Source organism: Pungitius pungitius, chromosome 15 (genome assembly GCF_949316345.1).
Source record: "Pungitius pungitius chromosome 15, fPunPun2.1, whole genome shotgun sequence".
Classification (NCBI taxonomy): Eukaryota; Metazoa; Chordata; class Actinopteri; order Perciformes; family Gasterosteidae; genus Pungitius; species Pungitius pungitius.
Window position 1 is genome coordinate 2,574,048 of NC_084914.1, and position 72,089 is coordinate 2,646,136.

The 72,089-nt window shown below is 42.1% G+C and overlaps 2 protein-coding genes and 1 long non-coding RNA gene across 6 annotated transcripts; 1 reads left to right on the forward strand and 2 right to left on the reverse strand.

The window, feature by feature from the left end:
• The first annotated feature begins 14,462 nt into the window (after positions 1-14,462).
• On the forward strand, positions 14,463-21,544 carry LOC119205176 (uncharacterized). Of its 3 annotated transcripts, none has more exons than XM_037457358.2 (7): positions 14,463-14,559; positions 15,425-15,642; positions 17,461-17,766; positions 17,846-18,133; positions 18,430-18,540; positions 19,002-19,043; positions 20,828-21,544. In XM_037457358.2, exons 2-7 carry the CDS (start codon positions 15,585-15,587, stop codon positions 20,881-20,883), a joined length of 861 nt encoding a protein of 286 aa, XP_037313255.2. In that variant the 5' UTR covers positions 14,463-14,559; positions 15,425-15,584; the 3' UTR covers positions 20,884-21,544. The 3 variants fall into 3 exon arrangements, with proteins under 3 accessions (XP_037313255.2, XP_062413762.1, XP_062413763.1); XM_062557778.1 differs by having other exon boundaries at positions 14,466-14,551; XM_062557779.1 differs by lacking the exon at positions 14,463-14,559 and adding an exon at positions 14,958-15,171.
• A 2,316-nt stretch (positions 21,545-23,860) lies between these two features.
• LOC134105227 (uncharacterized) lies at positions 23,861-47,569 on the reverse strand. Of its 2 annotated transcripts, none has more exons than XM_062557781.1 (4): positions 26,761-26,838; positions 25,147-25,452; positions 24,780-25,067; positions 23,861-24,612 (listed from the first exon to the last, which is right to left on the reverse strand). In XM_062557781.1, exons 1-4 carry the CDS (start codon positions 26,816-26,818, stop codon positions 24,437-24,439), a joined length of 828 nt encoding a protein of 275 aa, XP_062413765.1. In that variant the 5' UTR covers positions 26,819-26,838; the 3' UTR covers positions 23,861-24,436. The 2 variants fall into 2 exon arrangements, with proteins under 2 accessions (XP_062413765.1, XP_062413764.1); XM_062557780.1 differs by lacking the exon at positions 26,761-26,838 and adding an exon at positions 47,085-47,569 and having other exon boundaries at positions 23,863-24,612.
• LOC119206774 (uncharacterized) lies at positions 38,134-43,759 on the reverse strand. The gene is made up of 7 exons (XR_009942473.1): positions 43,534-43,759; positions 43,322-43,378; positions 43,130-43,237; positions 42,627-42,670; positions 40,743-40,799; positions 39,728-39,771; positions 38,134-39,006 (listed from the first exon to the last, which is right to left on the reverse strand). It is a non-coding gene; the product is annotated as an uncharacterized LOC119206774 (long non-coding RNA).
• Positions 47,570-72,089: the final 24,520 nt, after the last annotated feature.

Below are 72,089 nucleotides of genomic sequence, written 5' to 3' on the forward strand. Positions count from 1 at the left end.
GGACGAGAGCCAGAGGACACCAAGACACAAAGGACCTCACGTGCACCACCTTAAAGGCACTGTTCATGTTGATGGGAGGATGTTGTAGAGGATGCTTTTCATCTTTGGTCCCTGGAACAAAACCTTTATTTGAGAGAATAAAAAGGATCAAACATTATTGTGTCAATGATTTGTGTTCATACACTACATGAATATAAAGTGTTGTTTGTACTGTAAGTGTTAGTTGATGCTTTTCTTCAGTTTAACACCTAACACACCTTTGTAGTTCAGTGCACTCACAGAGACGCCCACTTCCTCTTTTTTTTAACGTTGCACTGAAAATAGAGAATGTGTCAAAGAAAGAGGAAGCTGCAAATCATCCTGCTTATTAAATGGTTTTGATGAGAAGTGTCTAATGGCAGAAAAATGTTTGAACAAAAATAAATGATTAATCTAAAATACAAAGATAAACACATAAATTCAATGACTGAAAGAACTGAATAACAGGGAGTAATGAGTAAATGTTTATGCACACATTAAAATAAAAATGTGTGATCCAAGTTTCCTCCTCTTTCACAATTTGAAGATGGATCACCTGATTCATGGTCTAATGATCCCTGGATGATCAGTCAATTAATAGATGCAGTAAAGCAGGGCTATTCAATTACAAATTCAGTTGGGCCAGATTTTTAAATCGAGAAAGGTTAGTTGGGCCAGTCATTTCAGCAGCGAAGCAGCTCGTAATGACAAATTTTAAAACCAACACAAACAGATTTATTGAAAAACATTTATTAATTGTTTCTCTTTTGACTTTGGTGAGTTTGCACAGCAAAAGGTGCATAAAAAACAAAAGAGCTAACTGAACAGAATCTGAGGTAGCTCCTACTTTTTCCACTTACAAAAGAAAAGAAACTGACCTAGGCACCTCTTGCCTAGGCCTACCTAGGCTACATATCTGACCTATTTGAGTGCATAAAACAAAAAAGTGCACAGTAAGCAATTCACAATAACATTAAGTTTCCTTTTGAAATAAAATAAACATCTTGGTCATATTTGACCCATGCAGGAACATCTCAAAGTGCATAAAAATAAAAAGTGCAGTTTTCACAACTTTAACTAACTACACAAGCTGCACACTGAGGGAACATATTTTACACATCCCACATTATATTGATGTAGTTAGGCTACATTTACCCTGCTGACTTAGTGGGAGAAGTGACATTTTTTGTTTTGAACGAGAGCAGTGACTTTAGGCTCGTAAGTTGTCAATGCAATCCGGAGGCATTGATGGAGAGTACGGTCAGTCAGGGAGCAACGAGAGTTGCTTTTTATCGAGTTCATGTGTGAAAAACTTGACTCACATGTGTATGTTGATCCAAACATACTGAGGATGACAATCGCTACTTTCTTTATGTTAGGAAACTGATGTACGTTGACATCTGTCCAAAACATTGCGGGCCCGTTAGTGCAAAGCTCCTGTGCCATGGTTACAGATGACTGCATGTCAACAAGTTCGAGTGTGAATTTCCCCTCGTCAATTGAAGGAACCACTTCCTTTGCCCGGGCGGATAAGTCCCCTTCTATTGCAACAGTGAACGGGTCTCTGGCAAAAACGGCCACCTCAGTGGGCAGAACAAGTCCATCCAATCGACCAGCAAAGTTCTTTTTCAGGCTCGCAATGAAATCTGTCATCACATCCGTGATTTCTGCGGGGGATGAGATGCATTTGCGGAGTGTCGGAAAATGGAGCCTTCGTCCTGTGCTCAAATCAGTTGCGAAAAGGTCCAGTTTAACTTGGAATGCGCGCATCTGTCCCACAAGGTTAATGACAGTTTTATCTCTGCCTTGTAGTCCCAAATTGAGATCATTCAGGTGTTTGAATATGTCGCTCAGAAAGCAGGCATTAGCCATGAAGTTGTCGTCCAGTATGCGACTCAAGTGCGTTTCTGCCTTTTTTTGCTTGCTGCTGCGGAGGAAAGTTATGATCTCCTCTCTGAGACCACAGAAACGCTCCAGTGCTTTGCCTTTGGACAGCCACCTCACGTCATTATACAAAAGCAGGTCTTGGTGCTCAGCAGACATTTCTGACAGCAGCATGCGGAATAAGCGGTGTTGGAGGCTTGATGTGGAGCGAATAAAATTAATTGTAGCCATCACACTGTCCATTGTCGTTTTGAGCGCCCCGCTTAGTTTTGCGCACAACACCGCCTGATGCACAATGCAGTGTAAGGACATCAGCTGAGGTGCTACAGCGGACCAACGTGCTGCCAAACCATTCACTTTCCCTGTCATGGATGGAGCCCCATCTGTCACAAGCATGCACACACGCTTCATATCCAGACCATTGTCTTTAAAAAAAAACAGAAATTTTCCCAAAGACTATATCGCCAGTTGTGTGTCCTTCTAACGGCAGTAGGGTGAGCAGCTCCTCTCGGAAGCATTTGCCGTCAAAAAAACGGACATATATGCACAACTGAGGAGTATCAGTTTTGTCTGTGGACTCATCGACTGCTATAGACATAGTGTCAGCTTTCCTCAGGTCTCCTAACATCGTTTCATACACATCTGCAGCAAGAATTTCAACTCTCCGACTGTTGGAAGTATCTGACAGGGGTATTTTTTTTATAGCAGATGCCACGCTCGTTTTCATTTTATCGTCATTTATCACCTCATCCACGATGGCCAGCATACAGTCCTTCACGGTTTCAGAGTCTGTGAATGGCCTTTTCTTTTTTGCCAATATCCAGGAAACATGAAGGGATGCTGCGGTAGCTCTCTCTTGGGCTGTAAATGACCGTACCATAGTAACACTGCTCCGGTTGTAAGATGCAATCAAACTCTGCACTTTTGCAGCCCTCTCTTGAGATCCCTCGGGAAAATTGGTGCGGAAAGTCTGGTGTTTTTCAGCGTGGTGCCGCCGCAGATTGTAATCTTTAAGTACTGCAACGCACTCATTACAAATTAAACACATCGGTTTGGCATTTGGATGTGGCGGTAAAATAAACAAGTATTTGTCAGTCCAGGCAGGGTTAAATTGACGGTTTTCATTGTCAATTTTACGTTTCAGTGTTGAGAAAGACATATTGATAGTAATGTAGGCTACTGCCGGCACAGCACGCTCTTTACATTTTGGTAGTTTTGGCGGGACGCACAATTACCAATCCCACTATGGCCACGCCAAGACCCGCCCTACGAAGTAGTCAGGGGATAGGACCTGTACACGGACACCTGGCCAATCGTAGTGTGTGAATGCTATTGAAGGGCGGGTCTTGGCGTGGCCATAGTGGGGGAAAAAATATCGCTGGCGGGACCCTATTTTCCCTTTTATACTGTCTATTGCGGAACTACGGGCTGGGCCACTCTGAGGTTGCCTTTCGGGCCGGATGTGGCCCGCGGGCCGCCAAATGAATAGCCCTGCAGTAAAGCATCTGAAGAGGCCACAAATGAACCTTCACACTGGAAACATCCGCAGAAGTTGTGGTTCACTCAACACACAACACAAGACACAACACAACACACTAACACCACGGCCTTGCCAACAACTTTTTAACAACGATAGTCAGGCATGAATTTCTTTACACAATTTGGATTCAAAATCATTTAATGCAATATTTTATGGTGGATTTATTTTCTAAATTGTGTTCGGTCCACAGACCGCTACCTCAAAATTAGTCTCATTATGTCCAATGCATTGTAGCATTTAAACAAGTTAAATAAATAATAATGTTTGCAAGGCAGAGTTGCTGCAGTCTGTTCAGAGAAGTTAAGGAGGACAAAGTGAGGAGGAAGTGACTCTGACAGAGAGACACACAACCATCACCCTCACATTCACACACACCAATTAACCCCCTGTTGCATATTTCGACATAACATGAATATTTTAAAAATTCATAGTATTATACAGTATATTCGTATAGTAAGGTGAGTATGGTATGATGATTACCATACTGCGGGCCGACAGAACTGCTCCTGCCTTTGCCTCAGCTCTGATACTTGACCTGTGACCTGACAAATAAATCTCCCAGAACGAGAGAAGTTGTTTGGCTGAATTCCTCCAGACATCCAGGCTTCACATTTTTAAACACGTTCCTTCGATTTATTAATTCGTTCGCTCCTTTTTTTTTCATTCTAAAACTATAGTAAGTCATAAAACATGTAATGTCCTTGTGAGTTGTTCTGTGGTCGGGTCGAAGGGATGAATCTTTATTTTTGCAATTAGAGGAAACCAGACAGGCGTCTGAATCCATGTAAAGTGGATTAAGGCAACTGGATGATGTGAATAATAGACTTGATAAGTTCAATTAATAGATAACAATCACAAAACATATGAAAAACATTTTATATTTCGATTGGATTACACAGTTTTGTTATTTTTTTCAGTTTCTTACATTTTCTTTTCCTTTTAATCATGATTATTTTCATAGACTTGTGTTTTTGGGAACACTGACTATTTTGAATCGTTTTACTTTTTTCATGAAACAAGTTAAAAGTTCTCCATCAGTGATCTGAAACAATCGATGACTTTCCTCCAACAATCCCGTCATCGGCAACAAGCTCCAAACATCTCGGTAGACCCCTGATTTGTAATCGTTACTCCTTTTTCCCAATTAATTGATCAATACGATCTACCACCACAAGATGGCGACATCATCAAACAGATCAAATCCGAAACCTTTTACGATTTCTCTGCCTCGAAGACGCAAAACCAGTGACATCATCTGTGGAGGGACAGAGAACAAATGTCTTGAAATGCATTACGTCATCGTCCAACAATATGATTATACATCTCAGGGCGCTCAGGTAAATGTGAACAGGTATATTGTACATCAGGGCTCAATGCAGTAGACCCTGTGACTCACGCTAAACCAATCAGAACACTGGATTTCATCTTCCCGCGTTTTGAAAGAAAATACGATACGGAAAGTGAAACAAAAACAATAGTCACTATGCACACAGCCCGTTAAATGGCGCATTTACTGTACATTCACTGACACACTCATTTACCCATTAGTCTCACCTTAGCGCACACACCCACTTCTCACATAGTCTTCCTATCCACCTGCCGCTCATTTCAATCAGTGCCCGCCCTGTTTGCTGTTACACCTGTTTCTCGTCATGCCTAATCACCCTGTCTATATCTTGCATGTGTTCCCTTTGTGTCTTGTCGGATTGTTATTGTGAGTCGAGTTCTTGCCCTGTCCAGCAGCCTCAAGACCTCTCTGTCTTTTACGCACAGCCTAGTCCTGCCCGCCCGGTCTCCAGCGTCACGCCGCGGAGGCTGCATCCCGTGGGCTCCTGTCGAGCTTCCCTCTTCAAGGAGGAGACTTCCCCGTCCGGAGGATTACTTTGTGTTTTGCCTTTTGCTTAGCTGGTCTCTTAGAGGATACATTTTCGTTCTATGTTTTGCCATCGAGCTCGGCTCGTTGTTTCAGTTGAATATTAAAACCCTCATTTCTGTGACTTCCCTCTGACTACACGAGTCATGAATTTGATGACTTGAGACTCGACTCGACAAAACGTACAAAGACTTGCAACTCGACTTGGACTTTAACATCGATGACTCGTGACTTCACTTGGACTCGAGCCTTTTGACTCGAGAAGACTTGCTACTTCCCATGAAAACTGGGGGAATACATTTTCACACCACCGCGCCGCTCTGTTTATCTGCATCTGTCAAAAAAATGTGCGCCACCTGTATGCAGAGAGCGCTGCCTGCACGACACCCAATCACTGCAGTCCATTTGACCGTAGCAACGAGACAGCTCGTTCATGGTTACAAAAATCGGGATTTTTGAACCCGGATTCAGACTCCGATGGAAGTCCTCGCCAACATTATGTCAACGTCCGTTTTAAAGTACTGTAATGAGCAGAGTTAATGTTATTAGTTAATCAGTTTTGCAGATGTTGCATGTGTTCACGTTATGCTCTGTTACCAGCTGTAGTTACGCGAGACAACCCGAGTTTTGGGGGGCCGTGTATGCGGAAGTGTTCGTTCGGCGTGGTGACGGCCAACAGTGACCGAAGTTGAGTTGTTTTATATAAATAAATGCACCGGAGTTGCAAGCCAGTGATCGCCTCCTTATTTACGCTGCAGCATTGGGGTGAGCGTTACAGTACTATAACACAGTCACAGTCGATCCATCATTACCCTTCCCTTCGTAGTCTAGGTCTGTGAGGCAGCGCACCATCACCCAGGGTTCCCCTTCCCAACTATAATAAGATGACTTGAAATGACTCGAAACTAAAATGGTAAGACTTTGGACTCGACTTGAGACTTGGTGGCTTTGACTTTTGACTCGACTTGGGACTTGCCTCATCTTTGACTTGACTCTGGACTCGAGGGCAACTACTTGAGACTTACTTGTGACTTGCATAACAATGACTTTGTCCCACCTCTGCTACATACACACGTAGGAAAAACCTCTGTTAGACGCACTAGGTTAGAAGCCAGTGGCTGTCACCCAGTGTATTGTAGCAGTTAGGTAAGTGGGGTGATAGGTTAGATTGTGGTAGGTAGGTTTAGAGGAATAGGGAAGCTCAGGGTTATGAGGGGCCGTTCAAGACATTATTCATTCTGGTACTCTCACATACATATATTCTCACTCTCACATACATATATTCTTACTCTCACATACATATATTCTCACTCTCACATACATATATTCTCACTCTTATATACATACATTCTCCTTCTACATACATATATTCTCACTCTTATTTACATACATTCTCCTTTCACATACATATATTCTCACTCTTATATACATACATTCTCACTCTTATATACATATATTCTCACTCTCACAAACAAATGTATGTATGTGTAAAGAAAATATATGTCTGTAAGAGGAGAATGTATGTGTGTATGAGGAGAATGTATGTGTGTATGAGGAGAATGTATGTGTGTAAGAGGAGAATGTATGTGTGTATGAGGAGAATGTATGTGTGTATGAGCGAAAGTATAGTGGAAACGGAAGGCGTATAGTGGAAACGGAAGGCAGAACATTTCTCGCGCTGTGATTGGCTGTCAAACCTACCCTGTGATTGGCTGAGACTCGAGGCGGGTCATGTTCAGGTCGCGTTTAGCATGGATAGAGATGAGATCGCTTTGCAGCAAGCCATTGGAGTTTTGAGAACTATTTTAACATCCTCTGACAGAATTTCTTCTATTGAGCAACAAAGGGCATGCTCATCTGCACCTAACGTTGTTCACAGCACGGCAGAAAGTGAAACGAGACAACTTTTCAGACCAGGGGGCAACTCACAAGTCAAGTACATGCAGAGCAGCTTAAGCTACGCAAGACCAAACAGGTGTTACGTGCCTACTGGTTTTTGAACCACTGGTTTGGCTACGCGTGCGTGTTTGTTTTGCTCCGACAGCGGCAGATGTTGTCTGCCTCGGTCACCTGATCCGTCACACATTCGCAAACATATTGCTAAAAATGTTCAAAATGTATCCCATATCCAATGCAGCGATTATGATTGTATAAGTGAGCACTACATCACTGCCACGTATAAAGAAATAAATAAAAGAAAATACGTTTATTAAAAGATCGCCACAACCTGGATTCGAACCCATGCAGTCGAGCTAAACAGCAAAACTTTATAAGACGGCGGCGCTACGCCGTCGGCCAACCGAGCTGTCAAGCGATGCTGCTGATTTAAATACTTGTCATAAAATTGCACATCGTTAGAGGCAAGAAAACCTTTTGGTTCACGGTGAGCCAAGACAACTGGTTTTTGGTGGCGTAGCGCGAAACACTTCATACATATTTATCGGTGCTTTTTCGCGATGCTTGTTAGTTATTTAAACATTACATCCACATGGTTAAAAAGTGCTTTACAGACGTGAAGTCCTAGAATACACCGGGGATTAAGCAATCACGTAATTAGCAACATCAGTATGAAGGGAGAATTGCATAGTTTATGCAAAGTTTTTACCTCTGCTCAGTAGAAATATATTTAATCAAGCTTTAGAAAAAAAGAGCACGGATGAACCCTCGCAAAGTGCACGAGTTTTTTTGTCGTATACATCTAGATGTTATTAAGAGAGTAATCCTACTTGGGCAATGTGCTAGAAAACCTGACAGAACTATGTATTTTGCGCTACGCCACCAAAAACCAGTTGTCTTGGCTCACCGTGAACCAAAAGATTTTCTTGCCACTGACGATGTGCAATTTTATGACAAGTATTGAAATCAGCAGCATCACTTGACAGCTCGGTTGGCCGACGGCGTAGCGCCGCCGTCTTATAAAGTTTTGCTGTTTAGCTCGACTGCATGGGTTCGAATCCAGGTTGTGGCGATCTTTTAATAAACGTATTTTCTTTTATTTATTTCTTTATACGTGGCAGTGATGTAGTGCTCACTTATACAATCATAATCGCTGCATTGGATATGGGATACATTTTGAACATTTTTAGCAATATGTTTGCGAATGTGTGACGGATCAGGTGATCGAGGCAGACAACATCTGCCGCTGTCGGAGCAAAACAAACACGCACGCGTAGCCAAACCAGTGGTTCAAAAACCAGTAGGCACGTAACACCTGTTTGGTCTTGCGTAGCTTGAGCTGCTCTGCATGTACTTGACTTGTGAGTTGCCCCCTGGTCTGAAAAGTTGTCTCGTTTCACTTTCTGCCGTGCTGTGAACAACGTTAGGTGCAGATGAGCATGCCCTTTGTTGCTCAATAGAAGAAATTCTGTCAGAGGATGTTAAAATAGTTCTCAAAACTCCAATGGCTTGCTGCAAATCGATCTCATCTCTATCCATGCTAAACGCGACCTGAACATGACCCGCCTCGAGTCTCAGCCAATCACAGGGTAGGTTTGACAGCCAATCACAGCGCGAGAAATGTTCTGCCTTCCGTTTCCACTATACGCCTTCCGTTTCCACTATACTTTCGCTCATACACACATACATTCTCCTCATACACACATACATTCTCCTCATACACACATACATTCTCCTCTTACACACATACATTCTCCTCATACACATACATTCTCCTCTTACAGACATATATTTTCTTTACACATACATACATTTGTTTGTGAGAGTGAGAATATATGTATATAAGAGTGAGAATGTATGTATATAAGAGTGAGAATATATGTATGTGAAAGGAGAATGTATGTAAATAAGAGTGAGAATATATGTATGTAGAAGGAGAATGTATGTATATAAGAGTGAGAATATATGTATGTGAGAGTGAGAATATATGTATGTGAGAGTAAGAATACATGTATGTGAGAGTAAGAATATATGTATGTGAGAGTACCAGAATGAATAATGGCCTCTCTGCAAACAGATGTGTCACCACTTACCTCAAACCAGTACGCCAGTATTGGTCAGTGCATTGCACTTTTGGCGCCGCTCAAAGAAGCAACAGTCAAGCTTTCTACAGAGAAACACGTGTCTGGTTCAAAAATAATTCCCTTGTTAAAGATGTTGCAGCAAACAATTGCAGCCAAGCAAAGGCAGCTAACGGATGAAATGGCCAGAGTTTTGGGAAAGCATTTACTAGGTGTGGACTTCAGTCATGTGACCTGGACTCGAGTCAGACTCGAGTCATGAATTTGATGACTTCAGACTCGACTCGACATAACGTACAAAGACTTGCAACTCGACTTGGACTTTAACATCGATGACTCGTGACTTCACTTAGACTTGAGCCTTTTGACTCGAGAAGACTTGCTACTTCCCATGAAAACTGGGGGAAAACATTTTCACACGGCCGCGCCGCTCTGTTTATCTGCATCTGTCAAAAAAATGTGCGCCACCTGTATGCAGAGAGCGCTGCCTGCACGACATCCAATCACTGCAGTCCGACCTGGTTCTGATTCGACAGCATCCAAACAGGCACATTGCAAGACAACCAATGAAGCGCAACAACGCGCTAGTTGGAAAAATTGTCACGGTTTGGTCCCTCTTCCTGTTTTAATTTGAAGTTTCATGTTCCTTGTGGTCCTGGGTTAACTTCACTTCCTGCCTTGTCTTGTGATTGCGTGATTGTCTCCACCTGTGTCCAATCACCTGCACCTCCCTTGCGTATTTAAGCCCTGTGTGCCTGTTGTCCTTTGTCGCAGCATTGTCTATTGTCGGTCATCGTTGGTGCACGTCTTTAGTTTTGTTTGGATTAAAGAGCACTCGGTTCAAGAAACTCTGCGTTTGAGTCCTCTCTGCAGCCTGCACCAGCAACCACCGTGACAAAAATGATACCGAAGATAGTTTCCTTTGGCTATAAAAATTACGAGGTAGTCGACAAAAAACAAGTTGCTATTTGCAAAACATGCGGGTTGAGGATTACAGACGGAACTGCCACAACGTCCAACTTTGTTCGACACCTGAAGTTGCACAAAGAAAGGTAAGTTTTGAATGAATGCTGAGCACCTTATCAAATGTACCGTAAATCACTAGCATTTTACCGTATCAACGAGACAGCTCGTTCATGCTTACAAAAATCTGGATTTTTTAACCCGGATTCAGACTCCGATGGAAATCCTCGCCAACATTATGTCAACGTTCGTTTTAAAGTACTATAACACAGTCACAGTCGATCCACCATTACCCTTCTGTGTTGGAAATTCGTGGATTGAAGCCTTGTGAGAAATCAAAAGTATCTTGAACTGGCTTTATGATTAAGTATTTATTACTAACTAGAATATAGAAAAATGATAAAGAATACAGAAACCATCAACACAAGCCGTAAGTACAGACAGAAGTCAAATGACTACAATTCAGCTGAAAAGGGACAGATTGTTCCCTCAGAGGAGCAGGAAGATCTGACAAAGAAACAGAGGAAAACAGAGAGTCTTTATACCTGAGCTGAGAAGGGACCCCTGCCAGCCCCTCCCCCCCTTAACCCTCAGGACAGATTAAGAGGAAGATTCCCAAAGGTCATAAGTCAACATTCCTGACCCCCCTTGATGGTGCCCAATCAATCACCAACCCAAAAACAGATAACACACAGGATAAGAATTAGTCAAGGCATCTGTTGGCTTCCCTGTTTAGCCCGGAGGCTATCCTAAACTCGGACAGGTCACAGGTTCCCCGAGAAGGTTCACCCCACAGTCCTGAGGGACTCACACCCATGCTGCTCATCAAATTCTTCCCCAACACCTTCCCTTCATAGTCTAGGTCTGTGAGGCAGTGCACCATCACCCAGGGTTCCCCGTCCCCACTATAATAAGAGGACTTGAAATGACTCGAAGCTAAAATGGTAAGACTATGGACTCAACTTGAGATTTGTTGGCTTTGACTTTTGACTCGACTTGGGACTTGCCTCATCTTTGACTTGACTCTGGACTCGAGGGCAACGACTTGAGACTTACTTGTGACTTGCATATCAATGACTTTGTCCCACCTCTACCTAATGCATGGACAGCATGCTCTGGGAACGCTCCTGGATCCTCGTTTCAAAATGATGGGGTTTTGCAACCCTACAAACCAGCAAAAGGCTATAAAAAACGTACTGCTGAAACAGGCACTGTGATAAGGCAACAATCACCTGATCCTGCACCCTCACATGATGAAATACCATCAACTTCAGAGGATGCTGTCACGGTTTGGTTCTGCTTCCTGTTTTATTTTGTAGTTTCATGTTCCTGGGTTAGCTTCACTTCCTGCCTTGTCCTGTGATTGCCTGATTGTTTCCACCTGTGTCCAATCACCTGCACCTCCCTGGTGTATTTAAGCCCTGTGTGCCTGTTGTCCCCTGTCGCGTCATTGTCTATGTTGAGTATACCTGTCGTTGGTGCACGTCCTAAATTTTTGGATTAAAGAGCATTTTCTTTGAAATCCTGCGTTTGAGTCCTCCCTGCAACCTGCTAGTGATGGCAAAGTGAAGCTTTCTGAACCCGTGAAGCTTTCCAGCCACTTGTATCGTAAAAAGGTTCATTCATTCAATGCATCACAAACTCTATGATGACCCCTGCTGTTGAAAACTTGTAGTGCATGTTTCAAACAGCCTACTAGTGTATTCTTATGAGGGGCCGTTTAGGACTTAACTACTGAGACACTCTCACACACACTACTGAGACACTCTCACACACACTACTGAGACACTCAACACTCGCACACACTACTGAGACACTCTCACACACACTATTGAGACACTCATGCCATCTCACTAGTGTGCGTGAGAGCATCTCACTATACAACATGAGAGCATTTCACTATACAGTGTGAGAGAATCTCAGTTACACCGGAAGGCGGAAGCAAAGAGCGCTGATTTTGAACAGCGCAATGCGCAAATCATACGCCCTTCCTTCATATGCCTTTAAGTCCGGGCTCGCCCGTCCAAGTTTATAAATACTACCATATTCAAGGGACGGAATGTCATTTTAGGACGTTTTCAGGCGAGAAATTAGGTGTTTAAGCAACATTTCTGCGGTCGGTTTGTTAACATTCAGCCATCGTAAACATTTCCATTGAGGATGTCTGAGATGTGAGGTGTAGTTAACGGGACCACCTGATGCCCCCAGCACCGGGCGGTCAGCCTCATCTCACGCCGCAGACAGCAGCCTGTTCTCGGCCAGACTTCTGTGAAATGCTCCGCTTCGATCCACTTTTCCGTAGCGGTTATATATATGATAGTATAACTAGAATGAGTGTTCATAACTTTTAATCTGAGACTGGTGTTTGTTTAGCGGCTATTTTGCGAGCCGAGTTTAAATTCATAACCTTAATTAACGATACGTAAACTATACTGTATCCATAGTGTGCGCGCTTGTTGTACTGTCTATCATTGTACAATAAAACTAACCGTGTCTTTATTAAAGGTTTGTGGGGAGACCGTCATGGAAACCAGCAGCAGGACATCAGCTTCAAAGCGACTTCAAAGGATAATAATCGATTAAATAATACATTAAAATCCAAATATTAATTAATGAATATTTCTATTGTAAGATCCACATGTGTCTCCGCTATAGAAAAGTAGATACAATGTAGGGTGACCATATCCATAACACCATAAAAAAGGACAATATTTCGTGAGGCTGTAAATCAGGGGTGTCAACGTCGTGTCAGGTTAGGGGGGGTGGCGCGGACGTTACGGCCAGAGAGGGGGTGGGGGGGGCAGTTTTCCCAGCGCAACTCCAAAAAAGGAATACAAATACGCGTCAGGGCATTGCAAATCAGGACGGTCCAACATCCCCCTAATACAAGTAGTCAATTTCACAGAAGTCTGGCCGAGAACAGGCTGCTGTCTGCGGCGTGAGATGAGGCTGACCGCCCCGTGCTGGGGGCGTCACGTGGTCACGTTAACTACGCCTCACGTCTCCGACATCCTCCATGGAATTTTTTACGATGGCTGAATGTTAACAAACCGACCGCAGAAATGTTGCTTAAACACCTATTTTCTCGCCTGAAAACGTCCTAAAATGACATTCCGTCCCTTGAATATGGTAGTATTTATAAACTTGGACGGGCGAGCCCGGACTTCAAGGCATATGAAGGAAGGGCGTATGATTGGCGAATTGCGCTGTTCAAAATCAGCGCTCTTTGCTTCCGCCTTCCGGTGTAACTGAGATTCTCTCACACTGTATACTGAGATGCTCTCACACTGTATAGTGAGATGCTCTCATGTTGTATAGTGAAATGCTCTCACGTTGTATAGTGAGATGCTCTCACGCACACTAGTGAGATGGCATGAGTGTCTCAGTAGTGTGTGTGAGAGTGTCTCAGTTGTGTGTGTGTGAGAGTGTCTCAGTAGTTAAGTTCTAAACGGCCCCTCATATATTCTGGCCCAGTCTCTGGGTTGACCATAATTATGAAAAGTTGAACCAATAAATCATCTAATAAATACATGGATTCCTATATGAATACAACTATTGTTTTTCAGGTTTGAATTGTGTCCTTGTTTGTGTTTTTCAAATCTCTGTACATTGAGAAGAAGTGGAACAAACCCTTATCTATGTGTCTTTCTGCACCTTTGTGCATGTATGTTTGTGATCATACTAGCAGAAGAATTAATTATATATAAAGCAATATAATTTAAAATAGCAGCAAGGGCTTCCTACTGCATGTGCACTTCATGGCAGTCATAGGGACTGATGTGAATTGTTTGAATCTGGAATGTGGGAAGTGATTTACAGAGCAAAGGTCAGTGGGGCAGTGATTGTACAGGTTTGTTATGACAGGATATTGAGGTGATTTCATTCAGTTATTATAAACATCCATAATTAAATAATAATTACACAATACAAATGACAGACGTGGCCTATTGCCAACCTTGTTAGAGGAAATCAAACTTAAGTGCTCCCACATCTCGGAGCGACCTCTTTGCCAAAAGGTTCAGTTGTAAATTTGCTCATTTCTATTCACATCAACACTGACTTTGACTGTATCAAACAGACAAGCCCGAACCCTGTTTCACGCCCATTTGAATCAAATCGAAGCGGTCACGTGACTGTGCGCTAGAACAAAGCTTTGGACGTCACGGATGACATCACTGTGAGCCGGACCGAAGCTTCGGACGTCAGTGATCACGTGATCAGCAGCAAACGAACCAAGCACCGATACATCTGCTTCGCCTTGCACTGGTTCATATTTCGACACAAGCTTCGAAGCAGGTTCGAAGGTTTGTTTTTTAATTTTTGTTGAATAAATTGCTCCAACGACAACTCCGCTTTTGCGCTGCCAGGGATGCGAAACCCCCCTGAACGAACAAACAATTGGTCATTGGTATAAGTACAATTTCTGCCTTTTATTGGTACAAGGAATAAAGTTTATTGGTCACCTACATAGAAATACTAACGTAAAGCAGGGAAATTTCCTTTAGTGATAAGCTTTTAATGTGCGAGTGTAAAGAAAGAAGAACAACATTTTCATAAATAGCAAGGTGTATTTCGTGATCTAAATGATTAACACAAACATAACACTATCGTATATTTGCCTCGATGTTCTTCCTGGACGCTGCTGGGTCAACAGCACTGTTTAGAATCCATTTGGCCCATTTATGAGGATTTTCGGGTGTTTTCCCCAATATCGGTGACGTTGAATCTAACCACGGGAGCCGCCATCTTGCCATTCTGTTGACACATAGCTGCTACCTCATTGGTGTAGAGCAATCACGTGTCAAACCGTGCCACCACTTACGACCAAAATCCTATTACGCTCTGAAGAAACTAGTTCTGCTTCAAACACAGACGCATCGACAATTGAGTGGAATTTCAGCGAAGAACTTTTTTTGGTAGCTTAGCACGACTCGTTCTTTTTTTATGAGCTAAATATTGTGTAGATGCCAGACTGTGGAGCGGAAATTGTTTTCTAAAAGACCTTTTGTGAATCTGTCCGCTTTTAGCAACTTCCGATTTTTTTGGCAACAGTTTTCACTTTCGATCACAGCTCGTGCCGATCGCTCCTGGAGTCTGATAAGATTTTTTTCTTCTTTATGTCTTTGTTTTAACTTTCTGCTCTTCTTCCTTCAAATAATCCTCTACCAGCTTCCGGGGTTTGGCTCCACACCGCCTTCCTCTGGCCTCAGCTTCCCATCTCATTTTGGCGCAAAGACACTCTTCGTTTCTCCCGTTTCTTTTCTCCGGAGAACAAGAAGTGAATCGTTCTTCACTTCCTGGTTTCATCGCCTCGCTTCCATTTTGCAGAATGAGGTCGTGCTTCGTGCTTCTCTTTGCTTCTCTGCTGACATCATGTGAAGCACAAGGTGAGGGCTTTATTTTATATCTATATTGGGTCAAAGCTTTCATACCGTAGCACTATTTCTCTAATAGACAGTTAGCGCACATCGTGCCACTGTAACTCTGGGAGGAACTTCCTGTTTTAGTCGAGGCAGCTGCTCCAACTTTTGGCCGTTTTTTTTCTTCATAATTTGCCAATATATAAGTGTTGATAGTTGTAATTGGTTCACTAATAATACGCCGATAGGCTACGTGATACAATAACTTACGTAATAAAGAGGAAGCATTAATGAGTCTCGTGTTATTTTGTAAATATCTGGTGATGAAAACAAATGCAAAGAGCATCAGTTTGAGTGTGAGAAACTTAAATCAACCCTTTACAATTTGGAACAAGTACTTATAATTTAATAGGTCATTTTACAACATTTCAATTGTGTGGGCTATAACACACACACATTCAAATACAATCAAACAATGACAAGTCAAACACTAATAGATTTCTAAAAAAAAAGGCGAAAAGCAATTTATTCGCTTCGCTTCTTTGCGACCAGACGCGTCTGTGCATTGACTTTAAATGGAATCTACTCAGGCAGAATAATTCACCCATTAGCCCATATTAGCTTAGCTGAACTTCAAAGGGTAGCCATTTTTATGGCTAAACTTATTACAACCAACAACACTTATAGCCCCTCTTTAAATTTTAGAATAACCAGAACACAGAACACCAGGGATAACTGTATTTGAACTCCTTCACTTGCCTCAGATTTGGAGGTGCTGATCCTCGTCCCAACCGCTTCACACTCGGCTGCGAACCGCTCCAATGAGAGTTGGAGGCCGCAGACCGAGGACGCCATCAGGACCGCATCGTCTGCAAAAAGCAGCCATGAAATCCGCAGCCCCCCGAACTGTAGACTCTCCTATTGATCGGGCGAACCCTCCTTTCCAGCCCCTTGGAGTAGACTTTACCAGGAGGCTGAGTAGTGTGAGACCCCTGTAATTTGCACACTCTCTGGTCCCCCTTTTTGAAGAGAGGTACCACCACCCCGGTCTGCCACTCTTTTGGCACTGTCCCAGATTTCCACGCCATGTTGAAGAGGCTTGTCCTTCAAAACAACCCTTCAACCCCCATTGCTCCCAGCCAGTTATTATAATTATTTAATATTTCCATATTTTGATCAGCAGACAGACCGTAAACACACATTCAGCTTCTGTGGTCGAGGGATAACGTTTCAGCTTTCATTTAAAAATGTTCCATATTTTCTCCTTTTTATTCTAATGAATATTGTAACGTTCCGTTAGAAGACGTGTGTGACACAGAGGAAACATTGAAGGTGCTTTTAGACACTTTGTAACCACTTGTTGAAACGGGCTGAACGCATCTTTCCCTCCAAGACAAATGTTGACCTTTACTCCTCTCAGAGTTGAACTCCTTCAGTGTTCAGTCTGTGGACGTCTTATTTTCTAAATGCATCCATGTTCAGTGTAGCTGATGCTGGGGGACATTAGTGTGCTGAGAGGGAGGGAAAGAGGACAAAGGGACACAAAGACCCTGTTTTTCACAATGGAAATACTTTGTCACGTCAAGAAGAAGAACTTTGGGCACCAACTTGGTCTCAGTGGGTTTAGTTTGTGCTGTTAAGCTTCTCTGTGTCCTCAGGAAGAGACGACGTGAGACATTTTAAGAGACCTCTGTCACTTCATGTTAAGCAGTGATGAGCTGAAGGTGAACCGCTGGTTCAATGTGTGAGAAATAAAGTAAAGGGATGGAGTAACATTCAGCAATGAATGATTCATCATATGTTGTGTGTGATGTTTATTGTATCATGTGTCTACTGTTTTTACAGGAACCATTGAGCCTATTGGGTTTGTGCTGAAGGGACGTGATCTGCTCCTGAAGCTTCATGCTGATCCTCCTGAGGGGGTTTTATTTGTTGACTGGAAAATCAATAAAACAGTCACTTTAGTAAGATTTGATCCTAGTGGAAAAGCAAATGTCCTTCATAGTTTCACTGGAGGGTTTGAGTTTCCTGAGAATAAATTCTCTGTGATATTGAAGAATCTCCAAGAGGTCGACAGTGGAGTTTATTCTGCTGTAGCAGTAACATCTACAGGAGACAAACTAGTAGCTGAATACAAGGTCACAGTTCAAGGTGAGTCTGTAAACATTTCACTGGTAGTTTCTGCCGCCATGTTTCATAAACTCTTCAAAGAAACCTCCCCCCCCCTCAGGACCAGTGTCTCCAGTTGAACTGACCGTGGACCGAGTGGACTCCAGGAGCTCAGAGTCATGTGACTTCCATGTGACCTGCAGGACTCACAACTCTCACATCAGCAGCACTTTCAAGTGTTTTAAAGGGGTCTGCAGTCAGGAGGGAGGAGAGCGACCAGAGCTCGCGACCTCTGAAGCTTCTCTCCAGGTCTACCTGCTGAACAGCGTGATCATCTGTGACCATAGCAACAAGGTTCACTGGACCCAGGACTTCTTTCCTGCTGAACATCTTTGTCCCTCAAAACGTGGTAAGACTGAAAGAGGAGACAACTTCCTGATAATAATGAACCCTCTGCCCCCCTCCCCCTTAAAATCACCTGATAGTGTCAACCATTAATAGCTATAAAAGTCAGTGGAACTAAATTCTGTTCTAATTGAATAAAATGATTTCTTACTATAGATCACGTTACAAAGATGTTTCCACAATCCAAACTGCAGTCCGTCAGAAGCACATCAGGCTGTGAACATGTGACACATTCTCAGCTGTGCTGCTTCATTTAAACCAGGAAGACTCTTCTGATCTGGTTCTGGTTTTGTTTTACAGATCCTTCCCTTCACCCTGGCTGGATGGCTGCTGTTTGCATTCTCACTGTCATCATTGTCGTCATGATTGTGGTTCTAATCGTCTGGCTTTATCGTCAAATGAAAATAATCAGTAAGTCCAAGTAAACATTCCAACAAATAATCCCAACATGTGTAAAATCCTCTTTGTTTCCTCTACATAGAAACTCAATGTTTCCAAGTCCTCCAGAACTATGGACCCACCTGTTTGGTTAAATAGTCCAATATCACAAGTCCCAGTTTGCCTCAGAGCGCTGTACAATCTGTACAACACAGGACCCCTTTTACTGCATCACATGAGCAAATAATATACATGTGATTTATTACCAAAAGGTGCTTTTTATCACACTGGGATTGTCATGATTTGCTGTTTTGATTCAAGCTCCAAGAGTCACAAACATCCATCACATCAACATGTGCTTCTGTTTGAGGGTGGAGTAAATTAGACACCACCCAAAAGATGGACCCACTTTATCTGCAGCTCAAGTAAAGTAAATGTACAACAGTTCAAGTCTTTAAAGGACTGTTTTTTCTTCTTCTATCACTGACCTGCAGGTTCAAAAAAGAACTTGACAGAATATATTTCCAAACTTACAGGTAAGCGCTGTTTTTTTTTTTCAACAAATTAAGAAATGTTTTTAGAATCCAAACCTTGTCCCAAGGTTGTTTCCAGGTGTCTTGGTGCTGCTACGTGCACACACCTGCTACGTGCACACACCTGCTGCTTGTGCTCAGATCCTCTGGGAGGAACCTGATGATCCATCGATCCAAACCTGGTCTCTTGTGGCCATTAGTCCTCTTCAGCTTTGTTTCTTCTGTTGTTCACGTGTTGTTTGTTTGTGTCTCAGTCCGTCATCCAGATTTTAACACTTTGCTCAACAGCAACGTGTCAAAACCTGCAACTAACAATTATTTTGATGATTGATTAACCGGTCAAATCTTTGCTCTACGATTAATCATAAAAAAACGGCATTTAAAAGATTTAAATTTTATTCTTTTATTCTAAAACAGAACTGCAAATTCACATTGCAAAAATACTTTAGAAAGAACATGTTGCTCCTTGAACATAATAATTTATTAAAAATAAATAAAAATACAAATCATCAAATTTAACAGGATATTTTTTAATGTTAGAACTTTTTCTCTACACACTCACAGACGCACAGCACACTCTTACACACAGACACACACCCCATGTTCACTTGAAGCTCATTAAATTATTACCATCCTTGTAGTGAATGTTAAATAAATGTTTTCATCACACCTAAATACAGCAAAGTGCTATGAGATGAATTTAAAATGGCATTTGTAAATAAATGCATTAGAAGCTTCTTAGTTTAATGGATCACCGTGTGTCTCTTTACAGGCAACACATCAACTACCGTAAAACCCACAGTAGATGTGCACTAGACTACCGTAAAACCCAGAGTAGATGTGCACTAGACTACCGTAAAACCCAGAGTAGATGTGCACTAGACTACCGTAAAACCCAGAGTAGATGTGCACTAGACTACCGTAAAACCCACAGTAGATGTGCACTAGACTACCGTAAAACCCAGAGTAGATGTGCACTAGACTACCGTAAAACCCACAGTAGATGTGCACTAGACTACCGTAAAACCCAGAGTAGATGTGCACTAGACTACCGTAAAACCCACAGTAGATGTGCACTAGACTACCGTGAAACCCACAGTAGATGTGCACTAGACTACCGTAAAACCACAGTAGATGTGCACTAGACTACCGTAAATGACAGCATTAAAAAGTACAACACGTAGAAATAGATTTCTTAACAATAACCGAAAAGAGACAAAGCACAAAATATGTACAAGACAACAGATTGAAAAATGAATGGTCCAAAAAAGGCGAGTAAATAAAAATCGTTTCTTTTAATGAGGTCACTACGTAGTCACATGACATCTCCTCTGTGGTCACGTGATCCTCCCTTTGCTTCCACGTGGTGGCTCACACCAGTTTGCCACTTTCCTCCTGAGCCGATGGTTTTCTACTTGTGTTAAAAACCTCCTTTTACACAGAGAACAAGTCCAGAGACACAGAACAAGTATCATTTGCAGTGTGAAAGTGGAACGTACTCTACATGATGTTAAAGTTCTAGCTGCTTTATTTATGGCTGATGCTGCAGTGTGATGTGCTTTCTACCCCGAGAGATTCCTCTGAACTCTTTGTGAAAAGAGACCAAAATGGGTTTTGTAGCAGTTTATTGTATTTTAGAGTGAGACTCATTAGTTTTAAGACAAAGAGACAGAAGTATTTAAATCAGTGACTGTTAATCATCAGGAGATGACTCCTCACGAGGAAAATACCACCTTTAAAAAGAAGTAGCAAGTAACCTTTTCTCATGTATGTGATTCATCCTGCAGGAAGAACTTTAACTCCTGAACAAGACGAGCATCTCCTCCAGCTTTGTGAAACCTGACCCTGGATCGATTCAGCCAGAAAGCGGCTTTGGGCGAGAAGATTCTCTTTAACAATCAAATCCCAGAATTCTGCTGGTAGTTTGCAGCCTTATTGAAGCTTTTTATGTTTTGGTTCATGTTACCTGCTTTAATGCTGAAAGATTCTCTTCTACACAAGTGTGATGTTGGAGTGAGATTAACAAACAAATGACTGAGTGTTAAGCTTCACACAGTTTTTTAAAAGTTTTTTTTAAGCATCACAATTGGAGATAATAATATTTTACATTTAAGGTTAATGTTTAAAAAGTAATATGTTTCAACTGTGCTGAATGTTTGAAACCGTTTGTTTTTTGTAAATATTTTTCCATGTTGTATTTAGTCATTATACATTATGTCGCTTTAACAAGTTTCCACCCAAAAAAAACCTGCTAAAAGAATGATGTACAAGTAAATACTGTACATGCAAGCAGACAAATATGCAATGTGTATTTTTTCCATTCTAAATAGGATCATATGTAGTATTATATGGTGTATTTAAGATTATTTGCTTAAATATAATCTATATTATACATGCAAGAAAACATCCACCAAAAGCATTTATATTGTCTTGTGTGATATTTTGTGTATAAATCAATGCTTTATCATCATTTGTTTTAAAGGTGAACTATGAAGGTTTTCTTGCCAAAATGCATCTTTGAGTCCACGTTCCTTCACCAGGAAATATCATGTGAATAGTAGATTACTTGACCTGATCATCAAAGTTCAACTAATAGAAATAATCATCAACGTATGAAAGAATGTATTTCCATTGCATAGAAATGTGTGGTCAGAAGAATATGGAAGATTCGGCGGCAACACCGGACCAGAGCATGGGTTGATGTGACGAAGACCTCTTGATATGAATCAAACCCAATTTATTGTCATTAAATGACTACACATGAACACCCTCCCACAATGTAACATTAAACCTGGAGGAAGGACTCCTTTTGGCTCCGGAGGTGTTAACCTTTTAGAAAAATGCTTTTGCTTTTTAACTTTTTGATCCAAGACGTCCTCTGTTTGTCCGGAGATTCTTCATTTTGAACATAACACAGCGCACTTTTCTTGCCAAATTGCATTTGAGTTGAACCCTCCCACGTGACACCACTCGACCAATCAAGTCTTTGCTTTCCCGGCAAGACGATGATATCGTCTCAATGCTGCGGACAGACGAGAAAGGTGGCAAATTACAAATAAAGAGATGGTAGGAAGAAAAAAGAAAGATGGCTCCTCCAGGTGAGGACAACAGCCTTGATGCCTTCAGGAACAGGTTTAAAGTCCCGGCAGGAAAAACTAGATTTATATTCTCCCACAAAAAAGTAGGAGCAGCACGTGAAGCTGGGGAAACACGTCTCTGCCTCTCGGTCCATCAGCACCGGTTCCCCCCAAGGCCGCGTTCTTTCCCCTTTGCTCTTCTCCCTGTACACCAACAACTGCACCTCCAGTCACCAGACCGTCAAGCTCCTGAAGTTTGCTGATGACACCACCCTCATTGGACTGATCTCTGGTCGGGACAAGTCCGCCTACAGGTGGGAGTCTGACCACCTGGTGACGTGGTGCAGCCAGAACAACCTGGAGCTTAACGCCCTGAAGACAGTGGAGATGGTCGTGGACTTCAGGAAGAACGCAGCCCCACCTTCCCCCCTCACCTTGTGTGACTCCCCCGTCACCACTGTGGACTCCTTCCGTTTCCTGGGCTCCATCATCACCCAGGACCTCAAGTGGGAGCTGAACATCAGCTCCATCACAAAAAAGGCTCAGCAGAGGATGTTCTTCCTGAGGCAGCTGAAGAAATTCAACCTGCCAAAGACGATGATGGTGCACTTCTACACCATCAGCCATCATGTAGTCCTTAATAATGCGTTTAACTGACAGCACTAGTTCTAGAATCATTTTACACTACAGCTTTTTATTCCACCTTGTTATAACATGAGTGTGCCAAATAAACACACGGTATCTTTTACTACACACGGTATTTATTTACAGTGTTTAATTTGTGATTTGAGAAAAGTGCATACTTGTTTAAGAATCTGCACACGAGATGTGCATCAACTGCACTGCAGCAGGACCTTCATGGCCCTCTGCTGCAGTGACCAGGCTGTGGATCAGCACCGTCAGGGTCCTCATCGTGTTCTGCCTGCAGGATCTGAGATGGACCAAACACATCATGTTGTAGCATATTGTGGTGGTGGGGGGGAGCGGGGGAGTGGTTCAGGGTGCCTGTAGTTAACGAGCGCAGCTGAGAGGCATCCTGACTGATTGTCTCCCCCTCAACAACAGTGAGCAGGACTTGGAGCGAGGGAGGCTGAGGAGCCGACTAGACACCACCCAAAAGATGGACTCACTTTATCTGCAGCTCAAGTAAAGTAAATGTACAACAGTTCAAGTCTTTAAAGGACTGTTTTTCTTCTTCTATCACTGACCTGCAGGTTCAAGACAGAGCGTTGATAATGTGATTTATGAAGCTGCTCAGGTAAGAATTACGTCTTTTTAACATCACCCTCCGGATTTGAAGAAACAGGCAAAATTTAGAAATGTTTTTAGAATCAAAATCTTGTGCCGTAGTTGTTTCCAGGTTTGTTCAAAGAGACAGAAGTATATAAATCAGTGTTAATTGTTGGGAGATGACTCTTCACCATTAAAAAGAAGCAAGAAACCTTTTCTTATGTGGTTTAAATCCTAATGCTGGAAGATTAAACGTGTCATTGGAGAGAGCTTAAAAAACAATGATTAAATGTTACTAAGCATCAGAAGCATCACAAATAGTGATATTAGTAATTACATCTTTTACATTTATGATCAATGTACATGTTGTTGTCCTGGCAGGATGTTTTAATAACTGACGAATGTGTAAAACAATTTTGTTTAAATTATCTTTACTATATTAGTTATCGTTCTTAACTACACCCTCGCACTGTTACATTATTGGACAATAAAGTACAGCCTCTCGTACCTTTATTGCTTTAATAAAATCACAAATTGATTCTTTGGTAATAATTCACAGCAGAGAGGGACACGTGACTTTTTAATCACTGAAACACAAGATAAGTATGAAGCTTTCACAAGTTCTAAGTTTCCACCCAAAACAAAACCTGCTGAACAGAATTAAATATCATAAATGTAAGCAGACAAATATGCATATTTATCACTGTAAATAGAATCGTATGAAGTATTATACAGTGTATTTTTTATTTGCTTACATATAGTTGGTCTTGAAAATACATTCATGATAATATCCACCAAAACATATTTGCATGGTCTTCTGTGTATGAAATATTGTGTTTAATCAATGGATATCAGCATTTGTTTTCACAAGTTTTCTTTTCAGAATTTTTTTTTCTTGCCAAAATGCATCTTTGAGTCCATGTATTAAAGTTCTTTCCTTCACCAGGAAATATCCGCAAAGCTGAATTCATGAATACTTTAAATCCTAATAGTTTGCGTCCATGTTTGCTGCTTTGCGTCGTCTTCCTCTTTTCTTCTCCTGGTGCGTTGCTGCCACCTGCTGTGAGTCAGTGGAACATCATCAAGGGTCTAAAAGGTGACCTTTAGGTGGGAGCTTTCCTCCAGGGCAGCGTGAGGGGTTTGACCTCCATTTCTTTCTTGGTGCTTCTTGAAGTCCACGAGGTGAACAGTGATGACGGCAGACGCCATGATGATCAGACCCACAGAGAACACCACCATCTTCACCAGGAACACGAAGGGAAGCTCTGCACCACAAACACAACACATCTGTATTTGTATTTAAGCCCTGCGTCCCTGAAGAGGAGCTTCAGAGATGCTCAGAACTCAGAAAACACACAATAATTTCTTTAAAACACAGAAAAAATGAAACTACAAACTGTCATCAGGAAGTCGTCTCCTCTTTCAGTCTTACCAGGTTTTAAGGAGCAAAGGTGTTCAGCAGTAATGAAGTCCTGGGTCCAGTGAACCTGGTTGCTATGGTTACAGATAATCACGTTGTTCAGCAGGTAGACCTGGAGAGAAGCCCCAGAGGTCGTGACCTCTGGTCGCTCTCCTCCCTCCTGACTGCAGACCTGGTCGACACATCTCAAAGTGCTGCTGATGTGAGAGTTGTGAGTCCTGCAGGTCACATGGAGGTCACATGACTCTGAGCTGCTGGAGTCCACTCGGTCCACGGTCAGTTCAACTGGAGACACTGGTCCTGAGGGGGGGGGAGGTTTCTGTGAAGAGTTTATGAAACATGGCGGCAGAAACTACCAGTGAAATGTTTACAGACTCACCTTGAACTGTGACCTTGTATTCAGATACTAGTTTGTCTCCTGTAGATGTTCCTGCTACAGCAGAATAAACTCCACTGTCGGCCTCTTGGAGATTCTTCAATATCACAGAGAATTTATTCTCAGGAAACTCAAACCTTCCAGTGAAACTATGAAGGACATTTGCTTTTCCACTAGGATCAAATCTCACTAAAGTGACTGTTTTATTGACTTTCCAGTCAACAAATAAAACCCCCTCAGGAGGATCAGCATGAAGCTTCAGGAGCAGATCACGTCCCTTCAGCACAAACACAGGAGTCTCAATGGTTCCTGTAAAAACAGTAGACACATGATACAATAAACATCACACACAACGTATGATGAATCATTCATTGCTGAATGTTACTCCATCCCTTTACTTTATTTCTCACACATTGAACCAGCGGTTCACCTTCAGCTCATCACTGCTTAACATGAAGTGACAGAGGTCTCTTAAAATGTCTCACGTTGTCTCTTCCTGAGGACACAGAGAAGCTTAACAGCACAAACTAAACCCACTGAGACCAAGTTAGTGCCCAAAGTTCTTCTTCTTGACGTGACAAAGTATTTCCATTGTGAAAAACAGGGTCTTTGTGTCCCTTTGTCCTCTGTCCCTCCCTCTCAGCACACTAATGTCCCCCAGCATCAGCTACACTGAACATGGATGCATTTAGAAAATAAGACGTCCACAGACTGAACACTGAAGGAGTTCAACTCTGAGAGGAGTAAAGGTCAACGTTTGTCTTGGAGGGAAAGATGCGTTCAGCCCGTTTCAACAAGTGGTTACAAAGTGTCTAAAAGCACCTTCAATGTTTCCTCTGTATCACACACGTCTTCTATTGGAACGCTTACAATATTCATTAGAATAAAATATGGATATTATAAAATAAAAGATAAAACGTTTTCCCTCTACAACGGAAGCTGAACGTCACAACCAGTGTGTGCAGGAAGAGGGAGGACTCAGACTTTCTGGCGAGAATTAGCTTTTTAAATAAAATCAAAAGTCCAAAACCAAAAGAGAAAAATCCAAAAACTATCAAGAAAAAACCCAAAGACACAACAAATCTGCCGACATGTGACATGCAAAGATGAAACAAGGGACAAGAGACTCACAGGGCTTAAAAACACAGGTGAGGTGCAGGTGATTGGACACAGGTGGAAACAATCAGACACTAGAGACAATCACAGGGAGGCCAGAAGAAGGCAGGAAGTGAAGCTAATCCCAGGAACACGAGACATGAAACTACAAAATAAAACAAGGCATGAACCCAAACCGTGACACAGAATGTGTGTTTACGGTCTGTGTGTGGATCCAGATCTTCACTTAAATATGGAGAATTAGTAAATATGTATATATATAAATATATATTAAACTCATGCCGTTTACTGAGACAACTTCCTGCCTCTGAGAACTCAACACAAGAAGGAACAACACCAATCCTGATTAACCACAATTAAACACAGATTAAATACATTTTTAACCCAAATTCATTTGGAGAAACAGTTCATCAAAATGAAATGTTCATAAAAGCTTTGACCTTGAAAATCAAATCGACAACAAAATGATATATATATATATATATAAAATAAAGTCCTCACCTTGTGTTTCACATGATGTCAGCAGAGAAACAAAGAGAAGCACGACGCACAGCCTCATTCTGCAGAATGGAAGAATGATGATGATTCGAGTGAAGAACGTTGTTACTTCCCTTTGAAGCAACAACCAATCACTTCAAAGATGTTAAAATAAAGCCATATATGTCTCTATGTGGATGACTTGTAACTACCTTCACATCATGACGTGGGCTCATATTTATTAATTAATGGTCTCTTCACTTCAGCTTCCCCTGCTCGTCTGTATGAACTCTTTATGACACCAAACAAAATACTTTATTTTATTATTTTTTTCTGATTGATTAGAGCCTAATTGGAGTTGTCGTAGCACAATTTCTTAGGTGAATTGTGGTTTTGGTTATGGGAAATGTGTGTGTGCTTCTGGGAATGATGAAAAGGTTTTTGGATGTTTGCGCTACAGGAAAACAGGTTTTGTGTTTTTATCAATCGAGAAAAACTGTAATAAAGTGACTGCTGCAAACCTCAGTGACCTCATGGGTTTTTATATCCAGGTTGCAGACGTTTGAGATGAAACTTTTTCTACTTTTGGTGCTATTATGTCGCTGAGACACAGAAACAGAAAATCCACATATATACAGGTTTGTTGGAAGGAAGCGTCTGTTCAGAAGTGTTTTCACTCATAAATTCAATGATATTTAATATAAAAAGTGTTTTAGTCACATCAAAAAGCACATCTTCCTACAACAAGGTCACAAGTTCAACAGCTGACTCTCTGAAGGTGTAAATGTTCAGGTGTTTATTTAAGATATAAAGTGATAAATGTCAATAACAGACCAAACCATCAATAGATTAGATTCAGTCGAGGCTTCAACACAATAAATTCAATCTGAAGTTTGTTGTTCTACTTTAACAGAAAGTGCTTCACTAACTTTTTACAGTGCGTTGTCATTTTGTCTTTGTGTCTTTAACTCGGGGTCTTCTGTTCTTGTACAACAGGAAATATAAAAAACACTTCATGCAGAAACATCATCACGCCTCCTTTCAGGTGTCTTATTCGCACCAATAGTTTTTCAACCATGTTCATACACATTCATGAATACTAAAGCAACATCTATTATTCTCTAATCTATTATACATTAAGACTTTATTTCCTATATCACTCCAACCTAAATGAATACATATTAACATTAGATCATCTAGACTCTACACTATGTGAAAGAACGAGGCAGTTGCTTTAATCATAATATATATGCTGTAACATGAAGGATTCCTCTGCTTCTGTACGGGACATTTACACGCATGTCCTTCAACTGGCTTCATTTTTAGGATGACATAGCAGGTGTTTATAGAACATTTATGCATTTCTACATGCTCCATGATGATCCTGAAGGTTCTAAATGAAACCTGGAGGCTCCACATGGCTCCACATGCTGCTATCGGTGCAGCGTTAAATCTACAAACTGTGGACACAGCGAGTGGACGAGAGCCAGAGGACACCAGGACACAAAGGACCTCACGTGCACCACTTTAAAGGCACTGTTCATGTTGATGGGAGGATGTTGTAGAGGATGCTTTTCATCTTTGGTCCCTGGAACAAAACCTTTATTTGAGAGAATAAAAAGGATCAAACATTATTGTGTCAATGATTTGTGTTCATACACTACATGAATATAAAGTGTTGTTTGTACTGTGAGTGTTAGTTGATGTTTAAGTTTAACACCTAACACACCTTTGTAGTTCAGTGCACTCACAGAGACGCCTACTTCCTCTTTTTTTAAATGTTGCACTGAAAATAGAGAATGTGTCAAAGAAAGAAGAAGCTGCAAATCATCCTGCTTATTAAATGGTTCTGATGAGAAGAGTCTGATGGCAGAAAAATGTTTGAACAAAAATAAATGATTAATCTATAATATAAAGATAAAAACACGTAATTGAAATGAATGAAAGAACTGAATAATGAGCAATGAGTAAATGTTTATGCACACATTTAAATAAAAATGTTTGTGTGATCCAAGTTTCATCCTCTTTCACAATTTGAAGATGGATCACCTGACTCATGGTCTAAAAATCCCTGGATGATCAGTGGAATTTTTTTCTCAGTTTAAATGCTTCTTAAAACACTTCACAATAATGAATAGATGCAGTAAAGCATCTGATGAGGCCACAAACGAACGCTTCACACTGGAAACATCAGTTGATGTGTGAAGGTGGTTCACACATATTTTAAACATAGATTACTTTTCTAAATTGTGTTTGTTCTACAAACCTCAAGGTTAGTCTTAATTATTTGCAATGCTTTGTAGTTGGAAGCAACATTTAAAAAGTTAAATGTTAAATGAATAATAATGTTGTTGCAGTCTGTTCAGAGAAGTTAACGAGGACGAAGTGAGGAGGAAGTGACTCTGACACAGAGACACACAACCATCACCCTCACATTCACACACACACCAATTAACCCCCAGAGAAGCATCACAATGTAAAGTATAGTCAATTATTATTGTTAAAACAAACAAAAAAAAACTGTATTTTTCAAAAAGACATTATAGCATTTTATGTCAGGTCTTTTATTCAAATATGCCAAAAAAGTCACAAGAAGTATTATATACATATTTATTCTATATTACATATACAGTATTCTGGCCCTTTGGTTTTCTCAGACAGGGAGAACAGACTTGATGATGTTCTTTCGAAACTAAGTGTTACGCCCCAGCCTAGGGGTGCCTAGGACCCAACATAAACAGGCCCCATCTTCCCCGTCCCCCAAGTAGCCACAAACCCAACTCTGTTGACGTGTAAGGTTATTTATTTCTAGAAACAAAAATAGATTGTGTACTCACGCCAAGGGTGTAAATAACAAATATATCAGTAATCTTACCTAGAAAAGAAAAATAGCTGACATGCCAACCAAAAAAAGGAAAAGAAAGACAGGAGAATCTTACCTCCCTAACTATCACAAAACAGGAGAAAAACAACCTCAGTGGGAACATATATGAACAATTTCGCACACAACCCCTCAGGGTGGCCAGTTGGGACACGAGGAGGACGAGAACGGCGTGCTGCTGCTGCCTTCCCCTCTCTCGCAAAGTACGCCATCTTGGCTCATTTTATCTCCCAGGAGTCCCGCTGCAGCCAACCAGGGCCCGGCGAGGATCTTCGGCCAATCAGCACATGGCGGTGGCACAGCCCGATCTACATAGGGAAAAACACAAACCAAGGAAAGAAACCCAAAAAGGAAATACACAGGGCACCCGGCCGTACACAAATGACCAGGGTCATAACACTAAGTTATCACATTGTATGTCATAGTTTCTATATTAAAGTATGCCAAAAAAGTCATCACAAGTATTATATACAGTGTAATGCATATTTTGACATACCATGAATATATAAAAAATCTATAGTATGGTATGATGTAATAAATCCTGAAATGTCATACTGTTGTCAGGTCGAAGGGATTCATCTTGATTTCTTCCACAAATATTAAACATTTAGCTTTGTGATTATATTTGCAATTTGAGGAAACTGGACAGGCGTCTGAATCCATGTAAAGTGGGATCAAAGGAACTGCATCATGTGAATAATATAATATTCATGTGAATAGTTTACTTGACGGCTCGGCCATTCTGTCAAATCAGCACTTTGTTGCTTTTGTTGATCTCGGGTGAAACACCGGGTGAATTGGAACATGCAGTTCCTACATTAGAACACAGAGTGGAACATTATCATGAAATGCATACGAGTAAGTGGCTGCTAATGAGAACACGTGTGGATGGAAGCAGACAGTTGTTGAAATGTGTCACAGCTGTTAACAACGTGGCCTCTGATGCTTTGGTGCCTGTTACCAACAAATGTAACTGTGATCTCCCAGATACCATCACTTTGGTCTGCGTACCTGAGGACCTGTCGGGGCGTTGCCAGAGAGACGAGGGGAAGGATTCTTTAGCTTTGTGTCAGTTTCCTACAGGCTGCATCCTTGTAGCCTTCAGCAGCCTTCATGGTGGACCTGTGCTGGTCCTTCAATTATTTGAATAACAGTATCAATATTAGGGAATATGTTTCTATATTGTCAACTTTTACTCATGTCTAATCAGCTAAAGCTATCTAGATATAGCTCTATTTATTTATCCAGGTGGATGAGTTACAGTTGGAAGGAGGTAAGGGAGAAGAAGGATGTCCACAGACTGACATCGTGAGACACCAAGCAGGTAATGATGAAGACATGGGAGACAGAAAAGGTTTAGGACGAGTTAGTGTAGAGACACCAGCAGTGGGACAAAGGTCTCACGAGTGTGTGTGTAGACACTAGGAGACAAAACGGGGGGGGGGGGGGGGGACATCAAGATGAGGTCAACCGACCAGAATGAGCCAGTCTGGCATCAACACACCAGATAGAGGGAGAAGAACGTGGGAGAACATCAGGACAATAAGTTACTCAGTCAGACTGAGGGAGACGAACTAGCATCAACATTCCAGATGGGGCTGTGAAGGAGGAGGAGGAGAAGAGTGGGACAACAACAACAGGAGCAGAGTTACAGGTAGGATTGAAGAGGAGGCTTCACTCAATCCAACGGACAGTGTAAGAGACATATTTGCTTTAATAAGATGTGTTTGTGTCAAAGCTCCTTTAAGCTACGTAGCTGATGACGTCATGATGTTCTCCAGTCGAGGTTTATCAATCTGAGGAGCAATACAACTTTGACCAACTAAGTTTTGTTAAGTAAATCTTTTTAAAAAGCTCACGGCCCAAACAGACTGTTACAGTAGTGGTGACAACGATCAACAAGGACGGAAAAGAATGCAGCTACAGACAGAAATGTTTAAACTAATGTTTGTAAGTGTCTTTCCAGAAAGACGGCGGTTAATTCATGTGTTGTTGCTCCAGTTGAAGAATCCAAATCTCCAGTGTGTTCTATGTGTGTGTGTTACTGATCTGTGTGGATGAGTGATGAGGACCAGTGGAGACCCACCTCACTGCTCCTCATCACCAGTCAATAGATAAAGTCAACAAGTCAAAGAATTATATGAAAATACCTACAACTGTGAATAAATGAATGTATGTACAAGTATGTGTGTGTGTGTGTCTGAACGGAAGAGATAAAGAGATCTTTGACAAAAGGCCTTCATCTCTCCCTCTCTCTCATCCTCACTCACACTTTTTCCTTTTCATCCTCCATCAGATTGTTTAAAGAAAATGAAAACGTAACTTTCTGAATCCCGGTCACATGATGTGTAAACATTACCTTAATGAAAAAGTCTCAACTCTTCATCTACTTTTCTCCTGCAGTTGAAAGAAATGGAGGTCAAACCCCTCACGCTGCCCTGGAGGAAAGCTTCCACCTAAAGGTCACCTTTTAGACCCTTGATGATGTTCCACTGACTCACAGCAGGTGGCAGCAACACACCAGGAGAAGAAAAGAGGAAGACGACGCAAAGCAGCAAACATGGACGCAAACTATTAGGATTTAAAGTATTTATCAATTCAGCTTTGCAGATATTTCCTGGTGAAGGAAAGAACTTTAATACATGGACTCAAAGATGCATTTTGGCAAGAAAAATGCTTCATGTAAACATTGTTTCTCTATAAGAAAACTTCATTATTCAACTTTAAAACAAATGCTAATAATCAATGGATTACACACAATATAGTATACACACAAGACCATGTAAATATGTTTTGGTGGATGTAAATAAATCGATACCCTTTGGTTTGCATTGAATCCTACTCGGAGGTTTACTGAAACTGGTACAATAAAAAATCCATCAGCCTCCTTCGTTTTTTATCTAATAAAACATTCCTCAATTTGTGGAAATAAAGTAGTAACATTTACCTGATCTTCATCAAATTTACTATTTACGTGCTGTGATGAAGCTATTGTTGTGGAAGAAGAAAAAACAGCCCTTTAAAGACTTGAACTGTTGTACATTTAATTTACTTGAGCTGCAGATAAAGTGAGTCCATCTTTTGGGTGGTGTCTAATTTACTCCACCCTCAAACAGAAGCACATTTCACACTGGATCCCTGCAGCCAGCTGGCTGCAGGGATCCAGTGTGAAATGTAACAAGTAACAAGTAGAAAACCATCGGCTCAGGAAGCTGTTGGGTTCTGAAGGCCCCTCGAGGGAGATCACACTACGATGAGTCAAAAGAGTCACCTGGCTAGAACTTTAAAAATCAAAAAGTATTTAATAACTAAACAAAGTGATAAGGAACACAATTTACAAAGTGAAATACAATGTGAATAGTAATATATTTCGCAAAATAGAGAAGTCCCCTGGTCCAAGTCTCATACGACCATCGATATTGGTGCACAGGAGGATTCTGCCAGAATCTTCTCCAGCTCAGCTTTTTAAATCCCCCTGAGGTGGAGGGGGGGCGTCTTTTGGATGTATTTGAATGTCATCGGCTCCTTCTTCAACGTATCTCCTCCTCTCAGCCTTTTCACGTCCAGGCGTGAACTCCTGCAGTAACCAGAAACCTCTCTGTCTTATCTCTCCCTCACATTCCAATGCATTCTATGTAGAAACATCTGGCTTCATGCCTCAATGAGTGAATATAACACAGCATACATAGTTTGTCTTCATCTTATAACTAGTACACTTCGATTACAACACAACATATAAGATCACAGTTCTTAATGGTTTAACACAGGTTATGTGGTGCAATACTTTGCATCCAGTTGCTCATCTAATACCTGACAGGAGGAAAAACTCCCAAAAAACCCTCTTTTGGGGAAAGATGTGTTGAGGATTAAATATAATCGTGCAAGCTCACGCTAGACGGCAATTACACTTGAACAATAATTTAATAATAATAATGAGTGGAGGCCGTGTATGACCCGGAGCACACCAACATGTTGATAAAAAGGCTGCACGCACTCTCAGGGTCACGTCCATACGTGGGACTGGGTGACCATGGCTCACACGCAAAACAGCCTTAAAATGGAGTGAACCTGTTGCTAAAGAACTACACGCACTCCCAGGGTCAAATGTAGATAAAACAGAATATTGAGACTAACATGTCTCACACACAAACTGTCTCAAGTATGCAGTGAACTCATGAACAACAGGAGACGTGATGATCCGAGAGCCTGAAGGGATGGACGCCCCTGTGCTCCAATGGGGCTCTCCGAAGGTCATAAACAAGGAGCCGCCTCCATCATAGTGAACCAATCAAGAATGCTTTTAAAGACTATACACTCACCGGCCACTTTATTAGGTACACCTGTCCAACTGCTCGTTAACACTTAATTTCTAAGCAGCCAATCACATGGCGGCAACTCATTGCATTTAGGCATGTAGACATTGTCAAGACAATCTCCTGCAGTTCAAACCGAGCATCAGTATGGGGAAGAAAGGTGATTTGAGTGACTTTGAACGTGGCATGATTGTTGGTGCCAGAAGGGCTGGTCTGAGTATTTCAGAAACTGCTAATCTACTGGGATTTTCACGCACAACCATCTCTAGGGTTTACAGAGAATGGTCCGAAAAAGAAAAAACATCCAGTGAGCGGCAGTTCTGTGGGCGGAAATGCCTTGTTGATGCCAGTGGTCAGAGGAGAATGGCCAGACTGGTTCGAGCTGATAGAAGGGCAACAGTGACTCAAATAACCACCCGTTACAACCAAGGTGGGCATAAGAGCATCTCTGAACGCACAGTACGTCGAACTTTGAGGCAGATGGGCTACAGCAGCAGAAGACCACACCGGGTGCCACTCCTTTCAGCTAAGAACAGGAAACTGAGGCTACAATTTGCACAAGCTCATCGAAATTGGACAATAGAAGATTGGAAAAACGTTGCCTGGTCTGATGAGTCTCGATTTCTGCTGCGACATTCGGATGGTAGGGTCAGAATTTGGCGTCTACAACATGAAAGCATGGATCCATCCTGCCTTGTATCAACGGTTCAGGCTGGTGGTGGTGGTGTCATGGTGTGGGGGATATTTTCTTGGCACTCTTTGGGCCCCTTAGTACCAATTGAGCATCGTTGCAACGCCACAGCCTACCTGAGTATTGTTGCTGACCATGTCCATCCCTTTATGACCACAATGTACCCAACTTCTGATGGCTACTTTCAGCAGGATAATGCGCCATGTCATAAAGCTGGAATCATCTCAGACAGGTTTCTTGAACATGACAATGAGTTCGCTGTACTCAAATGGCCTCCACAATCACCAGATCTCAATCCAATAGAGCATCTTTGGGATGTGGTGGAACGGGAGATTCGCATCATGGATGTGCAGCCGACAAATCTGCGGCAACTGTGTGATGCCATCATGTCAATATGGACCAAACTCCCTGAGGAATGCTTCCAGCATCTTGTTGAATCTATGCCACAAAGAATTGAGGCAGTTCTGAAGGCAAAAGGGGGTCCAACCCGTTACTAGCATGGGGTACCTAATAAAGTGGCCGGTGAGTGTATATTCCGAGCGCACTTTGTATTAAGCGCCCTTTCATTGCTGTTGCTAGACAGATTGAAACAGGTCCGTATGACTGCAGGACTGAATACTCCTGTCACAAATAAACATTGTCATAGTGCTTTGATTAAAGTCTCAAGTCTGGTCCTTGCTTTGCGTTCACGATAAGCACGAAGCACGGATTCAAGAGTTTGAATCCGGAGTAAAAAAAGAAAACAAAAGAAAAGTGTGAAAGACACTGTTGAATATTGTTTTGTCCCCGTGGATCCTGGTCAACTTGAGGACGTTTCTCTGGCGGTGGTTCACCCGGTGAGACGGCAGGTGATGGAGGTCGGGTCGCCACCCGGCCCTTAAAATACGGAATCGTCCCGTATTTGAGCCTGAAACAGCGCCTCCCGCTTTGATCCAATACCGTATTTTCCCAGTTGTCTTCAATGCAGCGTCCCTGCAAATAATCCCACCCGAATTCTGTGAAGACTCGTCCTACTCTGCCCCTGATTGGGTCATTCTCGCTGCCGTCGTTGGTTTGATTGGCCGTGGACCTGAAACAAACCAATCACAGTCGGAGGAGGGCGGGTCTCTTGGTCGGAGGCAGCTCCCTGAAGTTTTGCAAAAGTAACGACGAGTGAATCACTAGGCAGTGTTGCCAATTTAGCGACTTTGTCGCTATATTCAGCGACTTTTCAGACCCCTCCAGCGACAATTTACAGATCTACCGACTTTTCCTGACGTTATTGGCGACTTTTGGTGACGTGAAAAGAACGCATCGTTCCAACGCTTCTCCTCAACGAGCAGCAGGTAGTGTCGTGAACCTCCCCCCCGTCCCAAAGCACTGACAAGCGGCCGAGTGCTCGCGCAGCGACGCCTTCCAGCTGCAGTCCGTGCAGGAGACGTTCACCGCTCCACGTCGAGACTGCAAATGAACCGCGCATGCGCGAATGTAAACGGAATATGTTCTTATCTGACCAAATCTAATCTAACCAGTAACCAAAAAATTAAAAACGACGTTACTATACCGCCTTTACTCACCAAGCACAGCCTTTGCTAAAATTGGTGATATTAACAAGCGCATGAAAACTTTAAAACACACTCAAAAGGCAAAGCCGAACAACAGTTCCACGCAAAACACGCTGCCATTTATGGTTAAAAATGTGACTGCAAACAAGGCTGAGGCTATACTGGCGTTGGTCATCGCTGAGCACGGTTCCATGCTACCACTATTCATCTCATATACAGCGTAAAAGGGTATGCAAATTAGGCGATGGCGTCATCTGGCGACTTTTAGGACGGCCAATAGCTACTTTTCTTACTGAGGAGTTGGCAACACTGGCCCCGCAACGTCATTTGTTTTTCTGTACAACCTTAGATGGAGGTCCAGTTAAAGTGATCACGGTGCTGCTGGAATGGATCCGCTCGGATGTCACGTGTCAACACGAATAGAACTAAAGGACCGAGAGCTGGGGGGGGGGGGGGGGGACTAAAGGGTGGGGACGCTTTCCAGGGAAGTTGCTCGAGGCGGTCGATTTGTTGCTGAATGACGTTGTGACGTCGTTGCGTGATGACGTCATCAAGAAGAATACACATTACGTTACTTAACTTAATTGACTGTCCGTCTCCGTAAAGTATGATTTGACATTTGTTAGTTCAGATTTATTTGTTCATTATCACATATTTGTATTTGTAGAAGTATTACAAACAACACATTTCTTAATAAGAACAAAACATTATTCAACTGAATTATTGCACAATAATGAATATGATTGATGATTTTTTTCGTAATAATTAGTAGCCCTAAACATTCTGAACAGTTTTATGCAGCGTATTGGTGGTTAGTCTAAAGTTAGTATTCAAACCAAAGCTGCAACAAGCCATAGTTTTCTGCTGTATGTTGTTTGTAGCCACTTGTTTTTCATTTTCTCCTCCTTTTCTCTCTTCATGTCCTCCTCTCCTTTTACTCTTTTCTCATTCTGTTTCCTCTTCTCCTTACTCCTTTCACATGTTCTCTTTTCTCTACTCTCATGTTCTCTCCTTCCTGCTGCCAGTTCTTCTAAAATCACAGCGACTTTTTTCATCCTCTCCTCCTCCAGAATTCACCCTTTCACCATCTCCTCAAATGAACCCTTTCCAGACTTCTCAGACCTCCCCCCCCTCTCTGCAACCATCTTACTCATCTTTGTCTCATTTCTCCTCCTCACCACTGACCTCCTCAGTCCTTCTCTCCTCTGGATGACAGGGGGAGAAAATGAGGACAAAGTGAGAAATAACCGACATCTTGGGACAAAAAGACCAGGACAGAAGACAGTGTCTCATCTTTAGTGCGTAACAGTGATCATCATCTCCTCTTTCCTTCTGCTCTCATTGAGGAATAATGTCTGGAATAACCTTCACCCCCCCCCCCCCCCCCTCTTCATCCACCCATCACTTCCATTTGGTCCCCTTGTTTGAAGCAGTCGTCCTGTGGATTCTGGCTCCTCTCATGTTTGGCACAGAGATGTATTCTCATATTAGTGGAGGATGACGTCATGCGTCTCAAGACGTTTGTCCTTCGCTCACCCTCTGTCCCTCCACAGATGACGTCACGGGTTTTGAGTCTTCGAGGTAGAGAAGTTGTAAAGGTTTTTATTGATGATGTCGCCATCTTGTGGCTGTAGAGCGTATTGATCAATAAGAAGAGAAGGACCGGAGTAAATAGGACGGAGCGATGGTTCATAACGGGACTCCTGATGGATGTCCGTGGCTGTAGCTGTAGTCACGTGGTCTGTCGGGTCAGAGACGCAACGATGGAGCCACACAGTTCAGGTACTCGATTACAAACCAGGGGTCCACAGAGATGTTTGGAGCTCGTTGGAGACGAGTCATCGATTGCTTCAGATCAATGATGAAGAACTTTTAACTTGTGTCACAATATTTAACATTTAAAACATTCAAAAAGGTCATTGTTCCCCAAGGTCTATAAAAATAATCATGATTACAAGGAAAATAAAATGTTTGGAGAAAAAAAGTTTATTAAAAATCATATTCAATAATAAAACTGTAATGCAATGGAAATACATTCTTTAATACGTTGATGATTATTTCTATTAGTTGAACTTTGATGATCAGGTCAAGTAATCTACTATTCACATGATATTTCCTGGTGAAGGAACGTAGACTCAAAGATGCATTTTGACAAGAAAACCTTCATAGTTCACCTTTAAAACAAATGATGAAAATCCATTGATTTATAGACAAAATATCACACAAGACAATATAAATGCTTTTGGTGGATGTTTTCTTGAATGTAGAATATAGATTATATGTAAGCAAATAATATAAAATACACCATATAATACTACATATGATCCTATTTAGAATGGAAAAAATACACATTGCATATTTGTCTGCTTGCATGTACAGTATTTACTTGTACATCATTCTTTTAGCAGGTTTTGTTTTGGGTGGAAAGTTGTTAAAGCGTCATAATGTATAATACTAAATACAACATGGAAAAATATTAAAAAAAAAAAAAATCTGTTTCACACATTCAGCACAGTTGAAACATTTTAGTTTTTATACATTGACCTTAAATGTAAAATATTAATATCTCCAATTGTGATGCAAAAAAAAAAAGGTAAAAAACTGAGTGTGAAGCTTATTAACATTCAATCATTGTTTGTTAATCTCACTCCAACATCACACTTGTGTAGAAGAGAATCTTTCAGCATTAAAGCAGGTAACATGAACCAAAACATAAAAAGCTTCAATAAGGCTGCAAACTACCAGCAGACTTCTGGGATTTAATTGTTAAATTCTGACCATCTTCTCCCTCGAAGCCGCTTCCTTGTTGAGTCGATCCAGCAACTGACGTTCAAGTTCTTCCTGCAGGATGAATCACATACATGAGAAAAGGTTACTTGCTGCTTCTTTTAAAAGGTGCTATTTTCCTCGTGAGGAGTCATCTCCTGATGATTATCAGTCACTGATTTAAATACTTCTGTCTCTTTGTCTAAAACTAATGAGTCTGTTTTTCTAAAATACATTAAACTGCTACAAAACCCATGTTGGGCTCTTTTCACAAAGAGTTGAGAGGAATCTCTCGGGGTAGAAAGCACATCACACTGCAGCATGAGCCATAAATAAAGCAGCTAGAACTTTAACATCATGTAGAGTACGTTCCACTTTCACACTGCAAATGATACTTGTTCTGTGTCTCTGGACTTGTTCTCTGTGTAAAAGGAGGTTTTTAACACAAGTAACAAGTAGAAAACCATCGGCTCAGGAGGAAAGTGGCAAACTGGTGTGAGCCACCACGTAGAAGCAAACAAAACAAACAAACAACACGTGCACAACAGAAGAAACAAAGCTGAAGAGGACTAATGGCCACAAGAGACCAGGTTTGGATCGATGGATCATCAGGTTCCTCCCAGAGGATCTGAGCACAAGCAGCAGGTGTGTGCACGTAGCAGGTGTGTGCACGTAGCAGGTGTGTGCACGTAGCAGCACGAAGACACCTGGAAAACCTGGAAACAACCTTGGAACGAGGTTTGGATTCTAAAAACATTTCTTAATTTGTTGAAAAAAAAAAAAAAACAGCGCTTACCTGAGCGGCATTCTGAATACGTCCTATAAAGCTCTTTCTTGGACCTGCAGGTCAGTGATAGAAGAAGAAAAAACCTCCCTTTAAAGACTTGAACTGTTGTACATTTACTTTACTTGAGCTGCAGACAAAGTGAGTCCATCTTTTGGGTGGTGTCTAATTTACTCCACCCTCAAACAGAAGCACATTTCACACTGGATCCCTGCAGCCAGTCGGGGCAACAGGCAAATGTCACCCGGCTGGCTGCAGGGATTAAAATGAATGAGTCCTCTTTACAATAACAGATAACCTTCTAAACAGAATGATGAGTAAATACTGTACATGCAAGCAGACAATGTGTATTTTTGTAATGGGTGAAAACTTAGAACTTGTTAAATCTTCATACTTGTCTTGTGTTTTAATGATTAAAAGGTCCCTCTCTGTACTGTGACTTATTACCAAAGAATCAGTGTGTGTCGTTATTAAAGAGTTAAGATTAAGAGTAAAGACACCTGATGACCTGTTTATAAAAACTGTCAGAGTTGAAAAAGATTTGATTTCTTCCCTTTTTTTCAAGAATAAAAATATATAACAGAAGCTTCCTAAATCCTGCAGCTTAAATCTCACCAATCAGGTGAGGCCTTAAAAGTCTAAAGTGTAAATCGTTGCTCTTTAGGAAATGATCAGATGAAAGGTGACATGAAGAATCAAACCAGGTACCAAAGCTTCCTGCAGGACAACAACTTATTTATGACTTTATCAACGTTGATCTTAAATGTAAAAGATGTCATTACTAAGATCTTGAATTGTGATGCTAAGAAAAAGCTACTTTTGAATGTGTGTGATGCTCAGTAACATTTAATCATTGTTTTTAAGCTCTCTGATAACGTTTGTGTAGAAGAGAATCTTTCAGCATTAAAGCAGGTCACATAAACTAATACATAGAAAGCTTTAATAATACTGAAAACTACCAACAGAATTCTGGGATTTGGGGAAACTTTCCTCTTTAATCATTGAAGGACCTGTCAGGTTTCTTTACCTTAGGGTTGTACTCGCGGGTCCCATGTTCCACTGAGATGTTGGTGCCGATCACGTCCTGCAGGATGAATCACATACACAAGATCTCAGTTGCGTATTTAGCGACATGGACCCTCCTCTTCATCAGATTCAATGTAACATTAAGAGTATCTTCATGACGGTGGGTTTGCCGTGAATGTTTTAGTTTAACTTTATTGATAATGTGTCACAACACAGCGACCTGCACGTCTTAAATAAAGTGACGTGTGGTTTAATGTGAGGCTTTAGAAATGAACACAAAGAGATTCTGGATTTGCTCATGAAGCCTGAAACAGGTTTTAGTAACAGACTGCTGCCAGTTTAGTGTTTCCCATCATTCTAACAAGGGACCCCCCCCCCTCATGAAGTAGTAAACCTGGGGGAGACACTGCAGGGATCAATGGGAACAGCGTCCGACTCGTGTCATTGAGCCGTCACTGGTAACCGGGTTCTGGTTTTCTTTAAGTCACACAGCATGTGGGTCGATACTTGTGTCCCTCTGTTGTTTTAGCGTCTCCTCTCTGAATGACGCCATGTGTCCATCATCCCAACGGCAGGTCACATGATCTGAAGGCACCTCCCATCACATTGTAACATGTTCTGTGAGCGACACATTCAAAGTTTGTCCACATTTCTTCCCCCTTAAATTACTTCCACAGGATTGAGATGCTGCAGGAAATGGACCCCCCCCGTATTGCATTATCTATTAATTTGATTTTCTAATTAATGTTTATTAAACGTGCATATGTTCTTGTACCAAGATATATTATGTCCATGTGGAGGTAAGAGAACGAGTTCTGCTCCCAGTGGCCCTGAGGTCCAACATGAACTGGACCAAAAGTAAACGCTGCAGAGTATTTTCTGTGTGTTTGGTGTTTTTAATGCGTTTGGTTGTTGCTGTACACGTATCATATTATTGTTGTTCCCATTTCATATTGAAAATACATGTTTTTAAAGCAACGCGACCTAAACACAGATCACATGGGCTGAATTCAACAAGTTGAGGCCTGTAAACAAACATTGTACCTTTAAGTTACTGCATGCTTAAGGGTACTTTGTAAAGTATGATACTGTGTAAAGTACCTGGAAGTGTTACTCCAGAGATGGAATAAGTTTCATAGTTTATTTTCACAAAATATATTTTATTAGTGTTTAGTGTTATATTGATATTAATAAATACAAATTAAATCAAATGTGTTGTCCTTGTTAAGGGCTGTTGTCATGACAACTGACTGTGTAACTTGTACTTTTACAGCGAGCAATTTATCCGTTGAGACGTTTATGACCCGACGTTGAAAAGAGGTTGCAAAATCGTTTAATGTTTTTCAACGTCTATTCGTTGCATTATAGACGGAAAAAAAAATGTTCATGCAATGTCTTTTCAACCCAAAAATGGTCACTGGGTCACGTTACACTGGGTATCCAAGTTAGTTAATGCAACTTTTGATATAGGAACAGCAACTCCAAATATTCTACTATAATAAGCAATTATTATGGAGATATAAAGATAATCGAAGCACTTACAGCATTTTCATGAGGGATTTCACTCTTTGTGAGGCTTCGTTCAACAATAACCTTCATGTCTGCGTCATAGACCACAACAACTATCTGTGATGCTATTGGCTGCCTGATTGATGCCCAATCGGGCTAAGAAATTAATTAATTATTGTTATAAATATAAAAGATCATTTTCACAATCATTTTTAATGTTAATATTTGTCGGGGACCCCCCAAAATCTAAAAATAAATTCTTATAGTGTGCACGTAGCAGCTAGTAGCACAAAGCCACCTGGAAACAACCCCAGCACAAGGTTTGGATTCTAAAAACATTTTATTATTTTGTTAAAAAAAATGAAGTAACACTTACCAGAATAACTGAATGAACAAGATCTTCAAATCTTCTTCCTAAATCTGCAGGTCAGTGATAGAAGAAGAAAAAACAGTGCTTTAAAGATTTGAACTGTTGTACATTTACTTTACTTGAGCTGCAGATAAAGTGAGTCCATCTTTTGGGTGGTGTCTAATTTACTCCACCCTCAAACAGAAGCACATGTTGATGTGATGGATGTTTGTGACTCTTGGAGCTTGAATCAAAACAGCAAATCATGACAATCCCAGTGTGATAAAAAGCACCTTTTGGTAATAAATCACATGTATATTATTTGCTCATGTGATGCAGTAAAAGGCGTCCTGTGTTGTACAGATTGTACAGCGCTCTGAGGCAAACTGGGACTTGTGATATTGGACTATTTAACCAAACAGGTGGCTCCATAGTTATGGAGGACTTGGAAACATTGAGTTTCTATGTAGAGGAAACAAAGGATTTTACACATGTTGGGATTATTTGTTGGAATGTTTACTTGGACTTACTGATTATTCTCCTTTGATGATGACGAAGCCAGAAAAATAGGCCCACAAACAAGACAGTGACAGTGAGAATGCAAACAGCAGTCATCCAGCCAGGGTGAAGAGGAGGATCTGTAAAACAAAACAAGAAGATCAGAAGAGTCTTCCTGGTTTAAATGAAGCAGCACAGCTGAGAATGTGTCACATGTTCACAACCTGATGTGCTTCTGACGGACTGCAGTTTGGATTGTGAAAACATCTTTGTAACGTGATCTATAGTAAGAAATCATTTTATTTATTCAATCAAAACAGACATTTGTTCTTCTGACTTTTATAGTTATTAATGGTTGACACAATAAGATGTTTTGGGGGGAGGAGGGGCAGAGGGTTCATTATTATCATGAAGTCGTCTCCTCTTTCAGTCTTACCAGGTTTTGAGGGACAAAGATGTTCAGCAGGAACGAAGTCCTGGGTCCAGTGAACCTGGTTTCTATGGTTACAGATGATGGTGCTCTTCAGCAGGTAGACCTGGAGAGAAGCCCCAGAGGTCGTGACCTCTGACCGCTCTCCTCCCTCCTGACTGCAGACCCCTTTAGGACACTTGAAAGTGCTGCTGATGTGAGAGTTGTGAGTCCTGCAGGTCACATGGAGGTCACATGACTGAGCTGCTGGAGTCCACTCGGTCCACGATCAGTTCAACTGGAGACACTGGTCCTGAGGGGGGGGGGGGGTTTCTGTGAAGAGTTTATGAAACATGGCGGCAGAAACTACCAGTGAAATGTTTACAGACTCACCTTGAACTGTGACCTTGTATTCAGATACTAGTTTGTCTCCTGTAGATGTTACTGCTACAGCAGAATAAACTCCACTGTCGGCCTCTTGGAGATTCTTCAATATCACAGAGAATTTATTCTCAGGAAACTCAAACCTTACAGTGAAACTATGAAGGACATTTGCTTTTCCACTTGGATCAAATCTCATTAAAGTATCTGTTTTATTGAATTTCCAGTCAACAAATAAAACCCCCTCAGGAGAATCAGCATGAAGCTCCAGGAGCAGATCACGTCCCTTCAGCACAAACACAGGAGTCTCAATGGTTCCTGTAAAAACAGTAGACACATGATACAATAAACATCACACACAACGTATGATGAATCATTCATTGCTGAATGTTACTCCATCCCTTTACTTCATTTCTCACACATTGAACCAGCGGTTCACCTTCAGCTCATCACTGCTTAACATGAAGTTACAGAGGTCTCTTAAAATGTCTCACGTCGTCTCTTCCTGAGGACACAGAGAAGCTTAACAGCACAAACTAAACCCACTGAGACCAAGTTGGTGCCCAAAGTTCTTCTTCTTGACGTGACAAAGTATTTCCATTGTGAAAAACAGGGTCTTTGTGTCCCTTTGTCCTCTTTCCCTCCCTCTCAGCACACTAATGTCCCCCAGCATCAGCTACACTGAACATGGATGCATTTAGAAAATAAGACGTCCACAGACTGAACACTGAAGGAGTTCAACTCTGAGAGGAGTAAAGGTCAACATTTGTCTTGGAGGGAAAGATGCGTTCAGCCCGTTTCAACAAGTGGTTACAAAGTGTCTAAAAGCACCTTCAATGTTTCCTCTGTGTCACACACGTCTTCTATTGGAACGTTACAATATTCATTAGAATAAAAAGGAGAAAATATGGAACATTTTTAAATGAAAGCTGAAACGTTATCCCTCGACCACAGAAGCTGAATGTGTGTTTACGGTCCGTCTCCTGATCAAAATATGGAAATATTAAATAATTATAATAACTGGCTGAGAGCAATGGGTGTTGAAGGATTGTTTTGAAGGACAAGCCTCTTCAACATTGCGTGGAAATCTGGGACAGTGCCAAAAGAGTGGCAGACCGGGGTGGTGGTGCCTCTCTTCAAAAGTGGGACCAGAGAGTGTGCAAATTACAGGGGTCTCACACTACTCAGCCTCCCTGGAAAAGTCTACTCCAAGGTGCTGGAAAGGAGGGTTCGCCCGATAGTCAAATAGGTCAATAGGAGAGTCTACAGTTCGGGGGCTGCGGATTTCATGGCTGCTTTTTGCAGACAATGTGGTCCTGATGGCGTCCTCGGTCTGCAGCCTCCAACTCTCACTGGTTTTCAGCCGAGTGTGAAGCGGTTGGGACGAGGATCAGCACCTCCAAATCTGAGGCCATGGTTCTCAGCAGGAAACCGAAGGATTGCCTGCTCCGGGTAGGGAATGTGTCCTTACCCCAAGTGAAGGAGTTCAAGTACCTTGGGGTCTTGTTCACGAGTGAGGAGAAGATGGAGTGTGAGCTTGGAGAATCGGAGCAGCGGGGGCGGTGTTGCACTCGCTTTACCGCACCGTTGTGACGAATAGAGAGCGGAGCCGAAAGGCAAAGCTCTCGATCTACTGGTCAATCTTCATTCCTACTCTCACCTATGGTCATGAAGGATGGGTCATTACCCAAAGAACTAGGTCACGGCTCGGCTGGTGGAGGTACCTGGAGTTTAAGGAAGCGGTGCCACGGAGGGTGAAGGTGCTGCGATTGTTTGGGAGAAGTTTCGTGGCAGTTTGTTACTTTTATTTAAATTTCAACTATATATGACCGTATAATACAGTATAAGTACGACTTATCCACAGGTTGATGCTGCTTCGCCTGTTGCCGTTTTCTTTTCATATTTTGACAATATGTGGCAATACTATACGGCCCATAAGAGTACGAGTGTCAGCCTATTAGGAGTCTAATGCTGTGTTTCTAGTGAGCTGTGCCATTTTATTTTATTGCTGTGGTGTTTTTATTATTCATTATATTATTGTATGGACTGCTGCCCCTACAGACTTCCTTTTTGGGCATAATGACTCTGTTGCTTCCACCTGGACCCTTTAACAATTAACCTGTGAGGACCTGGGGCCACGCTGAGTGTTGCTGATTGATGGAGGTTAAAAAAAGCCATCGGCAGCTACCATTGGGGGACAGAAACGGCAGGGGGGAGGGGGAGGGGCAGACGAAAACGAACAGCGGACAGCGTAGACGTGAGTACGGCTTCGTCACCTATTACAAGTATCACTTCTGGATTTGAACTTGGGCCGACAGTCTGTAAACGGACTCCAGCTGTTAGACGGTTCATTTCAGTTGGATTGTTCCTGATGGACGGATAAAGTGTTTTATAAAGTTATCCCTGGTGTTCTGTGTTCTGGTTATTCAATAAGTGTTGTTGGTTGTAATTAGTTTAGTCATAAAACGCTGATAAGTGATACAATGGCTTCAGCTAAGCTAATATGGACTAATGGGCAAATTATTTTGCGTGAGTAGATTCCATTCAAAGTCAATGCAGACGCGTCTGGTCACGAATGGAGCAGCGCGTTCGACGTGAAGAAGCGAAGCGAATCGAGTTGAAATATTGTAACTTTCATTCAGGATTTTTTTCTTTTACTTCGCTGGAATTATAAGTGTTATTTTCTAGTTAAATAAAATGTGTTATTGTATATCATCGTCTAATTTGACTTATTTTTTATAAATCTAATAGTGTTTGACTAAAATTACCCATTAAACTATAAGTACTTGTTCCAAATTGTGAAGGGTTGATCAAAGTTTTTCACACACACTCAAACTGATGCTCTTTGCATTTGTTTTCATCACCAGATATTTGCAAAATAACACGACTCATTAATGCTGCCTCTTTATCACGGCAAGTCATTGTATCACGTAGCCTATCGGCGCATTATTAGTAAACCAATAATAACCATCAACACCAGTACTCTAAAAGGCCGTGTTGTCAAATACATATATACCTATATATTGGCAAATTACGAAGAAAAAAACTGCTAAAAATAAGTTGGAGCAGCTGCCTCGACTAAAACAGGAAGTTCCTCTCAGAGTTACAGTGGCACGATGTGCGCTAACTGTCTATTAGAGAAATAGTGCTACGGTATTAAGCTTTGACCCAATATAGATATAAAATAAAGTGCTCACCTTGTGCTTCACATGATGTCAGCAGAGAAGCAAAGAGAAGCACGAAGCACGACCTCATTCTGCAAAATGGAAGCGAGGCGATGAAACCAGGAAGTGAAGAACGATTCACTTCTAAAGGGGGAGGACTAAAGGGTGGTGGACTAAAGGGTGGGGTCGCTTCTCTCGGACATGTACACTGAGGGTAAAATGGAGGCGAGTTGGGTGGAACCAGCTGAACAGACGTAGGTTAAGATCAGATAACGGAAATCTATTAAATGACTCTGTAAGAGAAACGAAGAGTGTTTTTCTCTCAATCAGCTGTGCGACAAAATGAGAAGCTGAGTCCAGAGGAAGGCGGTGTGGAGCCAAAGCCCGGAAGCTGGTAGAGGATTATTTGAAGGAAAAAGAGCAGAAAGTTAAAACAAAGACATAAAGAAAAAAAATCTTATCAGACTCCAGGAGCGATCGGCACGAACACGAGCTGTGATCGAAAGTGAAAACTTGCCAAAAAAATCGGAAGTTGCTAAAAGCGGACCGATTCACAAAAGGTCTTTTAGAAAATGATTTCCGCTTCACAGCCTGGCATCTACACAACATTTCGCTCATAAAAATAACGAGTCGTGCTAAGCTTCCAAAAAAAGTTCGTCGCTGAAATTCCAGTAAATTGTCGATGCGTCTGTGTTTGAAGCAGAACTAGTTTCTTCAGAGCGTAATAGGATTTTGGTCGCGAGTGGTGGCACGGTTAGACACGTGATCGCTTTACACCAATGAGGTAGCAGCTATGTGTCAACAGAATGGCAAGATGGCGGCTCCCATGGTTAGATTCAACGTTACCGATAATGGGGAAAACACCCGAATGTAACTCCTATGAGGTGTCCTCTATCTTTTTACTTGCGATTCTGGAGCTCCTGATAAAACAGCGGACACAAATAGAATCTGGGATCACGTGTCTCCTTTTTAATCCTCAATTTAATGAACAAACACTTATGCAATGATCGTATAGTGGTATATAATAATCATCTAAACAAACCAACATACCTGATAAAACAGCGGACACAAATAGAATTTGGGATCACGTGTCTAGGAGGACGACAGAAAACGGGTGTTAGCTAGCTAACCCGACATTATTACAAACACTAAAACATGTACAAAACATCACATTAATTAATAAAAGACCAAGGCAAATATAAACGAAGATAACAAACATCCAAAATAATAAAGCTACACCATAAATTAATTGTTAAAGTACATAAAGTAAACATTGTTCACGGACATACAAAAAAAGAGGATTTTCCCACAATCCCGTTGGTCCGTTCAGGTACCACATTAAAACAGTAGATGGCGTAGTTCAGCCATTTTAGCAGGATTTATCCTAACCCATATTAACTATGTTACACGAACGTCCTCATAAATGGGCCAAATGGATTCTAAACAGTGCTGCTTACCCAGCGGCGTCCAAGAAGAACATCGAGGCAAATATACATCTCCCAGTGGATGTATGCTTATCACCTGAAGATCAACCCCGACAAGACCGAACTACTTTTCTTCCCTGGAAAAACCTCGCCCACTCAGGACCTGACCGTTAACTTCGGCGACTCCGTGTTAACGCCCACTCAGAGTGCCAGGAACCTCGGCGTGACACTTGACTCCCAACTCTCACTGACTGCCAACATCGCAGCGACGACACAATCCTGTAGATACACGCTCTACAACATCAGGAGAATACGACCCCTTCTCACTCAGAAGGCGGCACAGGTACTGATTCAGGCCCTTGTCATCTCCCGCCTTGACTACTGTAACTCTCTGCTGGCGGGTCTCCCAGGTACCGCCATACGACCACTGCAGCTCATCCAGAGTGCAGCAGCTCGACTGGTCTTCAACCTTCCGAAATACTCCCACACCACACCACTTCCCTGTTCTCTTCACTGGTTACCAGTGGCTGCCCTCATCCAGTTCAAAACATTGGTTCTCACATACCATGCTGTGAATGGATCAGGACCAGTCTACATCCAGGACATGGTGAAACCCTACATCCCAACTCGCACACTTCGATCTGCATCAAGCGGCTTGTTCCTCCCTCACTGAGAGAAAAGCACTCGACGAGATGGCGACTCTTTGCTGTCCTGGCTCCCAGATGGTGGAACGAGCTCTCTGATGACATCAGGACTGCAGAGAGCCTCTACATCTTCACCCGAAAACTCAAGACACACCTTTTTAGACTCTACCTTGACTAAAACACTAGCAAACCGTAGCACTAACAAATCATAGCACTAACAAATCAAACAAACAAATAAATTGTATTCGTAATGGCACTTTTCTATAACATGTTTTGAAACTGCTTATTTGTACTTTCTTGTTACTTGTTCTTCAGAGTTTGTATCTCTATGTGGAAATGCACTTATTGTAAGTCGCTTTGGATAAAAGCGTCGGCTAAATGACATGTAATGTAAAAGGAGTGATTTCTGAAAACTTTGAGGGGACGTTAATATGAATCTTATAAAGTTTAATTTGGTTCTGCTTTTTTGGTTCTTTCATTTTCTTTTTAAAATGAAAATCATGTTTTTGACTTTTTAAAGTATAAAAAACTATTCTGCTTCCTGATTTAAATGAAGAAAAGAAACTGTAAAAAAAAGAAAATAAATTTTCTTTTCAACAATATAAAAAGACAAAACATCAGTACAAAAATTTAAAAGATTTAAAAAAAATACCAAAATCTTATTTGTATGCTAAAATAAATGTTATTATAATATGAAGTCTTTACAATACAAACACAACTAAAGTTAAAACACTTTTGTCTTAAACAACATTTTCTTCTTAAACATTAAGAAGCAGAAAAAGAGGAAAGCATCAAAGCTAGTGAACAATCACACAAGCTTTACTCGTGTTACTCCCTCAGTCTGCAGACTGGAAATAAATACTTTTATTTATTTTATTTTATTTATTTTATTTTCTAAATACATTCATGGATCCTCTAACTAAAACTTAAAACAATTATCATTTTAAGAGACCTCTGTCACTTCATGTTAAGCAGTGATGAGCTGAAGGTGAACCGCTGGTTCAATGTGTGAGAAATAAAGTAAAGGGATGGAGTAACATTCAGCAATGAATGATTCATCATACGTTGTGTGTGATGTTTATTGTATCATGTGTCTACTGTTTTTACAGGAACCATTGAGACTCCTGTGTTTGTGCTGAAGGGACGTGATCTGCTCCTGGAGCTTCATGCTGATCCTCCTGAAGGCTTTTTATTTGTTGACTGGAAAATCAATAAAACAGTCACTTTAGTGAGATTTAAACCTAGTGGAAAAGCAACTGCCACTCGAAGGCTTGAGATAGGAGAGGAAAACTTCTCTGTGATATTGAAGAATCTCCAAGAGGCCGACAGTGGAGTTTATTCTGCTGTAGCAGGAACACTTACAGGAGTCAAACTAGTATCTGAATACAAGGTCACAGTTCAAGGTGAGTCTGTAAACATTTCACTGGTAGTTTCTGCCGCCATGTTTCATAAACTCTTCAAAGAAACCTCCCCCCCCCTCAGGACCAGTGTCTCCAGTTAAACTGACCGTGGACCGAGTGGACTCCAGGTGCTCAGAGTCATGTGACCTCCATGTGACCTGCAGGACTCACAACTCTCACATCAACAGCACTTTCAGATGTGTTGACCGGGTCTGCAGTCAGGAGGGAGGAGAAGGGTCAGAGGTCACGACCTCTGGGGCTTCTCTCCAGGTCTACCTGCTGAACACCGTGATCATCTGTGACCATAGAAACAAGGCTCACTGGACCCAGGACTTTAATACGACTGAACACCTTTGCCCATCAAAACCTGGTAAGACTGAAAGAGGAGACGACTTCCTGATGACAGTTTGTAGTTTCATTCTTTCTCTGTTTTAAATAAATTATTGTGTGTTTTCTGAGTTCTGAGCATCTCTAAAGCTCCTCTTCAGGGACGCAGGGCTTAAATAAAAACTCAACCAGAAAGAACAGATGTGTTGTGTTTCAGGTGCAGAGCTTCCCTCTGTGTGCCTGGTGAAGATGGTGGTGTTCTCTGTGGCTCTGATCATCATGGTGTCTGATCATTCTGTTCAGCAGGTTTTGTTTTGGGTGGAAACTTAGAACTTGTTAAATCTTCTTGTATTTCAGTGATTAAAAGGTCACGTGTCCCTCTCTGCTGTACTGTGAGTTATTACTAGGGAATCAATATGTGATGTTATTAAAGCAAAAAGGTACGAGAGGCTGTACTTTATCGTCCAATAATGTAACAGTTTGAGGGTGTAGTCAGGCAACATTAGAACTGTATTCATAATATAGTAAAGATAATTTAAAGACTTATGGAAAAAATATTGACAAAAAAATTCTGTTTCACACATTCATCACAGTTAAAAAACATCCTGCTTGGACAACAACATATACATTGATCATAAATGTAAAAGATGTAATTACTAATATCTCTATATTATTATATATTATATATTTGTGATGCTTAGTAACATTTATTCATTGTTTTTAAGCTCTCTCAAAGACACATTTAATCTTTCAGCATTCAAGCAGGTCACATAAACTAATACATAAAAAGCTTTAATAACACTGAAAACCTCCAGCAGAATTCCAGGATTTGGGGAATCTTTCCTCTTCATTAGTTGAAGGACCTGTCAGGTTTCTTCACCGTAGCGTAGAGGGTGTCTGACTGATCCGTGTCTGTCGCCCCGGCTGCCTGCAGAGATCTAGAGTGACATTTCACTGAGCTGTAGGTGACGTCGTTCTCATCCTGACGTGGTGCTGATGTTTCATCCTGCAGGATTTAAACCACATAAAGAAGAAAAGGTTACTTGCTTTTTTTTAAAAGTGAAGAGTCATCTCCCAACATTTAACACTGATTTATATACTTCTGTCTCTTTGGACAAACCTGGAAACTACGGCACAAGATTTTGATTCTAAAAACATTTCTATATTTTGCCTGTTTCTTAAAATCCGGAGGGTGATGTTAAAAATACGTAATTCTTACCTGAGCAGCTTCATAAATCACATTATCAACACTGTGTCTTGAACCTGCAGGTCAGTGATAGAAGAAGAAAAAACAGTGCTTTAAAGATTTGAACTGTTGTACATTTACTTTACTTGAGCTGCAGATAAAGTGAGTCCATCTTTTGGGTGGTGTCTAATTTACTCCACCCTCAAACAGAAGCACATGTTGATGTGATGGATGTTTGTGACTCTTAGAGGTTGAATCAAAACAGCAAATCATGACAATCCCAGTGTGATAAAAAGCACCTTTTGGTAATAAATCACATGTATATTATTTGCTCATGTGATGCAGTAAAAGGCGTCCTGTGTTGTACAGATTGTACAGCGCTCTGAGGCAAACTTGTGATATTGGACTATTTAACCAAACAGGTGGGTCCATAGTTCTGGAGGACTTGGAAACATTGAGTTTCTATGTAGAGGAAACAAAGAGGATTTTACACATGTTGGGATTATTTGTTGGAATGTTTACTTGGACTTACTGATTATTCTCATTTGACGATGAAGCCAGAAGAATAGAACCACAATGATGATGACAGTGAGAATGCAAATAGCAATCACCCAGTTAAGGTAAGAGCGAAGATCTGTAAAACAGAACCAGAACCAGATTAGAAGAGTCTTCCGGGTTTAAATGAAGCAGCACAGCTGAGAATGTGTCACATGTTCACAGCCTGATGTGCTTCTGACGGACTGCAGTTTGGATTGTGAAAACATCTTTGTAACGTGATCTATAGTAAGAAATCATTTAATTTATTCAATCAAAACAGAATTTAGTTCTACCGACTTTTATAGGTATGTGGTGTTTTTATGGGGGAGGGGGGGCAGAGGGTTCATTATTATCAGGAAGTCGTCTCCTCTTTCAGTCTTACCAGGTTTTGAGGAGCAAGAATGTTCAGCAAAAATCAAGTCCTGGGTCCAGTGAGCCTGGTTGCTGTGGTTACAGGTGATGGTGGTGTTCATCAGGGAGATCTGGAGAGAAGCCCCAGAGGTCGTGACCTCTGATCGCTCTCCTCCCTCCTGACTGCAGACCTGGTCGACACATCTGACAGTGCTGTTGATGTGAGAGTTGTGAGTCCTGCAGGTCACATGGAGGTCACATGACTCTGAGATGTTGGAGTCCACTCGGTCCACGGTCAGTTTAACTGGAGACACTGGTCCTGAGGGGGGGGGGAGGTTTCTGTGAAGAGTTTATGAAACATGGCGGCAGAAACTACCAGTGAAATGTTTACAGACTCACCTTGAACTGTGACCTTGTATTCAGCTACTAGTTTGTCTCCTGTAGATGTTCCTGCTACAGCAGAATAAACTCCACTGTCGACCTCTTGGAGATTCTTCAATATCACAGAGAATTTATTCTCAGGAAACTCAAACCTTCCAGTGAAACTATGAAGGACATGTGGTTCCTTATTAAGTGGAATTCTTACTAACTGGACTGTTTTATTGATTTTCCAGTCAACATATGAAACCCCCTCAGGAGGATCATCATGAAGCTTCAGGAGCAGATCACGTCCCTTCAGCACAAACCCAGGAGTCTCAATGGTTCCTGTAAAAACAGTAGACACATGATACAATAAACATCACACACAACATATGATGAATCATTCATTGCTGAATGTTACTCCATCCCTTTACTTTATTTCTCACACATTGAACCAGCGGTTCACCTTCAGCTCATCACTGCTTAACATGAAGTGACAGAGGTCTCTTAAAATGTCTCACGTCGTCTCTTCCTGAGGACACAGAGAAGCTTAACAGCACAAACTAAACCCACTGAGACCAAGTTGGTGCCCAAAGTTCTTCTTCTTGACGTGACAAAGTATTTCCATTGTGAAAAACAGGGTCTTTGTGTCCCTTTGTCCTCTTTCCCTCCCTCTCAGCACACTAATGTCCCCCAGCATCAGCTACACTGAACATGGATGCATTTAGAAAATAAGACGTCCACAGACTGAACACTGAAGGAGTTCAACTCTGAGAGGAGTAAAGGTCAACGTTTGTCTTGGAGGGAAAGATGCGTTCAGCCCGTTTCAACAAGTGGTTACAAAGTGTCTAAAAGCACCTTCAATGTTTCCTCTGTATCACACACGTCTTCTATTGGAACGTTACAATATTCATTAGAATAAAACGTGGATATTATCAGGGTTCGAAATGAGGGGGGTCTGGGGGGGTCCCGGACCCCCCATAAGCCATTGGGGACCCCCCATAAGAATTTATTTTTAGATTTTGGGGGGTCCCCGAAAAAATATTTTTAACATTAAAAATGATTGTGTAATTATAGGTCTTTAGTGACGTTTTATATTTATAACAAAAAACTACTTTATTTCCTAGCGCGATTGGGCAGCAATCAGGGCAGCCAATAGCGTCACAGATTGTTGTTGTGCTCTATGACGCAGACACGTGGTTACTGTCGAACGCGGCAAAAACGAAGCCTCACAAAGAGTGAAATCTTAAGAACTCTAATGAAAATCCCGTAAGTGCTTCGATTGTGTTTCTATCTCCATAATAATTGCTTATTATAGTAAAATATTTGGAGTTGGTGTTCCTATATCAAATGTTGCATTAACTTAGATGATTAGAAGAGTGCGTACAGTACAGGTGTCTTAACGGCCGTTATCTACCCGACCGAATAGTAACTCTGATTTCGGTGCCTTATTTAGATGCCTCCCGCTTCTCCCTGATGCTCCGGAAACGGACGTTAGAGAGAAGTGAAACAGCGCCGCACGGGACGCTAGTAAACACTACACTGGACAGCAGGTAACGTTAGCCTACCGTTAGCTAGCAGCTGAAGTATATATATATATTTTAAATATGTCAATGGAGCAACCACGGTTAAAATACTGACAGCTAAACGGTGTAAAGTGTGTCTGTGTTTCACTGAACAGTCTGTAGCTGCCGTTGTCTGAAAAATAAACAGATGTTGCGTTCACGTGAAATTCGCCTCGCCAGCCTTGTGCTGCAATCAAAGTTGTTGTAAAATACCCTTTTCCCATTGTTTTTGTCGTTTAACATTAATTTACTGGTGAAATAAGTTTTTGTTATAAGTTATTGTTATTACATTATTAATAATTCATTTAATGTTGAACTCACTATCGTTTCCTTTTTTTTTACTAACTAAAAAAAAGAAGCAGGGGTGCCCTGTAGGTCTTCTCTCCAACCCCAGTTAACACTAACTGATGAAGTTGTTAACAAATAAATAAAATATGTGCCTGGTCACTTAACATGTTGATTTTGAATAATGTGGTTACTATTGGATTATTGTCATATTAATGGCTTTCGGTCATGTTAGAATATCTTACTTTTTTGTGTGTCCCTAAAGATTTTAGTTCAGGTTATAGATTGACTACTTTAAAACAAAGTAAACCATCTAATGTAGGTACAGTCTTTATAGACATTATTATTCAATCCAGTGGCTAGTTGTTTTACAAATACCATTAACATAAGGGATGAGAAACGCCATTTGTATTTCATCCAACCCTTTGAAGGTGCATGGTGCCATAATGAGGACACCTGGTGGATTTAGGTAACTTAGTTAACTTCCTTGCTGAAGGAAAGAATGACCTGTTATCCACTTTGTCATGTCAGGGATTTATATAAGGTGCTGTAACTTTGTTGCTCCAGAATTAGAGGGTTACTTGTTTGATTAAAGCCAATCCACTTCTCCAGACACCACTACACTACTGGGACCAGCCCAAACCATGAAAAACATCGCAAGACCATTATCTCACCTTCAAAATATGTCAATATAATTTTGCCTGCAGTATATAGTGTAGCAAGGTAGTCTTCAGTATTTTTATAGTTACATGTTAGGGGACTCCCCAAGAGTCATTTCGAACCCTGGATATTATTAAATGAAAGCTGAAACATTTTCCCTCTACAACTGAAGCTGAACGTCACAAGGAGTGTGTGCAGGCAGAGGCAGGACTCAGACTTTCTGGCGAGAAATACCTTTTTAATAAATCAAAAGTCCAAAACTAAAAAAGAAAAATCCAAAAACCATGGAGGGAAAAAACCAAAGACACCAAAAAACTGACGACATGTGAGATGCAAAGATGAAACAAGGGACAAGAGACTCACAGGGGTTGAAAACACAGGTGAGGTGCAGGTGATTGGACACAGGTGGAAACAATCAGACACTAGAGACAATCACAGGGAGGCCAGAAGAAGGCAGGAAGTGAAGCTAATCCCAGGAACACGAGACAGGAAACTACAAAATAAAACAAGGCATGAACCCAAACTGTGACACAGAATGTGTGTTTACGGTCTGTGTGTGGATCCAGATCTTTCTTAAATTTTTCTTCTTAAATATGGAAAATTAGTAAATATGTATATATATTTATATATAGTAAACTCATACCGTTTACTGAGACAACTTCCTGTGTCTGAGAACTCAACACAAGGAGGAACAACACCAATCCTAAAGAAACCACAAAGAAACACAGAAATACATTTTTAACCAAAATTCATTTGGAGAAACAGTTCAACGAAATGAAATGTTCATAAAAGCTTTGACCTTGAAAATCAATCGACATTAAAATGAGATATATATATATATATATATATATATATATATATATATATTAATAAAGTCCTCACCTTGTGTTTCACATGATGTCAGCAGAGAAACAAAGAGAAGCACGACGCACAGCCTCATTCTGCAGAATGGAAGAATGATGATGAAATGAGTGAAGAACGTTTTACTTCCCTTCGAAGCAACAACCAATCACTTCAAAGATGTTAAAATAAAGCCATATATGTCTCTATGTGGGTGACTTGTAACTACCTTCACATCATGACGTGGGCTCATATTTTATGAATTAATGTTCTCTTCACTTCAGCTTCCCCTGCTCGTCTGTAGGAACTCTGTATGACACCAAACAAAATACTTTATTATTTTTTTCTGAATGCTTAGAGACTAACCGGAGTTGTTGTAGCACAATTTCTAAAACTATTATTAAAGCAAAACCACTCTTCATGTGTTCATGTTCATGTTATGATAACTTGAGTTAATGATATTGAGAGCATGTGTTTTCTGAATGAACACGTAGTGCAAAGAATTATTTATTTCATCACTTTTGTGGTTTTGCAGAAAGTGTTTGAATATTGAGACATGTGTGGACACAGGTGAATTGTGATTTTGGTTATGGGAAATGTGTGTGTGCTTCTGGGAATGATGAAAAGGTTTTGGGTGTTTGCGCTCCAGGAAAAGAGGTTTTGTGTTTTTATCAATCAAGAAAAACTGTAATAAAGTGACTGCTGCAAACCTCAGTGACCTGATGGGTTTTTATATCCAGGTTGCAGACGTTTGAGATGAAACTTTTTCTACTTTTGTTGTTATTTTGAAGTCGCTGAGACACAGAAACAGAAAATCCACATAAGCTTTGTTGGAAGGAAGCGTTTGTTCAGAAGTGTGTGACCGCTTCAAATTCACTGATATTTGCTATAAAAAGTGATTTAGTCGCATCAAAAAGCACATCTTCTCACAACAAGGTCACAAGTTCTGAAGGTGTAAATGTACATCAGGGGCTTATTTAAGATATAAAGTGATAAATGTCAATAACAGACCAAACCATCAATAGAATAGATTCAGTCGAGGCTTCAACACAATAAATTCAATCTGAAGTTTGTTGTTCTACTTTAACAGAAAGTGCTTCACTAACATTTTACAGTGTATTGTCATTTTGTCTTTGGGTCTTCTGTTGTTGTACAACAGGAAATATAAATATATCATCCTCATCTGCCTTCCTTATTAGATCACTTTTTGTCTTTGATTTAATGGGTTTGCATTTTATCTGAGTTAGTTCATGTTTGAGATACTATTCGGGAATTGGACTAAATACCAAAGGAGGGACAAAGTCATTGTTATGCAAGTCACAAGCAAGTCTCAAGTCGCTGCCCTCGAGTCCCGAGTCAAGTCGAGTCAAAAGTCAAAGCCATCAAGTCTCAAGTCGAGTCGAAAGTCATACTATTTTAGTTTCGAGTCATTTCAAGTCCTCTCATTATAGTGGGGACGGGGAACCCTGGGTGATGGTGCGCTGCCTCACAGACCTAGACTACGAAGGGAAGGGTAATGGTGGATCGACTGTGACTGTGTTATAGTACTTTAAAACGGATGTTGACATAATGTTGGCGAGGATTTCCATCGGAGTCTGAATCCGGGTTCAAAAATCCAGATTTTCGTAATCATGAACGAGCTGTCTCGTTGATACGGTAAAATGCTTGTGAGTTACGGTACATCCGATAAGGTGCTCAGCATTCGTTCAAAACTTACCTTTCTTTGTGCAACTTCAGGTGTCGAACAAAGTTGGACGTTGTGGCAGCTTCGTCTGTAATCTTCAACACGCATGTTTTGCAAATAGCAACTCGTTTTTTGTCGACTACCTCGTAATTTTTATAGCCAAACAAAACTATCTTCGGTATCATTTTTCCAACTGGCGCGTTGTTGCGCTTCATTGGTTGTCTTGCAATGTGCCTGTTTAGATGCTGTCGAATCAGAACCAGGTGGGACTGCAGTGATTGGATGTCGTGCAGGCAGCGCGCGCTCTCTGCATACAGGTGGCGCACATTTTTTTGACAGATGCAGATAAACAGCGCGGCGCGGTGGTGTGAAAATGTTTTCCCCCAGTTTTCATGGGAAGTATCAAGTCTTCTCGAGTCAAAAGGCTCGAGTCCAAGTCAAGTCACGAGTCATCGATGTTAAAGTCCAAGTCGAGTTGCAAGTCTTTGTACGTTTTGTCGAGTCGAGTCTGAAGTCATCAAATTCATGACTCGAGTCTGACTCGAGTCCAAGTCACATGACTCAAGTCCACACCTCTGCTAAATACAAATGGTGTTTTATCCACTTCAGTATTACTTCATGTTACATGTTCATACACATTCATGAATACTAAAGCAACATCTATTATTCTTTAATCTATTATATATTAAGACTTTATTTACTATATCACTCCAACCTAAATGAATACATATAAACATTAGATTGTCTAGACTCTACACTATGTGAAAGAACGAGTAAGTCGCTTTAATCATAATATATATGTCATAACATGATGTGTTCGGTCCATCTCAGATCCGGCAGGCAGAACACAAAGAGGACCTGACGGTGCTGATCCACAGCCTGGTCACTGCAGCAGAGGGCCATGAAGGATTCCCCTTCTTCTGGACGGGACATCTACACGCATGGCCTTCTAATGGCTTCATTTTTAGGATGACGTTTTTCAATCGACATTCTTGATGCACATCTCTCGTGTTGATTCTTAAACAAGTTTTCACTTTTCACTAATCACAAAGGAGAGCACAGTAGATAGATAGTTGTGTTTATTTTGCTCACTCATGTTTTATAGGTGGTAGAGTTGAACTCATTATAACACCATGCTCTTGACAATAACTACACATTCATCACACTTTAAATCTAGAACTATACTTAATATCAGTTCGCAGGAGGGTTTAAAAATGTCTTAAACCCAGGGGCACATGGTGTAGAGAGGGGACCTGGAACTGTGAGGTTGGTGGTTCAAATCCTGGCTCCTCGATCTCCTCGATGTTTTTCTTCAGTTTAACACCTAACTTATCTTTGTAGTTCAGTGCACTCACAGAGACGACAACTTCCTTCTTTTTTTTATGTTGCACTGAAAATAGAGAATGTGTCAAAGAAAGAGGAAGTTGCAAATCATCCTGCTTATTAAATGATTCTGATGAGAAGTTTCTGATGGCAGAAAATGTTTGAACAAAAATAAATGATTACTCTATAATATAAAGATACAAACACGTAATTGAAATGAATGAAAGAACTGAATAACAGGGAGTAATGAGTAAATGTTTATGCACACATTTAAATAAAAATGTTTATGTGATCCAAGTTTCCTCCTCTTTCACAATTTGAAGATGGATCACCTGACTCATGGTCTAAAAATCCCTGGATGATCAGTGGAAACTGATTTTATTCTGTGTAAATGCTTCTTAAGCCACGTCTTCACCAATTAATAGATGCAGTAAAGCATCTGAAGAGGCCACAAATGAACCTTCACACTGGAAACATCCGCAGAAGATGTGGTTCACTCAACACACAACACAAGACACAACACAAGACACAACACAACACACTAACACCACAGCCTTGCCAACAACTTTTTAACAAAGATAGTCAGGCATGAATTTCTTTACACAATTTGGATTCAAAATCATTTAATGCAATATTTTACGGTGGATTTATTTTCTAAATCGTGTTCGGTCCACAGACCGCTACCTCAAGATTAGTCTCATTATGTGCAATGCATTGTTGCATTTAAACAAGTTAAATAAATAATAATGTTTGCAAAGCAGAGTTGTTACAGTCTGGAGGAAGTGACTCTGACACAGAGACACACAACCATCACTCTCACATTCATACACACCAATTAACCCCCTGCTGCATATTTTGACATAACATGAATATTTTAAAAATCCATAGTATTGTATGATGTAATAAATCCTAAAAAGTCATACAATTGATAATCAAAAGCTTTTCTTAGTGCTCAGTCAGAGTCATTTTCCTGTTTTGGTTGAAGACTGCAAGGTCAGAGGTCAAGCAGGATGTGCCAAGCAGGTGTTACCGGTTTCAAATGGAAAGTAACGGCAGTAACAAAAAGATTCTGTATGGGGTTCACTACTCTCTGTCAGATGGGGAAGCTGGTGCAGGCGGAAGGCAGGACTCAAAAGCAGGATTTCCAGAAGGTGCTCTTTATTCACCAACAAATCTAACAGAACGTGCACCAACGAGGACTGACATGGACAATGACGCGACAAAGGACAACTGGCACACAGGGCTTAAATACACAAGGGAGGTGCAGGTGATTGGACACAGGTGGAAGCAACCAGGCAATCACAGGACAGGAAGTGAAGTTACCCAGAGACACGAGACACAAGAAAGCTACAAAATAAGACAAGCAGACCCAAACCGTGACAGAACCCCCCCCTCAAGGACCGAATTCCAGACGGTCCTAAAGGAGGGTGGAACCCAGAAAAACAGACAAGGGAGGGAGGGCGGGGAACCCGACAACCCCCGGCCGCCCAGGGGACTCCAAGGGTCGGCGGCACGGGGTCGGGTCCCTCCGGCCGGGATGACCGCCGGACCTCAGGGTCTCGGGGGGCCGACCGCTACGGCGGCCGGGCCTCAGGGTCTCGGGGGGTCTGCCGGGTCGGCGACCGGGCCTCAGGGTCTCGGGGGGCCTGCCGGGTCGGCGACCGGGCCTCAGGGTCTCGGGGGGCCTGCCGGGTCGGCGACCGGGCGTCAGGGTCTCGGGGGGCGTGCCGGGTCGGCGACCGGGCGTCAGGGTCTGGGGGGGTGCCGGGCGGTGCGGCTCCGGCGTCGTCGTGGCGGGGGGCGCCGAGCTGTGCGGCTCCGGCGTCGTCGTAAAATAGTTCTGGATACGCCACTGCGAGAGACAGCGAGATCCTCCTTGTGGCACTGGCAAGCAATGGCAACCGAGTGGCACGCAGTGGCAAAACAAGGCAAGTGAGTGGCAATTGCCAGTAATTCAGTGGCAAGTCCGGAGGGAGCGCCTCAGCGGCACGCTCAGTGGGCGGTGCCAAGTTTTCCTAGAAAACGGCCATTGACGTTAATACCTTTTATTTTTATTTTTTTAATTTATTTGGCCTCTGTGGCAACTCTGTGGCCTTTGTGGCACAGCAGTGGCTTTAGGGTTAGGGTTATCTTCTGTTCTGTTTTCAATGAAAAGTGCTATTGAAATTCAGTTACACATAAAAACATAAATATTTTCCTAATCAATGAAGCTTTATTGTTCTTATAATGGCACTCTGCTGTAACGTGTTTTGTAACTGCTTATTTGATGAAAATTGTACTTTCTTGTTACTTGTTCTTCTGAGTTTGTATCTCTATGTGGAAATGCACTTATTGTAAGTCGCTTTGGATAAAACCGTCAGCTAAATGACATGTAATGTAATGTCAAAGTTGGAAACAAAAGAATAAAATGAGACGCAGAGACTGTAAAGAAGGGTGTATTTATATATGAAAACAAATCAAACCCAAGGGGGGGCCGCTAGCGGTCGACGGCCGGGCTTGCACTATGAGCAGCGCACAACTTCACAACAACCGGGAGTGTTCGTCATTGACTTAGGAGGCTGTGATTCAAATCAAAATTGCCCATAATTCGGGATGTCCCGAGTAATATGGGACGGTTGGCAACCCTAATTAGCAGTGGCCTGATATTGCTTTTGACTGCTTTGTTGTAGAACCACACAAACTCATAATTACTGTACATTCACACAATCAATAAAGATGATTGGAATAACATTTGTTTGGTTCTGATTGATGCACCGCTGTGGTCACACATCCCCAACAAGCTACACTTACAGGCCTATAGTTGTCAACCCTTCATTAGATCTATCTTTCTTGCATTAGGGGTACCGATAACTAATGTTTTTAAATACATGTATACTGCAACCTGCTGGTATAAGCGCTGTTTTGGTGCTTGAAATTGGTTAACTTACATTTTGTCTTCCCAAAAGTAATGCAAATATTAATTAAATAGTAGATAAATGTATAATAAATGTATAAAACACAGTTTGTAATTACATTTATTACAGTTGAAGTATTGCCCGTAACTAATTTCAACAAATGTTAAAAGTGGGGAAAGAACACACTAAAGATCAAGCTTCACAGGATGTGTAGAAAGGATTCATTAACATCAAAAGTGTTATTTTTCAAACCATATATTTACTAAATATAAAAACGAGACCATTTGTTATTTACACAATGCGCATGTTTCACAATGACAAATTACTATTACAACAATTTATTTTCAAACAACACATGTAGTATATATACAAACAGAAACAACTGACTGTGGATTTAGTTTAGTTTCACCTGTCCCAGCACAGAGGCACAGACCCCCCCACAGGAACACAAGGAACACCCCCCCCCCACAAACACACACACACACGGAACACGCCAAAACCCCCCCTCGCGGAGCCCCCCGCAACCCCGCCGACCCCCCCCACAGGAACCCAAGGAACACCCCCCCCACACAAACACATACACATGGAACACGCCCCCCCACCCAGCCGACCCCCCCCCACACGAACCCAAGGAACACCCCCCCCCCCACAAACACACACACACGGAACACGCCAAAAAAACCCCTCGCGGAGCACCCGCAACCCCGCCGACCCCCCCCACAGGAACCCAAGGAACACCCCCCCCCCCCACAAACACACACACACGGAACACGCCAAAAAAAAACCTCGCGGAGCCCCCCTCAACCCCGCCGACACTCCCCCCCCCACAGGAACCCAAGGAACACCCCCCCCCCCACACAAACACACGGAACACGCCAAAAAAACCCTCGCGGAGCCCCCCTCAACCCCGCCGACACCCCTCCCCCCACAGGAACCCAAGGAACACCCCCCCCCCACAAACACACACACATGGAACACGCCCCCCCCCCACACAAACACACACACACGGAACACGCCAAAAAAAACCCTCGCGGAGCCCCCCTCAACCCCGCCGACACTCCCCCCCCCCACAGGAACCCAAGGAACACCCCCCCCCCACACACAAACACACACACACGGAACACGCCAAAAAAAACCCTCGCGGAGCCCCCCTCAACCAAAAAAAAACCATACCAACAACTTTTTACGCCTCCTTTACTCTTTACTTAATTTTCTTTGTGGTTTTTCCTATAAAATGAAAATACGAAGCGTAGCCGCTGAACCGGAAGTACGTAGATTTTCACAGTAAGAATCGACGCAACCGTCTGTAATGACAGCGGTTACCAGGGTAACAAGAGGAGAAAAGTTCATTAACGGATATAAATAAATACTCCTGGTCTGACAGGATGTGTTAGCAGCAGTAAGTGACTACACTCGCTGCTCTTGGTTCTGATATTTATTGTCCACGTATTGTTTTGCTTCAGTGAGCAGAGCAGAGACAGTTTAAGGAGACGCAGATGCGTAAACGGTCCGCCGCCGGAACGCATACGTCCCGACGTCAGCGAACCGTCGGTCGGACCGCCAGCTTTTATTGTAACAGTGCATATTTAACCTTGCGCGGTTCTTTTGGTGCCGTCTTGTTGAAGGGTTTTGTAACCAAAGATCACGACGAATAGCACAGCAGCGGCCGCTGCATTCGACATCTTTCTCGTGTGTGGCCGCCTGTGCGCAGCCAGCAATATGTGTAAATGTACGTAGGCAGGTAACGGGAGGAGCGGTATAGCGAGCTTATCAAATGTTTCCTAAAATTAAACATTGTTCACGAGTCCCAAAGCTCGAGTCCGAGTCGAGTGTGAAGTCACCGTGTGTGCGACTCGAGTCGCACTCGAGTCCGAGTCTCAAACTCGAGTCCCCATCTCCCCATCACACAGGCAGACACAAGTCTGACAAGGAGGGAGTTAGGGACACACCAAGCACCATACAACACACACACATGTTGTTCGTTTTGTTTACATTACGATTAGAGGACCCTTAAATCATATGTGACTGGGTCTTATGTGGTGGGGGAAAAACCTGCTCCCCCTCAACACCAGTTTAGGGCCAATAGAAATATTTCCTTCTCTGTCTTTCAAGGGTTATAAAACATGATGTTCTTCCTGATGTAGTGAGTTGTTCTTCCGGCCTGCGGGCCGACAGAACTGCTCCTGCCTTTGCCTCAGCTCTGATACTTGACCTGTGACCTGACAAATAAATCTCCCAGAACGAGAGAAGTTGTTCGGCTGAATTCTTCCAGACTTCCAGGCTTCACATTTTTAAACACGTTCCTTCGATTCATTCGTTCGTTCGTTCGCTCCTTTTTTTCATTCTAAAACTATAGTAAGTCATAAAACATGTAATGTGCTTGTGAGTTGTTCTGTGGTCGGGTCTAAGGGATGAATCAAGATTTCTTCCACAAATATTAAATCTTTATTTTTGTGACTATATTTGCAATTAGAGGAAACCAGACAGGCGTCTGAATCCATGTAAAAGCGGGATCAAGGCAACTGGATGATGTGAATAATAGACCTGATCATAAGTTCACTTAATAGGTAACAATCACAAAACATATGAAAAACATTTTATATTTCGATTGGATTACACAGTTTTATTTTATTTTTTTCAGTTTTTCTTACATTTTCTTTTCCTTTAATCATGATTATTTTGATAGACTTGTGTTTTTGGGGACACTGACTATTTTGAATCGTTTTACTTTTTTCATGAAACAAGTTAAAAGTTCTCCATCAGTGATCTGACCAGGGGCGGATGGTGTATATGGGGGCAATTTGGGCAACGCCCCACCAACTGGGTTCAACAAATTCTATCACAGCAAAAGTAGTTTTCAGTGTTCTAGACATATTATCTGTCACTGTCCAATCAGATTCGTCAGGTCACGTTGTTAGTAATTTCAAAAGAGAGGCTCGTGTTCAAAAATTGGAAGCCTGGATGGGGACGTCTGGAAGAATTCAGCCAAACTACTTCTCTCGTTCTGGTAGATTTATTCATCAGATCACAGGTCAAGTATAAGCGCTGCATTTGCAAAGGCAGGAGCAATCCTACCGGCCCGCAGGCCGGAAGAACACACACTCTCTAACATCAGCAAGAACATCATGTTTTATAACCCGAAAGACAAAGAAAAGATTTCTATTGGCCCTAAGCTGGAATGTAGGAGGATCTGTCACCCCCCTGCATCCAAAGATCTGGTCACATTCAATGTGCAGACCACCTTGCCTAACGTAAACAAAGAACAATGGTTGAGTGTTGGTTGGGGTGTGGTGTGAACCTCCCTCCTTATCTTACACATCTGCTGGTTGACCCGCTGACCTTGCCTCCGGACAGAAACTGCTCCCATATATGTAACACTAGAAGCTTCTGTCTATACGTCTGTTAATCTAGTTCTCAACGGCATTAGTTAGAGCCACCACCCTGCTGCCAGATTATCTGGCCTCGCCGGCACACCCTGCTTACCCTCTGGCCTTAAATTCTTCAGCAGGACAGGGCAAAGATCTCCTAAATCAGCACTAAGAAAAAAGCTTTTGATTTTCAACGTTTCTAATGGTTCCTGCCTCTCTCGGGGCGAATTCATTGACGTAAAATTGCCCAAGCGTTCTCCCGTTGACTCTCATGTTAAAACATTTTTTTTTTAAATCGAGCCTTCAATGCATTTTCAATGAGGATTTGGGGCTCGCACTTAGGCGCTTGCGTCATACGTAACTGAGCAAAGAGAGCGAGGGGGGGGGGCAGCGTCATCAAAAAAAAGAAATGCATGGAGGCGACAGCTGCGTGTAACAAAGAGGCGGCGTATAATAATTTTAATGAGTTTTATGAAGTTACTGACAAGGTCGGTGAGGATGGGAGGAATCTGACCTTTCTTTGCAAACATTTGCACCTTAATGATAACTGTTGTGTTTTTATTCCTTATTTAAAAAAGACCATTCAAGCAGCATGTGTGTGAGAATGTACTGTAGGGGTGAACGCTGCAGCTGCTGCTAGTGTGGAGTGAATGGACAGCAACATTAAAGCAACAATCCCCTCAATAATAATGTGAACCCTGGTTGGATAAGGATTCAAAATTGGATATGAAGATTAAATCTGATGCATAGCTTCAGTGTTAAAACTGATAAAATGATTGCTGTCTGTGGTTCTGGGCTGTGGCAATAATTTTGAAAAATAATAGCTTGCAGCAACATGGAAAAGAACTGAACTAGTTGGAACTGTGAACTTAGTTTAAATATTTTGAAGTTTGAACTATGAACTGAACTAGTTCATTTTAAAATGTGTAAACTGAACTTTGAACTAGTTCATGTAGAAAGTGAACTTTCCCAACACTGACCAACACAACAGATTGGCCGTAACACACTCACCCATTTTAGAATCACATTCTGTTAACTTGTGTATAATTCCCAATTTCTATTGATGTATTTGCACTTAATCTTACTAAATTCTACAAGGCAAATAAATTAAGTTAAAACTTTTTGCTTGGCCGCATTTGCCTTTGTAAGAAAATGTTCTATTTTGTCAGAATGCACCAGAATGCTTCATTTGTATGTGAAAAAAAATCTTTATGTAGTCCCCCCTACAATAAAATTCACCAGCCGCCACTGGATCTGAAACAATCGATGACTTTCCTCCAACAATCCCGTCATCGGCAACGAGCTCCAAACATCTCGGTGGACCCCTGATTTGTAATCATTACTCCTTTTTCACCATTAATTGATCAATGCGCTCTACCGCCACAAGATGGCGACATCATCGAACAAATAAAATCCAAAACCCTTTACGACTTCTCTGCCTCGAAGACGCGAAGCCAGTGACATCATCTGTGGAGGGGCAGAGGGTGAGCGAAGGACAAATATCTTTAGACGCATTACGTCATCCTCCACTAATATAATACATCTCAGGGCGCTCAGGTAAATGTGAACAGGTATATTGTACATTAGGGCTCAATGAAGTACACCCTGTGACTCACGCTAAACCAATCAGAACGCTGGATTTCATCTTCCCGCGTTATGAAAGAAAATACGATACGGAAAGTGAAACAAAAACAATAGTCACTGTGTGTTAACAGGTAGGCTTACTCCTTTGGCCTACCTTGGCAGCGGAATAATATGACCAGAGGATGAACGGACGTCCAGGCGTTTATCTCTTCAGCCATTGAACTCTTGGCATTGTTTATTATCAGCAAAACATGCTAAACTGCCCGCTCTCGGGGGAGACCGGTCAAGAGAGAAAAAGGGGCGGGAACATTGCCCTTACATGGAACATGGTGCTATCAATATCACGTGACTTCAGTTACAGTTACATGCATACATACACTCTTAACACTCCCACTTATGAATGACATGTATACTGTGCAACACGTGCATGACCAAATAAACAAACAGAACAAAAACATGGCATAGTCACACGTCAACATTTTACACACCAAACATGTTCCCCCCAAATTTTCTTAGCTTAAGTTTGGAGGCGGGCTTAGTCATAATGTCTGCGACCATGTCGTCTGTGGGACAGTAGACAAGGGACATCTTGTCCTCCCTTATGGTAGACCTGATGAAATGGTATTTTATGTCCACATGCTTAACCCGTTGTCTACACACAGGATTCCTAACAAGTGCAATTGTCCCCTGGTTATCCTCGTAGATGACCGTTTTCTCATACACATAGGAATCCATCCCTCCCAGTAGTTGCTCCAAATGAATACACTCCTGTATTGTCAGAGCTAGAGCCATGTACTCGGCTTCACATGTGGATAGTGCTACTGTGGGTTGCTTCTTGGTTTTCCAAGAGACCAGAGAACTATCTTTACCCATACTCACACAATACCCGGTGGTACTGCGTCTGTCACTAACGTCCGCAGCCCAGTCTGCGTCGCTATAGGCTCGTATGCCTAGCCGTTCTTGACTTTTTGTGAAGCAGAGCTGTTTGTCTGCAGTACCCCTGAGGTATCGCAAAACATGTTTCACCGTGACCCAATTTTCCTCTGTAGGGTCAGCAAAATGTTGTGATAACTTACTCACTACGAAACATATGTCTGGGCGTGTACAAGTTGTCAGGTAAATGAGGCTGCCGACAGCCTCCCTGTACTTCTTCACATCAGAGATTTTAGGCGCATCCTCAGAGTACTCTAACTTGTCGAAACGTTCCAGTATTTTTTTGTGACACTTTTACCCAGCCGTCAGACTGGCTGAAGTCCATGCCTAGAAAATGCTTCAACCTACCTAGGTCCTTCATCTTAAATCTGGAAGAAAGCATGTTTTTCACCCTCTCCAAACCCTGGGTGTTGCTGGCTGCGATGATCAGATCATCCACCCAGATAACCACTATTACTTTCCCTGTCTCTGTAGCCTCTTTTGTGTAAACACAGTGGTCTGTCGGGTTCTGAATAAAGTTGTCATCTACTAGGCACGTGTGGAGCATCTCATTCCAATTTCGCCCCGACTGCTTCAAGCCGTAGATTGACTTCTCTAGTTTACACACCAGCTCATCTCCCTCCTTTTCGTAACCTTCAGGTTGTTCCATGTAAATGTCTCGATCAATGGGGGCGTGTAGGTAGGCTGTTTTCACATCCATTTGATGTAAAATCAGATCGTCTTGGGCTGCCTTCTGCATCACTACACGTATACTTGTCAGGTTTGCTGTTGGTGAGAACGTCTCGCCGTAATCTATCCCTGCTCTCTGGCTGTATCCTTTTGCTACAAACCTAGCTTTGTACTGGTCGTTCCCGTCAATGTCTCCCTTGATCGAATACACCCATTTTCCTCCCACTGCCTTCCTGCCCTCTGGTAGCTTAGTCAGGGTAAAGGTCTGGTTGTCCTCTAGGGACCTCATCTCCTCGTCCATTGCTTTCTTCCACTTTCCTGACTCAGTTGATGTCATGGCCTCTTTAAAGGTCAGAGGTACACCACAAACTGCTCGGTAGCAATAATCTACACTAGTGAGTGTACTGTCGTCATCAGCATCTTCCAAAGAATAATCTCTTAGATACCCCGGGGCTTTACGCTCCCTGGTAGGGTATCTCCCACTGTCGTGTGGTGTCACCCTAGGGTGCTTCTCATGGTTGTCCTCTGATGCGGATTGTGTACCGTCAGTCAGTACGTCGTTGTTTGGTACACTAGGCTGTGAAATCTCTACTTCCTTCTCGCAACCTCCTATGGGATCCAGTCCTAGCTCCTGTGTCTGAGTCTCATTTTCACAGGTCGTCTTGGTGACAAACTTTACCAGCCTGTGCTTCTGCACTTTTCCTTTACCGGGGTAGTAAACTAGGTAGGCGGGGCTGCTCTTGTCGTGCCCTACAAAGAATCCTCTCTCACACCTAGAATCTAGTTTGCCTCTGTCCTGCTGGTAGGCATAGCACTCTGACCCGAATTTATGCATATTAGCCAAATTGCACTTTTTACCTGTCAGTGCCGTGTATGGGGTAGTGCCTGTGTGCCTGTTAAAACACCGGTTCCTGGTATAGGCTGCTTCCTGGATGGCATAGTGCCAAAGGCTCTTGGGTAAGCCACTGTCAATGAGCTTACATCTGGCCATCTCAAAAAGAGTTCGGCCTTCCCTTTCAGCTGTCCCATTCTGGTGCGGGGATTAAGGACAGGAAGTCTCGTGCCTGATTTTATTCTTTCTCAGTAGGGTCTGAAACTCTCGGTTAGTGAATTCAGTCCCGTTATCTGATCTGATGCACTTCACAGTACCGTAAGGTGCTACATCTGCCAGGTACTTCTCTGTAGCCTGAACTGCATCGCTTTTTGCTTTCAGGAAATAAACAAGCACTGCCCCTGTACACACATCTGTGAAAGACTGCATGTATTTAAAACCGTCTATGGACTCATTGTTAATTGGGCCGGTTAGGTCTGTGTTCACCAGCTCAAGTGGTGTATTTACTCTGTCAGTCGGATCTCTGTTTCTCGCCTGCGTGAACTTCCCCTCTATGCATACTGCACATTCTCTATCAGGCCTGCGCTTTGGACCCTTAATGTGCATGCCCTCTGTCACGTCCTGCAGTTTCAAGATATCGTCAAAATTACAATGGCCCATTACCTCATGCCATGTCTGGATATCATAGCTGACGTGACACGCATCATCTAGATCACACTCGGTTTGCAGGTAGTACATTCTCTTATATACATAGATTTCAAACCTTGCGCCATCCGGTGACTCTAAAATGTCTTTTCCTTCGTCGAAAAACACTTTGGCACCGTGGGCGGTAGCAGACTTCACTGAGAAGAGTTCTTGAGGGTACGAGGGAATGTAGAGAGCGTTCTTTAAAGTCACTGTACACCGGCGCCCCTCACTGGTTATGAGACATACCTGTGCGTCTCCCTTCCCTTTCACCACTCCGACAGTACGCTTCCCATCGGCGAGCTCCATACTGTGTCTCTCCGGCCTGAAAGTGCTGTCAAAGCTCTTGAACTTGCTCCTATCGTTGATGATGTGGGACGACGCGCCCGTGTCCACGATCATTCCCCTTCTCTGGGTATGCGGCACCTTCTCTGAGAGACTGGCATTTCCCTTTTCTGCTCTGAAGGTGCGGTCTTCTCCTCCCACTGCTCCCCGGTCTCCGTCCGGTTCATAACCGGACCTACGGCCACCACCGCCATCTTGTACACACGCACACCGGGCGCCCCGTTCACGCTCCTTCTTTGTGCACGCTTTGTCCGTGTGCCCCCTGCTTCTGCAAAAACTGCACCAAACTCTCTCTGTGCAGTCATCCCTTCTGTGGCCCTTTTCTCCACACCGCCAACACACCATCTCCACTGGCCCGGTCTTTTTCCTCGGCGCCGCTTGTGCCCTCAGCACCCTTTCTCCTGCCTCTTCTGGGACTGGGTCTGCGTCTTCTGAGGCCTCAAAATTTCTTAACTTCGCTTTGAACTCTCCCAGTGTCATGTCGGCTGAGCCATGTGTCACCATCAGTGTGAACGGCTTGTACTTCTCCGGTAATCCCCTCATGATCATCGCCATCATCAGTCCCTCACTCGGTGCTTCGCCTGCACTCCTGAGTGCTGTAATGATCTGCTCAGCTCTGATGATGTATTTGGTTACAGTCTCGTTGTCAGCTTTCTTCAGCGCTGTCATCGTTATGTACAGGGAAACAATCCGAGGCCTACCTTTTCCGATGTAGTGCTCTCTTAATACTTTGAGGCTCTCTCGGCCCTTGTCCTTTGTGTCTCTGAATATCAGCCCCAAGCTTGTGTTGTCAAGTAGTGGCGCCAATGCACAATAGGCGTCCGCATTCAGCTTATCATCCGTAGACCTGTCTTCCGCTGACAGCGGTTCAGCGGGCTCCGTCAAGATCGTCTGCTTCAGCCCCGCTCCGTGCATGCAGCACAGCATCCTCTCTTCCCAGAGCTCATACTCCTCTGCTCTCCCGTCAAACGTGGGCCACTGGCTCTTGCTTCGGTTTGCCATGGTTATTTCCAGTTCAGTTTAGCTTCCTTTGATTTAGCGTTAGCTTCCCGGTACTCCCGATGCTAACCTAGCTCTTTTGGATACTTTTGTATGCTAGCGTGGTCGTGCTAGCTATCGACGCACAAGTCCGTCAAACTTTGG

Coding starts and splice junctions, on each gene's coding strand:
- LOC119205176 (XM_037457358.2), top strand. CDS start 15,585: ATGAGGTCGTGCTTCGTGCTTCTCTTTGCTTCTCTGCTGACATCATGT. Junction 17,767..17,845: donor ATACAAGGTCACAGTTCAAG/GTGAGTCTGTAA, acceptor CCCCCCCCTCAG/GACCAGTGTCTCCAGTTGAA. Junction 18,134..18,429: donor TCTTTGTCCCTCAAAACGTG/GTAAGACTGAAA, acceptor TTTGTTTTACAG/ATCCTTCCCTTCACCCTGGC.
- LOC134105227 (XM_062557781.1), bottom strand. CDS start 26,818: ATGAGGCTGTGCGTCGTGCTTCTCTTTGTTTCTCTGCTGACATCATGT. Junction 25,453..26,760: donor GACATCATGTGAAACACAAG/GTGAGGACTTTA, acceptor CTGTTTTTACAG/GAACCATTGAGACTCCTGTG. Junction 24,613..24,779: donor CCTTTGCTCCTTAAAACCTG/GTAAGACTGAAA, acceptor TTTGTGGTGCAG/AGCTTCCCTTCGTGTTCCTG.